The sequence below is a fragment of the Onychomys torridus genome, unplaced genomic scaffold (genome assembly GCF_903995425.1).
Source record: "Onychomys torridus unplaced genomic scaffold, mOncTor1.1, whole genome shotgun sequence".
NCBI lineage: Eukaryota > Metazoa > Chordata > Mammalia > Rodentia > Cricetidae > Onychomys > Onychomys torridus.
This window is the reverse complement of record NW_023412870.1, coordinates 2,268,522-2,336,629: the sequence shown is the minus strand read 5'-3', so window position 1 is coordinate 2,336,629 and position 68,108 is coordinate 2,268,522. Positions and strand designations below refer to the sequence as shown.

Below are 68,108 nucleotides of genomic sequence, written 5' to 3'. Positions count from 1 at the left end.
AAAGCCAGCCAGAGTGACACAGTGAGACCTTGTCTCAAAAACAGGCAACTAAACCAGAGTGGCACTATTGGAGGGTGTAGAAACCTTGAGATGGGGCCTGGTTGGAGGGTTTCTAGTCTCTGGAGACAGAACCTTGAAGAAGATGGGGGCATCCTCATCTCCCCCTTCTCTTCCTGCCTCCCACAGACCCAGAGCAACAGGGTCAGCTGACCATGGGCTGAAACCTCTAAAACCTGTGACTTGAACTTCTCTTTGTAAGTAGATCATCCCAGCATTTTGTTACAATGACAGGGCATTGGCCAACACACTGCTCCTCCATCAGTCGATGATGGGTCGCCTGCTCCCACCCCTGTCCTGGATAAAATTCTGGGACGGTCACTGTTAAAATGTATCTAGACTCATTAAAAAACAAAAACAAAACAAACAAACAAACAAACAAACACCCATGCTAAGGAGGCTCAGCCACGTGAGTTTGAAAAATCATGTCATCCGAAGAGACGGGTCACAATGAATGACTCTGGAGCAGTTACCTGGGGGACTTGTCAAGTCTGAGGCCAATTTTTGCAGCCTCTTTGGAGAGTCAGTGGCTGCAAAGGAAGACACTTGAAGGGGCTTCGGGCTTAGAATTGTCTCTGTTTTCAGTAAGAGAGGTCAGTTTGGAATGTAAAAAAAAAAAAAAAAAAAAAAAGAGGACACAACCGCTCCTAGGTATGGAGGAGGAGAAAGTTTATTGTAGACATGAGGGAGAGAACAGCCAGAGGCATCTGGAAGAGTCTAGACTGAACCCAGCTATGAGAGGGGGCGGGGTGGGGATGGGATGGAGAGTGAGAGAGGCTGAGAAGGGAGCAAGCAGACCAAGAGGCCACGTGTCCAAAATGGCTGAGATATCTGGGGACCAGAAGCTGGACGAAGGAAAGTGAGGTCCAGCCCCTGAGAGGGAGAGGTGAGACTTGTCCCAGGTTTCTCTGAGAGCTGACCAATTTGTCACAGCACAAGGAATTTAGAGGCTAAGACTTCATCAGTGTGAGGAGTCGAGGACCGAGCATGTGGTAGAGACTTAGGTTGTGAGTGATTATCCTCTGAGCCAAATGACTACCATCTAGGGAGTTCAGCTGTGTCTGTGCAAATTCCATCTTGATTGTTTACGCCCCCTTCGTGGAGAGTTAGGGAGTCACAAGACCCACACATGGGTATCAGCAGCTCCCTACTGCCTGTTGTATGGAATTCTGCCTTAATTGCATGCGGCCTTGGGGAGGAGCTGGAGTATATAAAGGCCAGGGAACACAGTGGAGGGACTCCATGTATGCAACTGTGGGGAACCTTTTTCTCTGCTGGGTAAACCTTCTCCATGTATGACCTATTGTGTGTGGGGCCTGGAGGGATCCCTGAACGTGTACTGTTGACCTGAGCAGTCCTGTCAAGGACTCCATAACCTCACTCCCATGAGAAAATGGCAAAGCCCTCCCCATGGGGTGAGGTTCAGAGGGACTGGATGGCAAAGCCTCCTCTGGTCTGGGTATTGATGGCATGCACAGCAGGATTCCACCACCATAGGTTTCTCCTTAGAATGTTTACGGTCTGAAGACTGCGCCTACCAAGATTAGCTAAGCAGGTCTCCTTGATTCCGCTGCATACCATAAACCCTGCCTCCTTGTGTGGCTGCAATAATTCCACCCCCCTGTTCAACTCTGCACAGCAAACATGCTGAGCTTCTGGGTGCTGCAGCTTCATCAGAGGGCCCGGTCCACCCGAGTTTCTGTGCCTTTTCTTCATTCTCCTGCTGCCCTAATCACATCCGCCCCTGAAGCCATGCTCGATGTGGCTGAGAAGTGAGCGCCCACAGCCCTGTAAGCAACCCCTCCTCTATGCTCTATAGGGAAGGCAAAAACAAAAACAAACAAACAAACAAAAAACCTCACTGGTCCCCAGAGTAAACTCTGGTGGAACTGTGCCCCAATTTGTCACTGGGACCCTAGGAGAAGGGGTGGAGACTGTTCATGTCTTCCCCCTGGGAAGGAATTTTAGCAACAAAAGCTAAAGATTCAGCATAGCTTTGAAACTGATCCTTGCATGGCTTAAGCTGATAGTCTTATTTGGCAAATACCTTATTTCCTGATTCTGACTGCCCCATCAGCTTTCCAACATGGTTCAGTAAGTCTGTGTTGTTTCCAATTTAGCTTATTCCCAGCCCTGGCATGACTGTACTCATCCAGACGTGAAGAATGTTCCCACAGAGCAGTGGAGGCCTCCAAGGTGCCTTCCTACAGGGCACATGGTTTACAAGGAAGTAAATACATAAAGGGCTGGGAGACACTGTGCACTTAGCATCAGCAAGGCTCTGTCTTCAGTCCTCAGCATCGAGGAAGAAGAAAACGGGAGCCAGGGATGCTCTTGCAGAGGACCCAGGTTCTGCTCCGAGCATCCCAAAGGGGGCTCACAAACCTCTGTAATTCCAGGTCAAGGAAATCTGACTCCCTCTGCTGGCTGCAGCTAACACTGCATGCGCTTGGTGCACACGCATACCTCTACACATAAATACATGGGGATGAGGTGGTTTGTGGATTCAGCATGGTTGCTGTAAGCTGCCGCCTGTCTTCACAAGCTGCCTCTGAGCAGCAGTGGCACCCATCCCTCAGACTCAGTGAACTCCCACGAGGCTACTTAGGCTCTGTTGAATGACTGGAACTTCCATTGGCGTGGATATGCCATTGTGTACCTGCACAGCAGTCTGAGTTGTTGTTATCTTCTGTGGATATATTCTCAAAAAAAAAAAAAAGAATTTTGAACTGTATTTGCCTATATATCTAACTTTTTGTCATAAATTTGACAATCTCAAAGAATGTAATTTGTACTACACTGTAAATACAGACATTGAAATTATAGCTTTATTACTCTTTAGAGTGTTTTTGCTTAAGTTGGGTGGTCTTGGTGGTCTTGGACATGGTCAGGATAAAGAAGTAGGTTATGGGGTCAAAGAACAGACCCCCACAAATGTCCTCTGACAGCCACACATTCACCATGGCACCCCCACAAACAAACATACATACATACATACATACATACATACATACATACAAGTTGGTAAACCTGGGATGCTTCTGGGTAGTGATGTTAACAAGCTCTGGGTACACACTCCATTTGTTGAGTGAAATGTGTGCTTCAGAGCACAGTCATGGGAATAAATCACTGTGGATTTCTCCTTGACCTTTCTTCTTCCAGGGACTAGTTATTTCTCTTTGTATATGAAAATGTATATTTACATGATGTACCTTGTAATATTTTGATAGTTTCATTGTGGTACAAGTTGCATGCTGTCTAGTTCACTGGTTTGCAGTGTGTAACCCAAAGGGAATTGGCATCCCTCTCATTGTAATTGGTGTGGTAGCTAAGCTTGGTTGTCAACTTGACACTCTCAGGGAGGGAACCTCAGTTTAGGGACTGTCTCCATTAGGGTGGCCTGGAGGAAAGTCTGTAGGACATTTTCATGATCACTAATTGCTGTTGGGGTGCCCAGTACACTGTGGGCGGTGCCTTCCCTGGGCAGGTGGGCTGGACTCTATATGAATGGCAGCTGAGCAAGCCAGTAAACAGCATCCCTCCTAGACCTCTGCTTCAGTTCCTGCCTTGAGTCCTGTCTTTGGTGTCCCTTGACGGATTATAACTCTAAGCTGAAATAAACCTTTTCTTCCCTGAGTGGCTTCTAGTCAGTGGGGTGTGTGTGTGTGTGTGTGTGTGTGTGTGTGTGTGTGTGTGTGTATGTGTGTGTGTTGGGAGGCAGCTTTTTTTTTTTTTAATTTTCAGATAGGCTCTTGCTATGTAACCCTGACTGTCCTGGAATTCACTGTGTAAACCAAGCTGGCCTCAAACTCACAGGGATCCACCTGCCTCTGCCTCTTGAGTGCTGGGATTAAAAGTGTATTTTTATCACAGCAACACAGCAAACTGGAACAGTTGGTGAATGTCCTCAGTCTACACAGTCAAATTGTCTTGATTTTTTTATGCATCTTTTTATCTCAGTTCTGAACTTTATTGCTAATGTTTCAGTCCTGGATTTAGCCCCTGTTTACCTTATATTTTCCACATGGTTTTCATCCCTCTACTATTATGTGTAATTGAGCTACTTTTGACATCCAGCCTTCCAGACCATATATTAACTCTATCCTCAACAATGGGCTGCCTCTTTAAATTTGTCTATTGAAGCGGTAAAGTTTAGGCTGAGTGTGGTGGCTGATGCCTGGAATCACAGCACGAGGAAGGTTGAGGCAGGAAAATTGCCATAAGTTGGAGGCCAGCCTGGCCTAGTGTGTAAGATCCTGTCTTAAAAACCCGAAGTTAAGTGCTGAAGAGATGGCTCAGCGTCAAGAGTCCTTGCTGCTCTTGTAGAGGCCTGGGGCTGGGATCCCAGCACCCATGCCAGCTGCTCACAACTCCTTATCACTCTAGCCCCGGGGGATCTGACACCCTTTTCTGGCCTCTGTAGAGCTGCACTCATGTGGAATACATTCATACAGATACATTCAGGTGTGGTGATTTGAGTGAGAACGGCCCCATAGGCTCATGTGTTGGATACTTGGTCTCCAGTTGGTGGAACTGTTGGGGAAGGATTAGGAGGTGTGGCCTTGTCAGACCTTGTCAGAGATGTGTCACTGGGAATGAGCTTTAGTGTTTCAAAAGTCCAGGTCATACCCAGTGTTTTTCTGTCTCTTCATTGTGTCTCAAGATGTGGGATCTCAGCTACTGCTCCGACAACAAGCCTGCCTATCTGCCTGTTGTCACGCTCCCCACCATGCTGGTCATGGACTCTCTGACCTTCTGAAACTGTAAGCCCCCAATAAACTCTTCTATACATTGCCTGGGTCATGGTATCTCATCACAGCAATAGAAAAATAGCTAAGACACCGGGATAGTGGATCCTGCTTGGGGCAGGAAGACTAAGAAAATGAGAACACACGGATCTTGAGCGAGGCCTCTGGATTTTGCTGTGGAGATTGTGAAGGCTGCAGAGATTCCAGTATGAAAGCTCTCTCAAACAACTGGACAGTTTCCTTCAGAGCTCTAGGCACCCATCCATACACATAGATTCTCTCTTCAGACATGTTGGGTGTATTTATTTCTTTGTGAAATGACCAATGCATTATCCTCCTCCCTGTGTCTGTTAAGACAGGAAAAGGGAAGAATGCATCTTCCTCAAGGATATCAGGGACCCAAAGTTGGGAAGGGACTTCTTGGGGTATGAACTACAAAGCAGCTCGGGTCTCCTCTGAAGGATGCAGTCCTGGGCTCCGTGGACAGTACTTACTATCTCTCACTCATTTCCATGACCCCAGAGGTTACTGGTCTCCTCCAGGACCAGGTAGGCCTCTGCAGAGGTGTTTGGGGTTCTCCAGGATCAGGGTGGGGGTTGTAGAGAGCTATGTCAGCAGCATTTCTCAGAGACAGGTATCTTTTCTAGAAAAAGAGCCCATAGTTTAAGAACCACGTCTCCCACTCCTCACAACTCTTCCCGATGTTCCAACCAGCCCCTCTCCCGAAACCCTTCCACCTGGCTCCAGTCCTTTGCTCAGACTCAGTGGTTTCCTTAGGGTGTGGATCCGCCCTTCTGATTATAACTCGTGTTTCTACTTGTAACTCTGCTGATCTCTACTTCCTATCTCCTTCTGACTTGGGGCTTCTGTGATCCACCACCCCTGCTTTCCCTAAGCACCTTGTTATATATCAGGCACTCACCACAAAGAAGAGCCCAGCAAAGAGTCCTGCGGCCATGACAACAGAGGCCACGGTAATGAGGAAGATTTCCCAAGGCTTCAGGGATCCACTGGGCTTCACCTCATTCACTGGGTCAGTGTGGTTGGAGGCAGTGTATGTTCCAGTTGAAGCTGCCAGGCTAGAGCTGCTGCGGGTGGTTGTCCTGCCAGAGCTGGAGGGTGTGCTGCTCCCAGCTGTGGTTGAGGTGGGTGTAGAGCTGGATGCCATGGTGGTCTCAGCTGTGGTTGGGATGGGTGTGGAGCTGGAGGGTGTGCTGCTCCCAGCTGTGGTTGGGGTGGATGTAGAGCTGGAGGGTGTGCTGCTCCCAGCTGTGGTTGGGGTGGATGTAGAGCTGGAGGGTGTGCTGCTCCCAGCTGTGGTTGGGGTGGATGTAGAGCTGGAGGGTGTGCTGCTCCCAGCTGTGGTTAGGGTGGATGTAGAGCTGGAGGGTGTGCTGCTCCCAGCTGTGGTTGGGGTGGATGTAGAGCTGGAGGGTGTGCTGCTCCCAGCTGTGGTTGGGGTGGATGTAGAGCTGGAGGGTGTGCTGCTCCCAGCTGTGGTTGGGGTGGATGTAGAGCTGGAGGGTGTGCTGCTCCCAGCTGTGGTTGGGGTGGATGTAGAGCTGGAGGGTGTGCTGCTCCCAGCTGTGGTTGGGGTGGATGTAGAGCTGGAGGGTGTGCTGCTCCCAGCTGTGGTTGGGGTGGATGTAGAGCTGGAGGGTGTGCTGCTCCCAGCTGTGGTTGGGGTGGATGTAGAGCTGGAGGGTGTGCTGCTCCCAGCTGTGGTTGGGGTGGATGTAGAGCTGGAGGGTGTGCTGCTCCCAGCTGTGGTTGGGGTGGATGTAGAGCTGGAGGGTGTGCTGCTCCCAGCTGTGGTTGGGGTGGATGTAGAGCTGGGGGGTGTGCTGCTCCCAGCTGTGGTTGGGGTGGATGTAGAGCTGGGGGGTGTGCTGCTCCCAGCTGTGGTTGGGGTGGATGTAGAGCTGGAGGGTGTGGAGCTGGAGGGTGTGCTGCTCCCAGCTGTGGTTGAGGTGGGTGTAGAGCTGGATGCCATGGTGGTCTCAGCTGTGGTTGGGATGGGTGTGGAGCTGGAGGGTGTGGAGCTGGATGCTGTGGTGGTCTCAGCTGTGGTTGGGATGGGTGTGGAGCTGGAGGGTGTGGAGCTGGAGACTGTGGTGGTCTCAGCTGTGGTTGAGGTGGGTGTGGAGCTGGAGGGTATGGAGCTGGAGACTGTGCTGTTTCCAGCTGTGGTTGAGGTGGGTGTGGAGCTGGAGGGTGTGGAGCTGGAGACTGTGGTGGTCTCAGCTGTGGTTGAGGTGGGTGTGGAGCTGGAGGGTGTGGAGCTGGAGACTGTGGTGGTCTCAGCTGTGGTTGAGGTGGGTGTGGAGCTGGATGCCATGGTGGTCCCAGCTGTGGTTGGGATGGGTGTAGAGCTGGAGACTGTGCTCGTCCCAGCTGTGGTTGGGGTGGGTGTAGAGCTGGAGGGTGTGGAGCTGGAGGATGTAGAGCTGGAGGATGTAGAGCTGGAGGGTGTGGAGCTGGAGACTGTGGTGGTCTCAGCTGTGGTTGAGGTGGGTGTGGAGCTGGATGCCATGGTGGTCCCAGCTGTGGTTGGGGTAGATGTAGAGCTGGATGCCATGGTGGTCTCAGCTATGGTTGAGGTGGATGTGGAGCTGGAGGCTGTGCTATTCCCAGCTGTGGTTGGGATGGGTGTAGAGCTGGAGACCATGTTGGTTCCAGCTGTGGCTGAGGTGGGTGTAGAGCTTGAGGCTGTGCTGGTTTCAGTGGTATTCGGCATTGATGTAGAGGTGAAGGGTATGCTGGAGGTAATGCTGATTTTTACTGTGGTATATAACACAAGGTTGTTTTTTTTTTTAAATATAACCATGAAAGATAACTGTATAGATTGAACATATTTGCCTTTGCTTCCTTCTTTGTTAAAATCATTGCATGAGTGATTTTATTCAGTGCTCATGATTGCTTTATGGACACCATTATTATCAATTACCTAATGAAGTACTACAAATATTGCTGTTTTTCCTGGTGCCTATGAAGGGAAGAAGAGTGTGTTGGATCCCCTAGAACTGGAATTGCAGATGGTTGTTGGTGACCATTTGGATTCTGGGAATCGAACCTGGGTCCTGTGGAAGAGTAGCCTGTGCTCCAAGCTACTGAGTCATTTCTCCAGCCACATAAAACATCCAAGTTTTATAAAAATGTCATAAAGGAATTACAGGGGCTGCACCTTAGTGGTAAGTGTTTGCCCAGTATAGGCAAAACCCTGCATTTGAGCCTCAATATGGATATGTACACACACACACACACACACACACACACACACACACACACACACACACAGAGAGAGAGAGAGAGAGAGAGAGAGAGAGATAATTTTATCAAGTAACTGGATAAAAGTTATATTATGTAAATATATAATGTACTCTGTTGATGTCATAAAATATCCGAACAAAAGCAACTTTAAGGGAAGAATGGATTTATTTACAATTCCAGGTTATGGGTACCTCCTTGCAGGGAAGCCAAGGATGACCCAAGCAGAAATGGCATGGGAAAGGGGTGGATTTGATTGGGAATGTTTTGAGGGATAAAAATACAATCAATAAATAAAAATGATAGTTTGGACATGGGGTTGGCGAGATGGCTCAGTGGTTAAGAGCATCTGCTGCTTCAGGGGACCCAAGCTTGGTTCCCAGCATGTACGTAGGCAGGTCACAGCTTTCCTCAGCACTGTACACACATGGTGCATAGAAACGTGTGCAGGCAAAATGCCCACACACAGAGTAAATTGTAGCTGGCTTGCTTTGGGTTCAAAGGCATCCCACTCCCCACTTCGGCGGAGGCAGGACACGGAGTGTTAATTGATGTCAGAACTGTGACATGAAGTAGAAGTCCAGAGTCTCATTCTGTACCAGGTTGTCTTTGAACTCACTCCTGCCTCAGCCTCCTGTGTGCTGCTGGGACAACAGGCCTCACTGTCATGAGGGGTTTCTCACACACTACCATAGTCCAGCCTTCAGCATAACATATCTTAAGCTTTGTGAAAGAAGTCCAGTGAGGACCAAAGACCCACTGGGGTCTCTCACCCTCTGCTCTTTTGTCGAATCCATTATCTAGAAGGTTCTTTCCATCTAATTGAGACAGTGCTTCCTTCACTGCCTTCTCACAGAGAGAGCGTCCCTTTAATTTTATGATCATTTTTATTGTTGTCTTTATAATAAATTTGCCAATAAGTCAGTTCTTATTTTCTGACCATTTCTTATTTTCAGACAGAGTCTTGATATGTAGCTCTGGCTGATGGCTGAGACCTCAGGCATGAAGGAGCACACCCAGCCCTAATTTTTTTTTTTTTTTTTTTTTTTTTTTTGTGTGTGTGTGTTTGTGTGTGTGTATGTGAATGTATTGCAGAGTTTCAAACCCAGGGCCTCCCATATGCCACATAAGTACTCTAGCCAGGAGCTACACTCCAGCTTCTTACTTATTTTTTATTCTATGCTGTATTATTTTAAGATAGGGTCTCACCACACTACTCAGGCCCAGATAAGCCTTGCCATCTTCTCACCTCAGCCCTACCAGTAGATGGAATTACAGACCTGGACACTAGACCCAGCTTGGTGTTTGGACCCTGTTCTTGCTCTGAGGATGACTTACACTGATGTGGGTCAGGGTTACAGACAGGAGAGAATTCCAATGTCTAGAATATGAAAAACTAACATTAGAAACAGTCAACCCAGGGCTGGAGAGATGGCTCAGTGATTTAAGAGCACTGACTGCTCTTCCAGAGGCCCAGGTCCAGTGCCCAGCAACCCCATGGCTGCTCATGGCTGGCTGTATCTCCAGTTCCAAGGATCCGACACTCTCACACAGAATATATACAGGCAAAACACCAGTGTGCATTAAATAAATAAATCTTAAAAGCAGTCAGCTTTTCTTCCTATTTCAACAACTGACCCACACTACACAGGTTATTACTCTTTCACAGCTGTGTTAGCTGAGGCACAGGGAGACCAGTCCTCCACAGTGTAGTTAGTGGAGCCCTAACTCAGGTTATAGGCAATGTGAGACCAGAGCCCACAGTTGCCATTCATTGGCTCCTGGATGACAATACACCCATTCCCCCGAAGAGGTGAAATGATGGGTCTCTTCTCTGGGAAGAACTGGAGCTTGTTACCAACTCTCCCACCTCCTCAGGGGTTCCCAGACCATCTATGTTTAGATAAAAGCACTCACCATCTCCTAAAAGCAGGAATTGTAAGAGTAGCCAGCAGCAGAAATGATCTCCCCTCCACATCGCCATCTGTCCCTGTGGCGGACCGGCAAAGATCCCTGGGTCCCAAATGTGGCCAAGCTCTAGAGAGTTCTTGAGAAAGAAGAGATGGAGATGGGCTCCCAGGAGTTCTTCTAAGGGCTCCTGGGGAGGGGGTGGATGCCTGAGCTGTGAGGCTTCCTCCTCACTCGGCTGTCACCTCTTTCTCATCATTGAAGTGCTGCTGTGACCTTTATAGATTCCTGTGGGCCAGGGAGAGGTTGGGCACTTGTCCTGACAGACTGCCAACTGTGAGTACGTAAGGAAACAGCACTGAGCCTGGGAAGGCAGCGGTCAAGGGGATGGTACCAAAAAAAGAGAGAGTGGCATGATCACGCTGGGCTGGCTTGAAACAGGAAGGGAAAAAGGAAGGATTGTCGGAGAGAAGGGACCCACCCTGAGGCAGGGACGGGGTCAGAAACCTGCTCTAGCTCAAGGTTTTGTTTCCTGGTCAAGATGTTCTGTGGTTTGACTTGAGCAGAGAAGAAACCCAGAGGATCTCAGCTGAAGGGCAGGACCCTGAGTCACCACAGCAAATGAAAACATGGGACTTCAAAAAGAGCAGTTGGCAGGGACCTGGGCTCCTAGGTGTGCGGTAGAGGCTCACCGACTTGCACTGAGTCGATGAAGGAAGAGAGATCCAGGGTTGGTGAGGCTTTCTTTGGGGTCTATCACTGTTCGTTTTCTGTTGTTACAACAAAGTACCTGTCCTAGTTCGGCTTCTGTTGCTGTGACAAAACACTCCAGCCAACAGCAACTTGGGGAGGAAGATTTATTTATCTGGCTTACACTTCCAGGTCATAGTCAACCCTTGAAGAAAGTCGGAGCAGGGCCTCGCTCTCTGGCTCCCTTGCTAGCTCATGCTCAGCTAGCTTTTTATATGGTGAAAGACCACCTGCCTAGGGATGGTGCTGCCCACAGTGGGCTGGACCCTCCTGTATCATTGAATAAATCAAGATGATTTCCTAGGACATGCCTACAGGTCAATGTATTCTGGCCATGTCTCCATCCAGACATCTCCTTTCAGGTGATGCTAGGTTGTGTCAGGTTGACAATTACAGTTCATCAGAACAATGCCTAAAAAAAAGGGGGGGATGATTTAGTTCATAGTTTAAAAGGCTCCAAGACCAAGATTGGGCAGCCCCATCTGCTCGCCTGTGGTGAAGGCTCCCAATTACAACATGGTGGTTGATGTCATGGTGGATTGGGTCATGGCAGAAACACATGTGAGCAGAACCAGATCACATGGTGAGATATGAAGAGGGGTTTCAGGAATAGAATAGGTTCTCTGGTAATACCCTGCTCTCTCCAGAGTGAGAAAGTGCGGATACACACACACACCGCATCATAAAACAAACATTGACCCCTCTCAAAATGTCAGTCCCCTCCCCCTGGGTCTCACCTCTTGACTCTCAACCATGGGTGTGCCCCTCTCCCTACTGGAGCTTTCCCACCTAGGATCCTTCCAACATGCTGTTTATCTTTCCAAACAAGACATCTCTCAGAAGTACATTCCAGGGTGAGGCGCAGGCCCTGCCTTGGAAGACTGAGTCTACTGGAAGGGGGCTTAGTCTGAGTCCTCTAGAGGCATTGAGTTTGGGCTGGACACTTGGATGTTACCAGCAGAGAGTACGCATGGTCAGCTAAATGAGTGTGACGGAACACATCCAAATGAGCAGGGGATTTGGGGAGTGTGGAGGAGGGGCACCATATGCCCAGGATGATGGAGTGCTACTGGTCTGTCAACCCAACCTGGCCCTCACCCTCCTGAGAGAGAAGCCGCTTCATGCCAGCGGGAACGTTTCTGATGGTCCATGTGCAGGTGAGCGGACTTTCTTTGTGAATAAGACCAGTTGTGAGGGAGCAGCTTGGAATGGAGGGGTCTGAGTCAGGAAGGGATGTGGTGTGCTAGGAAAGGCTCAGAAGCAGGTCTCCACTGTGGCCATGATGGGCCGCTCCTGAGACTATGGCAAGAGGCCGCAGCGACAGGTGAGGTTCTAGAGGTTCTAGGCTTCCAGCAACTCTACAGCTCTGATGGCGCTCCAGGGAAGAGACCTTGGCAGCCCAACCCAGACTTAGCCAGAGGGAAGGATCGTGGATGCAAACTCAGAGTCTATGATTTAGCAGCTTTCCAAAAGTTGTGCCGTGTGTACTGATCGGAATCTAAAAGAAACTAATCTCTTTACTCAAAACAGGGAACTTGGAACACCTCAATAATTCTCATGACTCATCTCCCAGGTCACACCCGAATGCCGTAAGTGCTTTCATTCTGTCTTTTGAGATCTGTGAGTTGATTTGCTTCCTGAGACGGGCTTGCTATGTAGCCCAGTCTGTTCTCAAACTACAGACCCAGCCCTGCCTTATCTTCCCTGCATTAGGTGTGCTCCATTATGCCCAGCAGTTTTTTGTTTTGTTTTGTTTTTTGCCTTGTTGTGACTGTGTGCCTGGGGTAGAACCTTGAGCCTTCTGCATGTCACTCAGAGCTCTACACCACAGAGCTACACCACAGAGCTATAGCCCCAGGCGTTTTTGTTTTTGTTTTTTGTCAGAGCTGAGGATGGAACCTGGTGGCCAGGGCCTTGTGCTTGCTAGGCAAGCACTCTACAATTGAGCTAAATTCCCAACCCCAAGCCCCAGGCTTTAATTCTATTTTATTCTTTTTCCTTCATGAGAGACTACCAATACTGGTTTATGTGCCACCAGCCAAACATCATCTCACAGTTACCTGAAGATGCAGGGAAACTGAGGAATACAACTTGAGCGACCTTACTGGATGTGATAGCACATGCTTGAAATGCCAGGACTTGGAAGGCAGAGGCAGAAGAATACAGGGTTCAAAACCAGCCTCGGCTACATAGAAAGTTCAGAGTCAACCTAGGCTATATGAAACCTTGTCTCAATACAAATCTAACCAACCCCTCAAAAAACAAACAAACATCAAACTAAAGATAACCACAGATGTTTGTGGGTAGCTCTGAAGCCACAACACATTTAAACCCATTTACTTTATAGTCTACATTTAATGTTTCTAACACTGAGAGCCTTTGTAGACTTGAACCTCTTTATTTTGTGTTTGTTTACATTTAAGATTACTGACACCTCATAGATTTCTCTTAGAGTATCACTGTAGATGTTATCTGAAGGCCAAGCTGAAGGGATGACCTAACTCAGAGAATGTGCATATTTTTTTCCAAGCATACACAGGCATGACCGTTTGAGGATTCTTTAAATTGGCTTGTAAGAGTGAGAGTTTTTGGTTTTTGGTTTTTTGACAGTATGTCAAAGTATGTAGCCCTGGCTGTCCTGAAACTCACCATGTAGACCAGGCTGTCCTCGAATTCACAGAGATCCCCCTGCCTCTGCCTCCTGAGTGCTGGGATTAAAGGCATGTGCCACTCAGCTTTTAAAAAACTTTTTTAGGGGGCTGGGAATTTAGCTCAGTGGTAGAGTGCTTGCCTAGCAAGCACAAGGCCCTGGGTTTGGTCCTCAGCTCTGAAAAAACAAACAAACAACTGGAGATATGACTGAGCACTTAAAAGCATTGTCTGTTCTTCCAAAGGACCCAGGCTAGGTTCCTAACACCCACATGATGGCTCAGAGACAATTAAAACTCCAGTTCCAGGGCATCCAATCTCCTCATTTGGATCCTGGGTTACTGCATTCTGAGTGGTGTAGTTACACATATGTGGGCAAGATACACATATAAAATAAAAATAAATGAATTCAAGCAAGGCATGGCTCTCATCTTTAATCCCAGCATGAGGGAGGCAAAGACAGGCAGATCTTTATGAGTTTGGGGCCAGCCTAGTCTACATAGTGAGTTTCAGGATAGCCAGGGCTACACAGTGAGTCTCTTTTTCAAATAAATAAAAATAAATAAATAAATAAATAAATAAATGAATACACTAAACAAATAAATACACTAAATAATAAATTCAAGTGTTTTAAATACTCGACTCTAGCAGGTTAAGCCTCAAGTATCACAGGACTGAGATCTTTTCAGTGACGTGACTCTAGCTGGAAGTCATGTTAAATACTATTGTGTTTACTTTTTGTTTCTCAAGGTATACATTCCTTACCCTTCCCTGTACCGTGCCTAGAGGCAGGTGCTTTTGCTTATATTTCCTTCTTAGGAAGGATAAGTTTCATTTTATTTTATATTTCCAGGAAAGGTTCTTGATTTAAATGAGGACTACTGGACAGGCCACCTGGGCCGGTCCCACCAAGGTTGAAATACCTTAAGCTCAAATTCCACGGCTTCTTCTCACTTCCTGGTTCTTTCATTTCCTGTCCACCCAGGTGGTTTTTGTTTATCTAGGGTCATGCCACATAGCCCAGGTTGCCGGCAAACTCTTGTCCCGTTAGCTGCAGCTCCCAGAGTGCTGGCTTTATAGGTGCGCATCACCGTGGTTGACTGATTGCTTTTTAATGTTAGCACTGCTCACTTTCCTGTCAACAGCTCCCGGAAGAAGACTTGCAGCCCATCTCTTTTCCTTCCGGACACTTCCGGCGAGAACTCCGGTCCATTACAGAGTGCCGCAGTTTCATTCTGTTGCTGCCCTAAAATACCCCGACCAAGAGCAGCTAAGAGGAGGAAACGGTTTATCTGGTTCACGGTTCCAGGTGACAGTCCATCACCCAGGGAAGTCAAGGCAGGAATTGGAAGGTAGGTCTACACTACATTGTGCAATTTTGAGGGAAACCGAGTCTCACAGTCTAGAGCTGCCATTGACCCTGTTCCATTTTGAATTTGTCTAAACTTTACTCTAAAGCCTGCAAGATGGCTCAGTAGGTAAAGATGCCTGCTGCCAAGCCTGAGGACCTGAGCGCAATCCTAGCACTCACGTGGTAGAAGAGAGAATTTACTTCTCCCAGTTTTCCTAAGACCTCCATGTGCCAGTGAGGTGGGATGCCTCCTGCAATCAATAAATAAATGTAATAAAAGCTTTTCAAAAAATGAATTCTATTTAAATGTCACCAACAACCCACAATCTGGATACAAGAATGGGGCTTTTCCTTTTCCCAGTGATAAGCCCCTTAGACCTGTTGGTGTGGTTTCTGTCAATGCAGGACCTGATCTTAGGAGGCCACAGGTTTGTTCCTGAGTTCTTTGGTGACTTGGGCTAGGACCAAAGCCATTCTCCATCCACCGCTCTGGCATGCTCTCAGTATCTGGCAGCGCTAGGAAGGTTCCTCTGTTTCCACACAAGTTACTCACCATGTGGAAACTCAGTCCCACAACATCCATAGCAACTAAAACCAGAGAAATGAGGGACAAAGATGAAAATATCTAGCTGGTTTGACCCTGTTTGTCTGGGGGGTGGGTGCTTGTTGATATTGGCCCTTATATGGCCCTGTCTTTGGGAGAGGTGGTTGGTCAGTGGACAGACAGTCTGGTTGTCCTAGTTTGAATGTAATTGGCCCCCATAAGCTCATAGGGAATGGCACTATTAGGAGATGTTGTAGATGTATCCGGCTTGTTAAATAAGAAACACAGAACCGATTGCAGAGTTAAAAACCACGAGGTCAGAGCAAGAGCGGAAAACCTTACCCTTCACTGCTTCTGCTGTTCTTCCTCTCTGCAAGAGAGCTACCTCTCTGTGTCCTATCTTTTTTATAGATTTTCTCTTCTGTTTTCTCATTGGTTGTAAACCCAGCCACATGACCTCCTCGTCACTGCCTGTTTGTACAGACCTCCAGGTCTTCTATGGTTGGTATTGAGATTAAAGGCGTGTGTCTGCCATGCTGGCTGTGTCCTTGAACACACAGAGATCCGCCTAGCTCTGCCTCCCAAGTGCTGGGATTAAAGGCGTGCCCCACTACTGCTCAGCTTCTGCTCTGGCTTGCTCTGACCTCAAGGCAACTTTATTGACATACAAATAAAATCACATTTCAATACAAATAAAATATCACTATATTTCCCCTTTTCTATTTTAATAAAAAGAAAAAAAGGAAAAAGTTATAACTAATATAAAAAAACTATATACAAAAGTACAATATATACACCATATATACAAACAATAAATACCTAAACAATGTCTAGTCCATTTGTATTTGACAAATTCAGAGAAAATAATTCCATTATCTATCCTGTTTTGGTAAGTCCAGAATGTACCTGATTCACTTTTTATCCTAACTTATATTGCTAACAGAACTGTCTTATAACGTCTTTCAAATTTATACACTTACAGCTCTTAGTGAGTTTTTCTGAAATCCTTAACAAAGATAATTATAACTATAACTAACTGATCTTCAACTCCCTCAGAGACCCAAGAAGGAAATAATACTACCTAATAAAAATAAAAACAAAAAGTGCATGCAAGCAGCTTCTAAAAAGAAAATATGAGTTGACAGAAACAACCAGCTGCCTGGACAGTCACCTGAGGTTTCTCCGCAGTGTTGGGGCATCATCTTCAGCCTACAGGCTTAGCGTATCTGACAGACTCTTTTGTGAACTAGGATGTATACAAGGTCAACAGTTTGACCTCACATTTGGTGAGAGCAGTCCATGTACCAGAAACACCTGAATTCCATTAGTGTCATGTCATGATTCAGGATTTTAAATTCTAGAAATTATTGATTTTTTTTTTTCAATTCAGCTGTCCATTTTTCTTGGCTGTGTATATGTGGCTTCATCTTGGCATCCTGTTCTTCTCCACATCCCTCTATTAAACGCCAGTCTACTATTGAGAGGGGTGAGCTTAGTTATTCTTCAAGAATAACTGTTTCATCTGCTGTTCCATTGCATATCAGAAGCCATTGGCCCACTCCCTGTTCAGCTGCCTTCGAAGAAAAGGGCACGGTACCTTTTACACATTGCAAAGGTCACTCACTTCAGGGATGGTGCCATATTGTCCTGGCTTCAGAAGATGCCTTTTGTTAAAGCCACAACCACACTTGTTTTGGCAAGAATTGGTAGTCCTTGGTTTAATGTCCTGTCTGTCCTGTTTGTTAGCAGTTGATTCGAGGATACTTTGTTGTCCAGTGGCTAACTTTTGCCATAATGAAAGTTAACTCCATATGCAGTTTCTTCAATACCCATATTTTCTCTGAAGTAGATTGGTACTGCCAGGAGCCGTCATGTCTCATAGTCATAGCAAAAAAGAAAAATTCTTAAGTTATTAAAACATTTTAAATGCCATATTCTGTAGATCTCTGAAGGGTTTGAAGATGACCTGTCTATCTAAAATATATCTGTTTGATCTTGAAAACACACCTAATATGACTACAAGTTCAATTGTAATGTCTAACCACTAATTTTCATTTCTATATATCCTAATAGTTGGTAATACTAACATTCAAGGATTAGCAAATTGCATTACATTGTTAAATGAATGGTATAAATACAATATCTCGAACAAGATTAGAAATACATGTATGGTATATTCTAACAATCTCAATCTCAATAATAATAATTTGTATACAATACAAAACAATCCAATTGAATGTAAAGTATTTAAAACTAGTAATTGTCTTTTTTTTTAACAAGCACCTTTTGCCTAGCCCTTTTCCTAACCCTTAACAACAACTTGTAACCAATCCTCCTAAACAATGAAAACTATCCCAGACCCAATACCCATAAAAAGACCAAAAAACCACCCACCCCACACCACCCCTTTGGGAATGTGGGCGTCGAATTCTTAAAATTGCTTCCTGCTGGGTATGGGCAAAGTTATCTTTATTCTGAAAAGAAAAATTTTGGGTTAATTGACAAATTCTAGGAAAGGTAACTATATTCTTTGTTATCCATAATGCCAAAGTTCAGGGTTTATCTCAAGTCCTTATTCAAGTAGTCTTTGAAACTGGATCATCTCAGCTAGCCATCTCAGAATTGCTCTAAGCACTTTGTAGTCCAAAGCTGATCTGTAGATGATGTTTGTCAGCTTAGTGATATTATTTTCCACGTGGAATTGTCGTTGTAGGGCCCCATCTTCTTCCTGGAGATTTCAGTTGATGTTAGGCCTGGCCGTGATTTCCTGCAGAAAACTGAAAAGAGACTCGAACACAAAGACATGTATAGGCAGCTAATCGAAGCCTTTTCTCTAGAATTAATTAGTACTCTATATGACCATTATTATCTTAACAAAGTTTAAAATATATATATATATATATATATATATATATATATATATCTTGTAAATTTTGATATAAAATTCATACTTTAAGAAAAGTTTAAAGAATCAGAATAGAATCAAAGAATTGAGATTAGTAATAGAATAGTCCCTTAATTAATTTGGTTTTTCTCCTGTCCCATGTCAGAAGATGGCTCTTTCTTCTGGTATGATACAGGGAGTTTTCATTTTCCTTTTAACAACATGCTTGAGTTTAAAGGAGGAGAGAGCCATTCTCCTACTCCAAAATCAGCTTGAAGCTTTAATTGAACTGGGACTACAAGAAGACTAAGAGTATTAATTTTTTAGAGAAGAGCAGAAACAAACATTTAGGAAGATTTATGAAATTTTGTAGATGATATACCAATAGGCCATTTTACTCTTTTTCCTGGGACAGATGATTTGTCCTTTTTCTTCAGTTGTCTCCTTTGTCCAGTGTTCTTCAGATTCCTTAGCCTTCATTCTCCTAAAAGACAAAAACAAAAACCCTTCCCTAAGACTAATTTTGGGGAGGTCCCCTTTTGGCAAGTTACATCTGATTAAATGAAAAGGCATGTATTAATGGTATAAGTGAGTTTAAACTGGATGGTCATGTTGGTTGATGAACTATCACCTCCTCTAATTAAGAGGTCTCTCTTGTTCAAATCGAACCTTTATCAGTTTTGATGGTACCCACAGCTTATCTTCTCCTGCAGAAACAAAAGCAAAACCTCGTCCCCAACGTAACACATACCCTGGTTTCCATTCTGAGGTCAGCACATCCTTGAAGTATATAGGCTGATTTAATTCTGTTGTTTTTTCTATTAACCAATGTCTCTCTGCAGCTGTTGTTCCTTTCTCATTAGCATTGAGAAAATTCAAAGTTAATAGAGCATTGTGCAGTCTATTTCTGGGGTTTTTGTTACCCCTTTCTGTTTATTTAGCATGTCCTTTAGAGTTCTGTTGGATCTTTCTATAACTGCTTGGACTGTAGGATTATGTGTTACACCTGTAATATGCTTTATATTGTAATAAGCAAAAAACTATTTCACTTTAACAGAGACATAAGCTGAAGCACTGTCAGTTTTAATTTGTGCAAGTATACCCATGATGGCCATAACTTCTAGCAAATGAGTGATTACAGAATCAGCTTTTTCAGAACTCAAAGCAGTTGCCCATTGAAATCCTGAATAAGTATTGATAGTATGGTGTACATATTTCAATTTTCCAAATTCTGCAAAGTGAAACGCATCCATCTGCCAGATTTCATTCCTCTGAGTACCCTTTGGGTTACATCCTGCTGGTAATGGTGTCTGATTGTAGAAGGAACAAGTAGGACATTTCTTTACAATTTCCTTGGCTTGTTGCCAGGTTATGGAAAAATCCTTTTTTAAACCTTTACTATTGACATGATGTTTCTTATGAAATTCTGAGGCCTCCAGCACATTTCCTATCAATAATTTATCAATCTCATCATTACCTTGTGCTAGAGGGCCTGACAGACCAGTATGGGATCGGATGTGAGTTATATATAAAGGATGACTCCTTTCCCTGATTGTATCTTGTAATTGAATAAATAATGAAGTTAATTCTGAAGCATCAGGGATAAATTCTGCAGTCTCAATATGTAATACCACTCTTTCAGCATACTGAGAGTCAGTAACTATATTGAGAGGTTCTGAAAAAATCCATTAATACCAACAAAATAGCATACAATTCCGATTTTTGAACTGAATTATAAGGACTTTTAACCACTTTACTTAAATTTTCTGATTTGTAACCTGCCTTTCCTTGTTTGTTGGCATCTGTATAAAATGTTCAAACTCCAGATATGGGTTTTTCATGTACAATTCGAGGCAAGATCCAATCAGCTCTCTTTATAAGATCAATTCTATTGCTTTTAGGATATTTGCTGTTAATTTCTCCCAAAAAATTACTGCAAGCTCTTTGCCAAGGTTCACTTTCTGTCCATAATTTTTCAATGTCCTCTTTAGTAAAGGTACAACAATTTCTGCTGGGTCTATTCCTGCTAATTGACGAAGTCTCAATTTTCCTTTCAAAATTAAGTCAGAGATTTTTTCCACATAAGTTTTTAATTTTTTATTTGGTTTATTTGGTAAAAATATTCATTCCAATATAATATCTTCTCTCTGCATTAATATTCCTGTAGGAGAATGCCTAGAAGGTAAAATAACCAAAATGCAATCCAGCTTTGGATCAATACGATCTACATGTCCTTCATGTACTTTTTTTTCTACCAAGGCCAATTCTTTCTCAGCTTCAGGTGACAATTCGCTTGGACTATTTAAGTCCTTGTCACCTTCTAAGGTTTTGAACCAATTATTCAGTTCATCATTTTTTACCCCAACAATAGTTCGTAGATGAGAAATGTCCCCAAATAATCTTTGAAAGTCATTAAGAGTCTGTAGGCGATCTCTCCTAATTTGTACCTTTTGAGGTCTAATTTTTTGTAGCTCTATTTTATATCCTAAATAATTAATAGAATCTCCTCTTTGTATCTTTTCAGGAGCAATTTGTAATCCCCAGCCAGGCAATATTTTCTTTACTTCTTCAAACATTTTTTCTAAAATATCTACATTTGAGTCAGCTAGTAAAATATCATCCATATAATGATAAATTATAGATTTAGGAAATTTTTTATGTATCACTTCCAAGGGTTATTGTACAAAATATTGGCACAGGGTTGGGCTATTCAACATTCCCTGTGGGAGGACTCTCCATTGAAATCTTTTAACCAGTTGAGAATTACTGTAAGTAGGCACAAAGAAAGCAAATCTTTCTCTGTCTTTTTCTTGTAGGGGTATTGAAAAGAAGCAGTCTTTTAAATCAATAACTATGAGAGGCCATCCTTTAGGTAACAGAGTGGGCAAAGGAATTCCAGATTGTAGAGAGCCCATTGGCTGAATTACTTTGTTAATTGCTCTAAGGTCTGTTACCATTCTCCATTTACCAGATTGCTTTTTAATAACAAATACAGGAGAATTCCATGGGCTAGTAGATTCTTCAATATCTGAGCATTTAACTGTTCTTCTACCAGCTCTTCTAAAGCCTGGAGTTTCTCTGTTGTTAAAGGCCATTGCTGAACCCATACAGGCTTGTCTGTTAACCATTTTAAAGGTAGAGCTGTTGGTGTCTTTGGAAGATCATCAGTTTTTCTGCCCTGTTCTTGTATAATATGGATGGCTAGTGACCACTCATTAGAAAAAAACCTTCTAATATTTCTCTCAGAAACATGTGCTAGTTTATGATTTATTTCTGAGGTTGGAGGGATGTTAATCTGAGTATTCCATTGTTGTAACACATCTTGACCCCACAGGTTCATGGCTATGTTAGCCACATATGGTTTTAATCTGCCTCTCTGTCCTTCTGGGCCTATACATTCGAGCCATCTTGCACTCTGTTTAACTTGAGATAATGTTCCAATTCCTAACAGTTGAACATTTACCTCCTGAAGAGGCCAAGATGGATGCCAAAATTCTGGTGCAATTATGGTAACATCAGCACCTGTGTCTACCAGACCAGACAACAAAACACCATTTATTTTTATTGTTAATTTTGGTCTTTGTTCATTTATAGAAGTTTGCCAAAAAATTTTCTTTATGGTTTCTCCTGAATTTTCTGTTCTGTCTGTCTCAGTTGTTCCATTACTCTGAGTAGCCTGGTTTATTCCAATAGGCATTTGGTTATTTAACTGCTCTGAGTAGGGGTCTCCTCTACGACTACAGGAAAGGTCTGAACTGGATTCACTGTAGGGGCCTGCCTGAGGCCCCTCTGGGAGTTTCCCGAAGACTGAGGCAAAGTATTACCTTGTCTGTCCCTTGTTGATCTACATTCATTGGTCCAATGTCTTCCCTTACCACACCTTCTACATACTCCTGAAGGAAGGGGCATTCTGTTGCCATTGTTCCTTGAAGAAACATTGTTTCTAGAAGTGCCCTGTTTACAGTCCCTTTTCAAATGTCCTTGCTTTCCACACCCAAAACATCCTCAAACCTCTTGAAATTGCTTCTCCTACCCACATATTATCATGATCATGAGCCTCAACATTAACTGTGTCTCTAATCCAATCTTCCAGGGGTGCAGATCTTGCCTTTAATGGCCTGATTATTCTCTTGCATGCTTCATTTGCGTTCTCAAAAGCCAAAGATTCAGTTATCTGGCTAGCTTCTGAATTTGGGACCATTCTCTTTACTGCTGAAGTCAATCTTTGTAAGAAATCTGTGAAAGATTCTTTTGGGCCCTGTATAACCTTTGTAAATGACTCAGTTTTCTTCCCTGGTTCCTCAACTCTGTCCCATGCATTCAAGGCTGCCATTCGACATAGAATTAGAGTTTGCATATCATATAAACATTGTGTTTGTACTGAAGCATATTGGCTTTCTCCAACAAGCTGATCCTGGAAGATTTGTATACCTCTATCCCTACATTGTTTTGCTATGTTTTTAGCTTCCTCTTTGAACCACATTTGCCACTGGAGCTGCTGTCCGGGTTCCAGAACCACCTGTGCCAGCTCCCGCCAGTCCTGTGGTATAATCCTATTATAAGTTGACCAGGAGTTTAACATTTGTTTTACATATGGAGAATGCATGCCATAAGATACTATTGCTTCCTTAAACCTTCATAAGTCTAACATTTCAACTGGAGTCCAAATATTTTGTGTAGTCACTTGACCAGGTTGCTGTTGTATGGTTACCGGATAAATTAAGGGTGATTGTGTGAAAACAGGCTTTCTTTCTGTAACCTTATAATCCAATCCTGAAACAACTTCACTGTTAATTTCTTCTGTCTGAATCTGAATTTCTCTATAATTCATTTTAACAGGTTTAACAAGTTTTTCTAAAATTTTTATCCTGGCACTTAAATTGACTGTCTTTTTAAAGTGTAAAATATGGATAAGAAGAATAACAATGTACATAATTCGATCAACATTAATCTTCTCATATAATTGTTCCATTACCATACTGCATAAAATTTCAAACAAAGCCCAATTTTCTTCCAATGTACACATAAAACCCATTTTTTTTAAATGTGGAAAAAAATCTCTTTTAAATAGTTTCCTTTAAAATATCTGATATAAATGACTTACTAATTCTGCGTAGAACAGTAGAAATCCGAGGGAATTTCCAAACAGCTACCTAGCGTCCGAGGTGGGAATCCAGAGAGAGAGAGAGAGAGAGAGAGAGAGAGAGAGAGAGAGAGAGAGAGAGAGAGAGAAAGCAAGAAAGCGTAGCCAATTTCTGGCTAAAATCTTGAATCCAGCCGCTTCAATGTTCCGGTCTGAGCCGAGTTGAGCCTGGGCTCTGGCTTCCTTAAGCTCCGACCGACCACGTGCGCTGGCGTTTCAGCCAAAAGCAGCCAATCTGCAGTTGCGTGTAGCTCCTGCAATTAGCGGCAGCTCCCGCAGGCCTGAGTTGTTTGTAGCACCGGCTTTTTAAGCAGGTAACTCCAGCTGTGGCTGTAACCGCCCGTAGCTAAGGCAGGTTGGGCCTGAGTCCTAAGATGAGCTAGGCCCGAGTTAGGCCGGGGCTAAGCCGGAGCTAAGGAGCCAGGCCCACCCAGGCGGGAAGCTGGACCCACTGCCAAGGCAAGCGGTTTTTTAATGAATTCTTGCCACGTTGGGCGCCAAATGTAGATGTATCCGGCTTGTTAAATAAGAAACACAGATCCGATTGCAGAGTTAAAAACCATGAGGTCAGAGCAAGAGCGGGAAAACCTTACCCTTCACTGCTTCTGCTGTTCTTCCTCTCCGCAAGAGACCTACTTCTCTGCGTCCTGTCTATTTAAAAACTTTCTGTTCTCCTCTCTCATTGGTTATAAACCCAGCCACATGACCTCCTTGTCACTGCCTGTTTGTACAGACCTCCAGGTCTTCTATGGTTGGTATTGAAATTAAAGGCGTGTGTCTGCCATGCTGGCTGTGTCCTTGAACACACAGAGATCTACCTAGCTCTGCCTCTCAAGTGCTGGGATTAAAGGCGTGCCCCACTACTGCTCAGTTTCTGCTCTGGCTTGCTCTGACCTCAAGGCAACTTTATTGACATACAAATAAAATCACATTTCAATACAAATAAAATATCACTATAAGATGTGACTTTGTTGGAGTACGTATGGCCTTGTTGGAGGAAGTGTGTCACTGTGGAGGCAAGCTATGCCTAGTGACACAGTTCACTTCCTGTTGCCTGCAGATCAAGATGTAGAACTCTCAGCTCCATCTCCAGCACCATGTCTGCCTGCATGGCCCCATGTCCCATGATGATGATAATGGACTAAGCCTCTGAAACTCTAAGCCAGCCCCAATTAAATGAAATGTTCTCCTTTAAAAGCGTTGCTGTAGTCATGGTGTCTCTTCACAGTAACAGAAACCCTAACTAAGACACTGGTCCTTCTGATCTAAGGATGAGAAGGTTGATGCTGCCACAGGATATGCCCAGGCGAGAGGTATTTGGAGCTGTTGAGATTGTGGTGGAGTCCCTGCCAGGATCACGGAAACAGAAGCAGTGGTGCGTATTAGGTTCTCTAGTTTCTGTGGAAGACACTGCCAATGTCTGAGGTCTCCAGTGGAAGTGGTCTCAGAGCCTGATTTGGAAGCCAAGGTGGTCACAGATCCTGCAGAAAAGGAATTGACAGTCTCAGAAGTGGGGGACCCTCTGGTGGCCTCAAGAAGTATGCTGGAGATGCTCATTGGCACAGACATTGTGGCAGAAGATACGACAGTCTCAGAGGTTGAAATGGAAGCTGTTGTGGTCTCGGAGAGTGTGGTAGAAGCAGGGTATGTGCAGACATTATCATGGGGATTGTGGGAGGCAAGGACACTGTGACAGCAAGCAAGGTGATCACGGGTGAGGCTTGGGTTGTTTCAGAGGTCGAGGTGTGACGGGAGGGTTGGCACTGTCTGTGGATGCACAACACTGACAATGGGTATTTGTGCACTTGGCGTGGCTATGGGAGAGAGATCCAGACTGTCCACCTGTGGTTAGGGCAGAAACTGACCTAGCAGATCTCATGCTGGGACAAGGGAATCCAGAACCATGGCAGCTCTATTCCGCAAAAGAAATCCAAGGTCCACTCACCAGGGGGAACCTCAGGAGAAGGCAGGGCTGCAGATTGATGAACTGGAGCCTAGGCTCTGACCCTTGCCCTCTGGGTCTTGGGCACTCCAAGCTCCTCCTGCAATGACCTTCAGGAGGCCCAAGGACACAGGCATGCAGAAAAGGAGGTAGTCCCTCCAGACCTGCTCATTAAGTAGTTAGGCTTTGTGTAGGCCCAATCCCAAGCTTATTAAAGGACTTCCCTGTGGGTTTCAGGGTAATAGTGAGGAGAGACATGAGCCCCAGGGGAACTGTACTCAGTTGAATGGCTACACTCTAGGGGAACAGTTCCTATTTAGTTGTTATTATTAGTGTCTAGATTAGAAGAATTCAAGGTAGGGATAAGGCGTTTAGCATCCCTCCTTGGCCACTCCACTCTGTGTGGACAGCTCTGCTGACTCACGTCTGCCCAGACAACTGAAAACCACATAACCTTCTTTTCTTCCAGGAGTCCCTGCCTGCCGTAGGCTTCACCAGGGACCTAAGGCTGGGGTTCCTCTGGGCCCTGAGGTACACTTTTTCTGAAGCTGCCATCTGCCCTCAGCACAGCCTGTCCCCTGATGAGACCTCCAGAGCGATGACCTTGGGGGGCTTCCTAATATCTAGAATGGGGAGAAGAAAAGTAGCAAATAATGACCTTTGACCCCGCTGCCTGGTTAAGGTTGGAGTCTGGCTGGACGGCCTGTGGCACACTGAGTGCCTTGTCAGCCAACCTTCTCCATGGTCAGTGGACATCAAGACTATGTGGGTGTTGGACAGGTTCTGTGGGACGGTTTTGGCATCTTCACATAGAAACATGCTGCTTATAAATATTGGTTTAATTATCCAGGTTATTTAATCTGCACAGCACTCCCTGTGATGACTCTTGTGGAAGTCTTTTAGTGTTCCTTCATTTTTGTCTCAGGCAGGAACCTTGCCATACACGCCTTTATATTAACAGACTACATATGAAGGATATTTAGAAATGCTGCTTATGGGGCTGCAGAGATGGCTCCACAGTTAAGAGCAAGCACTGCTCTTGCAGAGACCTGAGTTCGGTTCCCATCAGCCACACTGGGTGGTTCACAGCCACCTGTAATTCCATCACCAGGAGAATCTGATGCCCTCTTCTGGCCTCTGTGGGCAACTGCCTATGCGCACACACACACACACACACACACACACACACACACACACACACACACACAAACACACAGAATCTTAAAACAAAAAAAAAAACAAAAAAAACTTTATCAATACTAAATCCCCACCCCCCTCACTTTGTCACAGGGCAGATAAATCCACAGTGAGTTGGACTGAGCTTTTACCTAAAGCCAGAAATGGCCATTTTAGAAACAATAGAAATTCTGTCTCCTCTCTCTGGCCCTCCAAAGAACTCCTGTTCTCACTCCAAACTCCCCTGTCCAGGGTCACCCATAAGGCCACGGGACCAGGGACACGAGTCTTCCACCTGAGATTCCACAGTCTGGAGTCTGTACCTTACAAATGCATTAGTCTTTATTACATTAGCCCAGCAGAGGGCACCTGTCCACTGTCTACTACCCGCCCCCCCCCCCCAAGCCATCAGTACCAGGTAGAGGATGGGATAAATTGGAAAGAAAATCCCCAAAGCACACCGCCATTAACTTGGTAAAATCCGGACAGTCAGAGCATGGTGGGAGAGTGAGAGAGGCCGCGCCGGGGAGAAGCCGGTGACCCTGCGAGAAGCCGGCACTGACTGGTGAAAGATGCAGGAATACAATTGCTGAGTGGGTGCACCACCAGAGAAGGGTGGTGATGAGGACACTGGGTATGTACCCACCCACAAACAGAAAGTCCACCACAGACATCCAGAATAGCCAAGGGATTCACAAGGAAGAGGGAAGAGCCACAGGGTGGAGGAGTTTCTTTTGCAGGGTTGGGGGGCGGGTGTCTCTCCAGGCAATGGAGAGAATGGGAAAGAAAACACTTCAATCTTCCTTTATTCTTGAGCCTTTTTTGTTTTTCGAGACAGGGTTTCTATGTGTAGCTTTGCGCCTTTCCTGGAACTCACTCTGTAGCCCAGGCTGGCCTTGAACTCACAAAGATCCACCTGGCTCTGCCTCCTGAGTGCTGGGATTACAGGCGTGTGCCACCACTGCCCAGTGAGCCCTTTTTTTAATTAAAAAAATATGATCTAGCATCGTGGAAATTCAAAAGTGTGTGCACCTTAAGTAGGGGTGGACAGAATTACTATAAATCAGTTTTTAAAAAATAATTTATTTGTATTTTATGTACATTGGTTGTTCTGCCTGCATGTATGTCTGTGTGAGGGTGTCAGATCCCCTGGAACACGCATTACAGACAGTTGTGAGCTGCCATGTGGGTGCTAGGACTTGAACCCAGGTCCTCTGGAAGAACAGCCAGTACTACCAATCACTGAGCCATCTCTCCAGCCCCTCTAAATCAGTTTTGAAATCTGGGATACTTGCCTCCATTCCTCCTGCCCCTAGGGTCTTATTTCACTCTTGGGGTGCTGTCTTCTGAGGTGCCCCGGGGTCTCGTACTGATCCCGCCCCTGTCCATAAAATGCCTTATTCTCACACCCCACTTTCTATGGAGAGCGCGTGCATTATTCACTCTTCTCTTTCCTCCCAATGTACATTGTCACCTTACCACCTTGCTCCTCAACTAGTCAGTGAAGAACGTGGCTGATAGGGATAACAGCTGTCTTTTCTAAGTCCAGGAAGTTGGAGTCATGAGTCTAATTCATCTTCCAGGAATGGGGCAAAGCCTGGAAGAGCTGGGGATGCAGGTCTCAAGATCACGGAGGGGAAGGGATCTGGTTTGGTTTCAGATTCTGCTGCTCCATCAGGTAGACGGGGTAGGAATTGTGGCCCCCTCCGTCTTCGAAGTCGGCATCCTCTGAGTTCTGGGCCAGCACAGGGCGTGTTCGAGATGCGCAGACAACCTGAGACCACAGAGGAAGGAGTAAGATCATCGGCAGCTGTTTGATTTCGTCAACCACCCTTGGAGCTTTTCTCTCTGATCCTTCACCCTTCCTTTGCTTGTCCAATATTCCAGACCTGGATCCAATACAGAGTCCCAGATTTCACCCACAGCCCCCTCTGCCCTATCCACCTTGTCCTTATACCCCACCTTCACACCCAAGACTACAACTAACTCCCAAATTTTCTGTCACACACTGCTTTCATCTCATCCACAGCCTTCTCTTCCAGCTGTTCACGTCTCATGGATTTGTGGTTTTTCTCCTGTTTTCACACTCCACCCCAGCTCATTATTCTAACTCTGGCCCCTAATCTCTCCTCAACCTCTCTCTCTGTCCCCCTAACCCCAACCACATTGCTCTTACCAAAAAGATCAGGCCAACAGAAATCAGCAAGACAATCACGGCCAGGAGGATCACAACAACTATGGCCCATGCAGGGAATGAATTGCTCTCCTGCCTCCCCCCAGCAGCCTGGAGGTCTCCGGGTGAGCTGTGGCCGTTCTGCTGGGGGTGATGAGCTTCTGACGTGATGAGTCCCAGGTCCGTTCTACTTGTCACAGAGTCAACGAGCCCCTGATGTGTGCTCTCAGTTTTATGGAAATGAGGAGAGAGAGCAGTGGACTTGTCTTCTGTGGCCTTGACTGGAGGTCCCGTGGACACTAAAGCTGCCACTGTTTTCTCTGGGTTTCCTGTAGTTTTTACAGTCTTAGTGGCCAGTGTGGATTTTCTCCAGAATACTGTGGGACTTCCTGAGACTCTTGTGGCTTTCTGAGTGGTTGATGTGACCTCTTCTCGGTGTTCTGTAGACTCTACTGAGACTTGTCTCGTCTTTTCATTGGCCGATGTGCTATCGTGTTCTATAGGCATCACTTGAGTGCTTGAGGTCCTCTCATGGGCTGATATAGTCTCTCTTTTATATTGAGTGGGTGTTGCTTGGGATCTTGTGGTTTTCCTATTGGCCGATACACTCTCTCTTTCATTGTCTGTAAGCATCACTTGAGATTGTGTGGTCCTCTCATTGGCTGATGGGGTCTCTCTTTCATACCGCGTGGGTGTTGCTTGGGGTCTTGTGGTCCTCTCATTGGCTGATGGGGTCTCTATTTCATACCGAGTGGGTGTTGCTTGGGCTCCTGTGGTCCTCTCACTGGCTGATGTGGTCTCTTTGATGTGTTCTGTAGTCACTTGGACAGGCTTGTTTGAGGCAAATGGAGTCCTGTAATCTTCCTCTTCTGGTGTTGCTGGGATCTTTGGAGTCCTGTATGAGGTCCTTGGGGCTTCTGAGGATTTTACCGAGGAAGATGTGGTTTCTCTGCGGAGCTCTGAGTCATGGGAAGGAAATATGGGTTTATGTGAGGTGGTCCTTAGCCTAGCGCTGGTGTCCACAGGTCTGGCTGGTGTACCAGAGTTCCTCGTTATTCTGGCTTTGCTTGTTGTAGACTTACACGTCATTCTCCTCCTGGGTGCTGAGGTTGCATGACTTCCCTCTGATCCTTTCTCTGTGTTAGTGGATTTGGGGTCTTCAGCTGAGCGTCCATTCCGGATCATCGGGTCTTTGCTTTGGCTGCTGGCATTCTTTTCTAAAGCAGGAGTCATTTCATGATGAACAGTGGTGTTTTGGTATTCAATGGCTTTGGAGTTGTCTATAGGCTTATGAGCTGGTTTGACAAGGTGTACTTTGTTGCACTGTTTTTTGGGCTTCTGGGTTGCTGTAGGCTTGGGGAGGCCTGGAGGCTGTTGTCCTGAGTCCAGATCAGCATGGGCAGAAGGAGCCCTGTGAGTAAGGCCTGGAGTCAGGGTGAGTAAATGATCAGATGTTGAAGCTTCACCAGTCTCCTGAAGTTCTTGAAATGTGTTAGCACCTGTGGAGAGATAGACAGATAAGAAACTTCCCTGAAATCTTGCCTGCCTCTGCATAGGCATCCTTGGGGTGCACAGCTGTCTCCTCAGGAAGGTTCATTAGAATACCACACTGTGGATCCCATTCTCACCTCTAGCTACTGAACTTTGGCTCAAACTGTACCTTCAGCAAAAATGTAGCCTCTCTCCTTCCCCACATCCATTCCTCAACTTTCCTCTCTGCCTTCTGGCATCTGTCCTGGTTCCTCTTTAGACCTAGTGTCTCTCATTGGTTGATATGGTCTCTCCCTCATACCCCATGGGCATTGTTTGGACTCTTGTGGTCCTCCCATGGGTAGACACGTTCTCAGTCAAAAAACATCGTTATTAGCTCCTCCAATTACCTTTCACTCGCTGTGTACCCATCAACACCCACTTCCTACCACACCTTCCTAGAACTCCCTTTGCATGGAAGAGCTGAGAGGAAAAGGAATCCGTATCAGAATCTTTCTGTAACATCCCACTTCCATTCCAAATGTGACAATGGGAGAAACTGAGGCAAACGTCTGGCAGAGCTCTTCAGGTAGAAAGGTTGTGTGAGGGGGGATAAGGTGGGAGAGAATTGGAGAGGAAACCAGGAAACTTCCATTCTGGTGAGGAAGTTTGGTCTGAGTGGAGGGAGGTGCATACAGTAGTAGTTCAGCCCTTGTAATATACCCACATTGGGCCCTGCTCTTCCTACGCATGTCTGGGAATAGATGAGAGTGATTCTTTTGGCAGAAAATGGTTTCTTCTGGCGGGTCCTGACAGTGGTGGGCAAGGCAGCTGGATTCTGGGAGGGGTTCTGTTTAGGGACAGGGTGTGAAGGAAAACACCCCAGCAGTGGACAGATACGGGCCTTAATTCAGTGGAAACACAACTGGATAGGGACAGATGTGCCTCCGATTCTGACCAGAAGAACGAGAGCCCGGAGATTACCAGGGAGTAAAGAGACATAGCTGAGATTGTCAGCACTGTTGGCTCAGGGCAGCACCCAGACTCTGGATCCATTCCCAGTCACGAGAAGCAGGTCCCCCCACCTTCCCACGGAGGAGAACGGGGGCTGGGAATTCAGTCCTAGAGAGAAGCATGGGACGAGAGGATGGGGTGAGGATGGAGAAGCCCAAGTCCCATGAGGGAATTGAGTTTACGGGTGCAAGGAGGAGGCCTCCCTGTTGCTCCGTCCTCCCTTCCTTTGACGGCATTTTCCTCTCCGTTATTGGGAGCACCATTTTCCAGGTGCCCCCGAAAGGAGTGAAATGCCCTGTCCCCAGGCTGGCACTGCTGGGAGGAGATGGAACCTTCAGGAGGCGGGGCCTAGGAAGGTTAGGTTCCTGGAGCATACCCTTGAAGAGACTATTAAGACACCGGCTCTTCCTCTTTCTTGTTCTTGACCGATCAGTGAATGGCTTCACTCTGTCGTACAGTCCCATCCTGATGGGCTGCAACAGGCCCAGAACACCAGGGCTGGTTTGTTCATGGATGCAATCATCCAAAACTATGACCCAAAACAAAATTTTTATCTTCATGGGTTAGTAATCTCAGGCACTTTGTTATAGTTACAGCAGGCTAACACAGTAAGCCAGGCACTTGATTTCTTCATAGGTATTTTTTCACGGTTGAGCTTCCAACCCTCGCCAGACTCTTAGAAGCTGTCAGTCCCCCCCATTTTTCCATCACGGAGGAAGTGACCCCCCCATTAGCAATAGCAGCGATAACTTTGTTCAGTATTTCCTATAAGCCTCATTTATTTGCCCCAAGAACCTCTCAAGGGTAAGAACTATCTTCATTTCTCCCAGCTTTATACCCAAGGAAACAGGTTCAGGGTGGTTAGGTAATCTCTGGGACACCCAGCAAGTAAGAGGTGGAGTTAGAATTTAAACACACATCCTGGGATGCCAGCCCCAGACTAGTACTGCTTAAGACCTCAGCACTGAGCATGTGAGCCAGGCCAGTCTCTTGGGGGCGGGCAGGGCCCTGCCACTGTGCTCTGAAGCGTGCTGCTTACGCTTGTTTATTTAATCTTTCCCACAAACCCCTGGTGCGCAAGTTATAACCTTACGTTTTTACAGGTCGGGAGGGGATCGAGATCGAACCAACTGGCATGGCCAGGCTCCCACTGCACTCCATGCTTCAAACATGCCGAGGGCCCGATGGAGACCCACAAAGTGAACAGATGAGCCAGTCATGGCAGAGTGCTGAATTCCACTGGCCTTGCAGAATTGACGGACAAGGTTGAAGTCCTTTGTCCCCATCAACTTTGTCCTCACTCCAGTCACCTCAGTGCTTGGAAGCTCAGAATAGTAGCTTCCCATAACAGGCAACATCGTAAAACCTTACTGAATTGTCAGAGGAAATTGTTGAAAAGACTTTAGAATACTCACCGCCTTCTGCTATGCACGTTAAGAAATACATACATACATAGATAGATAGATTTGTGACTTCTAAAGGTTGGAAGACTCAGGAGAGACATCTGCTGTGTTAAGTGACTTCCCAAGATGAACACAAAGAAGGAAGATGGCTGGCCATCAAGTCTGGGGTAGGAGTCAAATTTTTTAAGTTGTTTGTTTATTTTGAGGCAAATTCTCACATAGTCCAGGCTAGACTTGAAGTAGCTAGGTAAACTAGGAAGGCCTTGAACTTTTGATCCTCCTGCGTCTACCTCCCCAGTGTTAGTTAGGATTACAGCTGTGCAGTGCTGGAACCTTACGCAGGGCTTCCAGCATGCTTGGTTAGAAATGTAACTACATCTCCAGCCCCTGTCCCCACACCCCTGCCTGAGCTTCCCTGCTGTGATTTAATCTAGGTGCTGCCCTGTATTTCTTCCTCAGGCAGGCTCTGGAGTTCTGTGCCCTATCTGAGCATGGGGACCAACAGGTCCTGGGGGCAGATGCTGGGCCACACCAGAACAGTCCAGGAGGCTTCTCTCACCCCGAGTGATTTCTCTCTCCCCCTGACTTCTCTGTTGTACACAGCCATGTGCCCAGTCCTGGCCCAGCCTCCATCCCCGCCACTTGTCACGATCCCACTCACATGTGCTGTGTACCCTCCAGCCTCTCCCTGCATTCTGCCCTGCCAAGCTCCCAGGACCCCTCCCTGACCACACCCATCACTACTGCCTCACCCTGCTGTTGTCTGTCCTGATGCAAATCTCCAGGTGACTGAGGTGAGCTTGCTCCCTGCGCCCCCTACTGGTTTGTTCTGTTTGTGCAGCAGCTTGACACCAGGGGGAAGAAAAGCAGGTCGGCTCATAGACAGGGAAGCTGGGGCCAGCTCTAGCGCTCTGCCGCAGGACCCTCTGGGTAGGAACACGACCATCAGCTCAGGAAGCTGACAGAGCACACTGTAGAAGTCTATCAGGGATGCTGAAAGAGTCTCAGCTCCCACCACTGCCATCCCATGGGACCCCAACAAGACCCTGAGCTCAGGGCAGGAGCCCCTGCCCAGCTTTACCCTAGTTGGGCCTATGGAAGAAGATGCTGCTTGCTATGCCGCAGAAGTACCCACCCCCAGATCTCCGGTCTGGGGTCTCATGTCTGTTAGGGATGTGGGAGCTTTGCACTTTTGTGTACATGATAAAGACCCTCCTGTAGACGCCCAGGCCCCTCAAAGTGCCCCTGCGGTTGGCATCTCTACCCCCTGTCCCAGCACCGTCCATTAACTAACTGAACCGACCTAGCGATGCCACCTCCTCCCTGGCATCTCTTGTGCAAGGCAGACTTTCCTTATCCAAGCCTTGGGATGTTTTCCACCTCTCAAATGGGGACAGAACCTCACTGGGCTGCCTGGTGCAGGTTATACCCCAGCCGCTGGCATAGGCTGCCAGCATCCTTCCTGCTGTGCCATTGACAGGTGAGCTAAATGGCTGCGTCAAGTGGAGAAGCCGGGTCTGCATAGAACCTTCCGGAGCCCACTCCGTGCTCTTGCCTCACAACCCCCCCTCCCCAGCTTTATGACTCCTCCACTGGAAGATGGATATCACTGACCCTCTGGGGGATATTAAGGAGATAGTGGGAGACAAGTACCATGAGCATCAGTGGGTTCCTTACATGTGGTAAGTGCCCAGAACGTGCCAGCTTCCTCCCCTGTCCCCTAGAACTAAAATCCACACAGTGTCTTTATGTAAGCTTGAAGCTCTGGGCAGGTGTAGCCCCTCAAACTGTCTCAAAAGAAACGGAGCAGAATTGAGATTCCTCTCCTGCATGTTGTGAACACACTAGGCAACCTTTCCCAGCCATCCATACCACTCACCTTCATTCATTTCTGTGACTGGTCATCCAGCCCCATCAATATGGAAAATAGAACCTTCATGATTTCTGCCCCCCCCCCATATCATGGTGACCCCTTTCCCTTTCTGGGCATCTTACCTGCCTCCCAAGAGGCTGAAAGGAAGAAGAGGCAGCAGAGGAAGCCAAACGTGGAGCAGAAGCCACTGGTCAGCTGAGCCATGTCAGAGCTGGGAGGCTGCTGAGGGACCATGGGCCAGGGTCCTTTCATCTTATAAGGGTCAGGTTTGACGTCATGGAGGCTGGGGCTACTCTGAACTGAGCCTTGAGTAAATGGAGCTGCCCCACCCCACAGGGGTGCCCTGATAATGGGAGACCGCAGCTGTGTCATGGAGCTAGGTACCTGGGTTCCACCAAAGGGGTGGGATCTGGGGACAGGGAAAGGATCTGGGTGGGGTAGCCAACCTGCCTCCTTGTCCAGCCCCTGCAGAAGGAATGACTTGTATGGGGTGGCCTGCAGGCTCTGAGCCAATGCTCATGTTCTAGAAGGATTGGACAGGGCACTGGACAGGTCCAGGCTCTGGGAGGAGGCACACACTCACCCTCCTGCGTCTCTGGCGTCATCCAAGCTCCACACCCCTTACTCATACATGGCTACACTTTCTGCCCTGGGTGGAGTGTCCCCAAAACCAGGTGAAAGAGCAGAGAAGGGGGCAACCCTCACGTGGCCCACTGCACACAGACAGCTGCTTTCAGATTTGTAAGGTAATAGGACAGGCTGTGGGAACAGCTGAGGCAGCGACAGGGACAAGACAGGCAGGGAACCCTGGGTCTGACATCCAGCCGAGGGGGACATCTGTCCTTCCTATCCCTCCCCTACCACCCCAGCCCCGCAGCTTTCTCTGCCTCAAAGCTGCATCTGCCCCAGCTCAGAAATGTGCACCTCCTGCTTCCTGAAGTTCCACCCCGCTTTCTCTTCAGTGAAAGGTCTCAGATGTGGGATGAGAATCACCTCCACATCCCCTTTGAACCCTGCACCTGGACTTCACTCATTCCTACCTAAAGCAAGCGTTAGCTTTGAGGTCAGCTCCACTGGGGCTCTTGGAGAGAGGAGCCCCTACTGCTCCCTAAAGCTGGTTTACGAGAAGGCCCCCTACATTGTGAGCATCCTGGGGCAATGTTTGTGTCCCCATCACATCCACAGCCCTAGTCTCTGGGGCAGTGCCCAACATGCAGGAGACGGTCGGTCGGTGGTCCTTTGCCAGTGCCAGGCATGTGGCTCCGTGGAGAGTGCTTGCCTAACATGTGCAAGGCTGTGGGCTCATCATACCCCAGCACCCCAAGAAAGGAGTGGGTCCCCTGGTGGGTTGGAAGCAAGGCTGTGGCTCCCTGAGGGAAGTGGGCAGCAGAGGGGATGGAGAGAGCAAAGGTCTTCAGAGTAGGAGGCCTGGAGCAGGGGCAGCTGGGGCTCAGGGGGACTAGTGGTTTGGTATGACCAGTGCCTACGCCCTTAGGCAGGGCTAGATAAGGAAAAAGAGGAGAGGAGGCCAACTGCCCATTAGCTCAATTAACGGGAGATTAATGAGCCTCTGTAGTTGTGACAAAGACTGACAGCTCAGAACTGGGCAGCCTGTGGAATAGACAATATAGCCTGCAGGAAAAAGAAACTGAGGCAGAGACAGGCCTTTCCTTGTGGCTCCATCTTGACTCAAGAGCAGCTGACAACCTCCTTTCCCGCTAGCCTTCTATACCAGCCTTCTTCCAGGGTCCCTAGCCCGCAAACACTGATTCTCTGTGGGAAGGGCCCATTTCGCCGCCCGGGGCGGGGGTGTGGGTGGGGTGGGAGGGATTCCACAATTCCAGGAGCTATCCTTGTCATAGTGAGGTGCATGCTGCTGGTGTCTAGCAGGAGGAGGCTAGAGATGCTGCTGGCCATTTGTGTGGCTTGAAACACCTTCCAGATTGAAGATCATCCAGTCTGATGTGTCAGTGGTGCCAAGGGTAAGAATTTCTGTTTTGGAATAAGCTTCAACCACCTGCTTGTGAACAAACATCCTCCACCCACCTTTGGTCACAACTCACAGAAGATCCAGGTGTCTAGAGAAGAGGAACCTGGCATAAAGAGCCTCTCGGTTTTTCAAATGATTCATCACCTGCCATTCTTTTAAGTTCGTTTTATTATATGTGTATGGGTGTTTTGCCTACATGTGTGTCTGTGAACCGCTTTTGTGCAGTGCCCATGGGGGCCAGAATAGAGTTGGAGCCCCTGGAACTAGAGAACTAGAGTTACAGACAGTTGTGAGCCATCATGTGGGTGCTGGGAATTGAACCCTAGTCCTTTGGGAGAGCAGCCAGTGTTCTCAAACTCCCCAGCCCTATCCTCTCAATCAAAAAAAATTTCTTTTGTTTTACTTAGCTTAATATTCTCTCTCTCTCTCTCTCTCTCTCTCTCTCTCTCTCTCTCTCTCTCTCTCTCTCTCATATGTGTATTTTGCTTTAAGACAAGGTGTCCTGTAATTTGCTATGTAGTTGAGGATGACCTTGAACTCATGATCTTTCCTCTTCCACTTCCCATGTGCTGGAATTACAGGCATGGACCATCATGTCTGGCTATTAAATTGTTTTGGTTTTTTGAGACAGGATCATGGTATCTTGTCTTGGTTGACCTGGAACTCATTATGAAGACTAGGTTAGCCCCCAGGTGGTGGCTATCCTTTTATCTCTGCCACTTGGGTGCTGAGGTTACAGGAAGAAACTACCGTGCCTGGCCCAAGATGACATCTTACAGTCACAAGAAGTAATTTTGTCTGAGTTGGACACAGAGGAGCCAGTCACATGGTGGCTGAGCATCTTTATGCATGTTAAACATCTCACCTGTGAAAACTGGTGAGGTCAGCCATGCCATCCTGTTTTTTTCCAGACAAAGGCAAAAGAGCCTGTCACCAGGAACTGAGGTGCCAAGCTGCACCTGGTGAGTAGTAGAGACCTGGTGAGCAGCAAAGACCTGGTAAGAAGCAGAGACCTGGGGAGTAGCAGAAACCTGGGGAGCAGCAGAGACCAGACCTTAATCAGGGCCTGTTTAGCCTCAAAGCCCACAGTACCTGGGAGACCAGTGGAGGGAGACTATGGCCATTACCCTTCTGGAGTGGTCCAAGGGGCATCACATAGAAGGTAGGGCATCCCCACCTGCCTTGAAGGGAGAAAGTTGGGTGGGTGGACCTGGGTGGTCAGTGCCCAGGAAAGGGAAGGGTCTCCTTCAGTGGGAGAGTGTCGTGGGCTAAAGAGCTTGTCTGATGTCTGGGGAAGAAGGGATTTGGATGGGAAGAAGGGGTGGGGGGTAAAGGATCTAAAGGATACCCTCTATGATAGGATAGAGATGGTCCTGCCCTAGCCAAAGAGTGTCTTCTGATCATGCGTCATCATCCCCCTGTTCCACTGCCTCGTGTTGCAAACTGAACCCAGGGCCGAGCCTCGTACTTGCTGGGCAAAGTACTCTACAGTTGAGCTAAATGCCCAACTGCTGTTTTTTGTTTCTTTTTCTGATTCCTATAGTTTTGATTTGTCTTTTGCAGCTCGCTGAGCTGGCTGGGCCAGAAAGAATGACCATTGCCTCCTTCTCAGGTCAATGATAATAGCCACCAAAGATTGCACCCAAGGAGTCATACGAGGTCTATAAGGCAGAGATGGGGGGCAGAGGAGTTTGGGACCCGTCAGCTGTGAGGCCAGGCATGGCTGCAGCTGCTACCTGAATAACTTGAGGGATGTCATCTGGGTCCACATCTCCCCACTAGGACAGCCACCACCAGGGCTTCAGCTGCTGCTGGGGCAGCTGACCTGGCTACATTGCCTTTGCTGCAGAAGGTGTCAGAAGCCAGAGGTGGTCCTTAAGGACTGCAGGGATTTCTCGAGTCTCCCTTTGCTCACCCCACGACAGTCTGGGGTGTAGATAAAAGAGCCAAATGCAAACCCTGGGGCCAGAGCAGAGAACTGTCCCCACAGTGCAGAGATTCTGTGGCCAACAGCTGCCGGTGCCTGTGTGCACACCACTCCTCATATCTTCAGATGGCTCCACTTCCGTGGTATTCCCCTTCCCTTTGGGAATTTCCATATCAAACTGGGCCTCAAGGGCCAGTTGATGGAGCTGGTAGCACTGAGATTGGGGAGCCAGGACACTTCCTTCTGTGCATGAGAAAAACATGGTTGGAAAAGTTGGGTCCCTTCCTGCAACATGGGAGTGGAGGCAGTGTCAGGGTGAGAATCCCATCCCCCCACTCAGTGACTGACAGTTCACTTCCCACTACTCTGTGGGTCAGGAAGCCCCCGACCCCAAGAAGCTGTCTGTTGGAAGTGGTCCCAGTGAGGGTGAATGGGACACAGGAGCCTGGGAAGGAGCCACTCTGGGAGAGGATATAGGAATGGCCAAAGAGAGAGAAGCTCTCAGCCATTTCAGCCCCACCCCTCATGAGCATTGCTGGCTGGCAGCCTGGTGGTGGCAGTGTAAGGGGTCACAGCTGCACCCCAAACTCATCTCCCTCAAAACCGGCAAGTCTGTGTGAAATGAAAAGTGTGTAGGATGTCCTGATCAGGGGGCCCGGGGACCAGCTGCCAGCTCTTGGCTCATGCCTCCTGTGACAATCCAGGTCCTCAGTGTTCTTTGCTGAGCAAGAGTGGCAGTGATTAGCAGTACAACTGTTTGCTCAGCACTATTAATGCTTCACATGGATGACTCATGTGATACTCCAGCACCTCCCTGAGCTAGAGGTTATCACTGCCATTTCACCCATGGCTCAGCTGCCTCTGTGAAGTGTGTGCTCATATCACCAGGTTGCAGTGGTGATCAGCACCTACCACACATCAGTACCATTTGAGAATTATGACTGAGCTCGTTGGTAAAGTGTCTGCCATGCAAGCATGGGGGCTTAAGTTCTACCTCCAGCACCCACATAGAAAGTCTGGCAGAGGGACTGGAGCGACGGCTCCGGGGGGGTCAAGGGCTCTTGTTGCTCTTCCATAGGACCTGGGTTCAATTCCCAGCACCCATACGGTAGCTCAGAACCATCTGTAGCTCTGGTTCCAGGAGATCTGATACCTTCTTCTGGCCTCTGTGAGCACTGCACACATGTGGTGTTCATGCATACATGCAGGCAAAACACTCACATAAAATAAAAAGAAAATCTCAAAGATGGAGGCTCCCCTCTGTCCAGATTTCCCACCTGGAAATCCACAGAGGCTGGGATGTTAAGACACCTCTTGGCCATGACGAAGTAAGGCCTCGCCCACCCTCCCTTTCACATTCCAGAGCCCTTCCCTGGCAGGAATGACAGCTGAAAGCAGTTAATCATTAATCCCTCACGAACCACTGAAGGACCCAGGCTTAGGTGGGGCCCAACACCTGCAGGAGCCCCCCCTTTGTCCCCACCTCTCTCTCCTCGAGGTCTGAAGCAAACAATGGGGGGTACCCTCCACATTACCCAGGAGCCAGTGAGTGGCCCTCTCCAGGGTCATGGGAACCACTCTGGGAGAACTGGAAAATCCAGTTGCCATGTCTAGGTGCCCCCAACACCAGTGCTGAGGGCCCAGGGTGAAGAGAGGCCGTTTCCACGTTTCTCCTGCCATCAGAGAAGTGAGGTAACCACAATGAGGTCTTTGAGGCCCCTCTTCCTCATCCTGACCCTCCTCAGCAGCACATGTGCAACAGGTGAGGGCTGGAGGGTGGACAGCGGGGAGAAGGGAGGGGAGTCCTTGGTACTAAGTCCCTGATCTGAGAATTGATCAGCACTGGAGCAAAGGGAGTCTGGTGGGAATGGGGGACATGCCCCCCTGGGAGGTAACGTGCCCCTGACTGCAGTGATCTGAGACACAGTTTTGGGTTCCCAGGGCCAAAGGTGACTTTGAAAGTAAAGCTGACGGAGGCTTTCCAGGCCAAGGCCTCCCAGGACTCCAGCTTTCTCGATGTGCTCCAAAAGGTAGTTCTTAGGAAGGGGATAGTGTGCTGTGTGCTTCTCTGAGTCCCTGCTCGGGCTGGCTGGGTCAAGTGGGGAGAGGGTACCATGTATACCTCATCCTCTACTCATTTTTGTTCCCCAGATCTGCCTCCTCCTCCACCTCCCATCAGGGACCAACATGACCCTCCATCACAAAGGGCCATCACACCATCTAACCTGCAGAACCTGAGGCAGCTGAAGCCTGTGTGGGCCTCCAGCATTCAACTTTGGGGAGTGGGCCTTGGGAGTGAGCATGCTAATAAACATGTGGAATCTAATGATTGCCTTGGTGTGTCCAGTGGGTCTGTGAGCACCGGGCAGACAGGAAAAGTGAGCTGCATGCCAGGGTGCCAACTGACTCTCCCTGTACACCACAGAAGCCTGGAATATGAGGAGTGGTAACTCTCTCTCTCTGTTTCTCTCTCTGTCTCTGTCTCTGTCTCTCTCTCTCTCTCTCTCTCTCTCTCTCTCTCTCTCTCTCTCTCTCACACACACACACACACACACACACACCCCTCCAGCTGAGCTCTCTTCAGAACACCTATCCTGCTGTAACCCTCTTTGTCCCTGGCTTTTCCATGTGATGCCTGTGGCAATCCTGAATGCTCTTTAGGCCTAGAGAGAGAGGGTCGTTGTCCTGAGGTCCAACAGCAGCCAAGAAACCATGCACCATAGAGATGTCTTAGTTCAAGCAGGATTTTAATTGCAGACCCTTGTCCTCAACTTTGGGGCTGTAGGCCCAGGAACCCCAAGAGTGTGGAGAGAACATCTCAGGACATAGCCCATTGGCCCAGGGTCCTATGTGGCCTGCATGGCTGGTCAGGCTGGAAAGCAGGATACAGGGAGCTTGGAGGCAAGTGACGGGTGCCTTGGCTGAGAAGTAGCCAGCAAGTCCCAGCACTGGGGAGAGGCAGCCTGGTTAGAGGAGTGAGTGCCATCTGGACCTGTGATCAGGTGTCCTAGAAGAAGCGTCGGTCCTCTCCAAGCTGCTATTCACCCACAAGATGGGGAGGCAATGCAGGTAATCTCTGGAGGGATGTACCACAGAGCCTGTCACATGATAGCTGGACACATTTGGGACAGGCTGATGCCAGAGTAGGAACCCAGCCTTAACAGTTCAGTTCCTCTTGGGGATCTAGGGTCCTCTTCCTATTTTTTTTCTTTTTTGTTTTTTGGAGCTGAGGATTGAACCCAGGGCCTTGCACTTGGTAGGCAAGCGCTCTACCACTGAGCTAAATCCCCAACCCCCGCTTTTTTCATTATTTTTATTATTATTTTTTTGGGGGGGGGGTGTTGAGACAGGGTTTCTCTGTGTAGCTTTGCACCTTTCCTGGACTAGCTCTGTAGACCAGGCTGGCCTCGAACTCACAGAGATCCGCCTGCCTCTGCCTCCCGAGTGCTGGGATTAAAGGCGTGCGCCACCACTGCCCTCCTCTTCCTATTTTTAGCAGACTCCCTTCCTCAAGATAATCTTGAGCTGGGCTTAGTCTCAAAAACAAACAAAATAAGTTATCTTGGCTTCTGACTGACTAAATCTTGTAGCCTAGGCCTGACTGACCCCATTGGGGGTGTTGAGATGATGGCGACTGTCCTTCCCAGTCCCCACCTACGCCACCATCACCCCACAGAAGAGCTTACTCCTGTGGAAGTGCTAGAAACTCCAAAGAGAACATCTCTGAAGACGAGAAAACACAGTGAGAAGGGAGCAGAGCAGACATTGGCCTCTTTTCTCCTTTCTAACTGTCCTGGAACATGTAGCATCAAGGAGAGGTAACCCACAGGTCCCCAGTGGACCCCAGTGTTCTGTGACTTGCCCTTGGAATTGCACCAATTGGGAGGTGGCCCCCATGGTCAGGCGTGGGGACTTCAGATGACCTGGGGACTGAGGCTTGAGGAGCGGACAGAAGTCTATTCTTCGGCCCAGCTCCTAGAGCTCAAGACCTGTGCTCATCAGAGTGCAGCTTCCAGATTCTTTTCCTAGAACAGTACAAGGGAGATAACGCCTTGGGGTTCACCATAGCTGTGAGGGGGCGCTGGAGACACATAAGTAGATCCTCCCTGAGATGGGCGAGTCTAGTCCCCAGAAGATATTTCAAGGAGAAATGGCAGGAAGGTATGGGGGCAGGGTTTCCAGATAGGGCCAATAGGTGAAAGGGGGTGGACCCAGGGGCCTATATAATACCCACGCCAGCCAGCTTCCTGGTAGCAGATGAACATCTTTGGGGTCGGTACTCTTGTGATTCTGCAGCATGGTCTTTGTGTCTTTCCCTGATGTTCATCTCTAGGGGACACTCAGCAGCCCCTACATGAGTAGCAGCACCCCACTACATTTTATGGGGCATCTTGTCCAGGATTTGAGAAGACTTCTACTCAAGGTAGAGTGAAAATTGCCAGGACTCGGAAGTAGCACACTCATCTAGCACTCCGAGGGTCCTTTCAGAGCAAGGGGACACCTTGACTAAGACTAGCTGATGGGAACCCCAGTCAGTCCCACCTCCAAAAGGAGTAAGGAGTCCACCACTTTGAGTTCTGTTGCCAGAATGAGATTTCTCTCATGAGAACCAGGGTGGCGGCTAAAGTCACCACTCCCAAGCAGAGACAGAACAAACCAGACCCCAAGGCACTGGGAAGGAAGGGTTGGAGAGGGCAGACTCCCCACTCAGCACACCTGAGAAAGGGTCATGGAGCAGGTCCTTAGCTTCCTCATCTACCCGGCTCTCAGGCCCTTGAGCTAAGTGTAGGCCCCTGGGGGTGGGCTGTGTGGGGGCAGGGAAGGCTTGTCAGCTTTATTTGTGCATGCGTGTGCCTGCCCTGTGCCCCATAGAAGCCAGAGGCATCAGCTGGAGTTACAGACCATTGGGAGCTGCCTGACCTGGCTGCCAGGAATGAAACTTGGGTTCTCTGTAGAGCTGAGCCACCTCTCCAGCCCCTTTCTACTGCTTCCTACTCTGTTGTAGGAAAATCCAAAGCAGTCTTGAAGTTTTCTGACGCAAAGTGATGGCAAACTTGCTTTGAGTTGGAAGTACCTGAAAGTCAGGTGGAGGCAGTGACAGGTGAGCAGGTTGGGGGTTGCGGAGGAGTAGGAAGTCTTTGTTGGATGCTGGTACCCTGAGGGGCTTCTGCTGTTTGCTCAGAATCCACATGGTTACTGCTGAGGTAAGAGGACAAAGGGCCTCTCCACCCATACCCCGTCCTCTAAACCAGAACTCCCCCTCCGGGCGCACCCCCAGCCCTATTGTGTGTGAGGAGCTCTCCCCGCGGCCTTGCTGAGACACTGAGTTCGAGGGTCTGAAGGGGAAGGAAATAGAGGAAGAATGGGCTGTGGGACTGTGGATGGGGCTCAAGGGTTCACGCTTGCCTAGACCTGCACAAGGCCCTGGGTTCTGTCCCCAGCACTGAGTTTGCAGGAGATCAGGGTCAGGTTCTGGCAAGCTGCTGGCATTAACTGCTAAGCTCAGCCTGCTGGGGGCAGCCTGGAGTTGAGGGTTCTACTGGGGCTCGTTCTGCCCCGCATCTCCAGGCTTTTCTCTATTTTTCCCCCCCTCTTTGCTGCCTGCTTCTGCCCCGTCACACCCTGGGCACTCTTTTGTTTTTAATTTCCAGTTGCTATGACATAGAGGAGAAAAGAGCGTTCGGTATTCTCTAGATCACAGGTGCACGTGGTAAATAATTCACCCCAAGTGCTGAGCTTGCTTACAGGTTATGAACTTGAGGGGAAAAGGTTAAATGGAATGTTCATTCCAGTTTTGTTTTGAGTGGTGGTTTGTAAATAGGCAATTCATTCATCTGAATAAGCTCCGCCTTCCTCTTTCCCTACTGAGAAAGGAGAGGATCCAGTACCATACCAGGTCAGTAAAATCTCAAGAGGATGCTCTGGAGAGGGAGACAGGACTGGAGGATGTTCCAGTGTCTCTTGTCTACAAGAGTCTTGTCATCGGCAGAGGCTCCTGGAAACTGTCCTTACTGGGATCTCTGATTGTGGGTCTAAGCCAAGGAACACCTGGTACTTCCCTGTGCACAGACCTGACCTCAATATAAACTGGAGGTTTTTGTTTGTTTGTTTGTTTGTTTTAATGGCCTCTAGCAGGAAATATCGGTATATAAAAACCAACAAGAGAGAATTTCTGTGGCCATGAGTAGATCCTGGCATCGGTGAGAACTAGGGGGTCTAGTTCCTTGCTGGTGAAGTCAGACACATTGTTGCAGATTTGCTAGGTGTTGTCAATAAAGGAGGCGTTTTCAGGCCCAGAAGCAACAGGGCCACAGTTAGTGTGGCAGGGACAGCGTTGCTCCTGCAGGGTCGGGAGAACGAGTGGTTAGCGCTGGAACACATTCTCTTTTCTAGGTTCCAGTTTCCAGCGCTTAGAAGGGAACGCAGCTTCTAGTCTGACTACCTTGTTGACCATAGCTTTTCCACCTCAGACATGCAATCCCTTGGTTGGCCTCTGGCCTGCTCATTATGGTCAGCGCAGCTCTGGAGGAAATTACTATCCTAGTGGTTAAGAATGTTCTTTCAGTGTCCACGGCTGTGCCATGGACTCTTCTACCCGTGGGACTGTGACCACTTTCCTCCCAGGTGGATAACCCTGCCCTCCAGGCATAGGCCGCCTTAAGGATCCACCTAGTGGCTGCTTTCTACCCTAAACCCTTGGCCTCTTGGCCAACAGTTTCTCTTGATAAGTGGCCAGAATGGCCGGCAAATGCTCTGGTCTGGATGCAGGCCCAGCATGTCTGAACAGCTTGCTGGCAGAGTCCAAAAGGACTCACGAGCTACATGCAACCCGTTTCGGCGACACTAGCGTCTGGTATGAACTTGAATAACCAGGAGTTGTCTCTCCAAAGGCCTCCAGCCTGTGCATCTGGGCACCAACAGGAGACGGGCACCAGAGGTAAACCTGGAGGACCATGGATGCCTGTCAGCTGTGGCTGATAACAGACAGGACAGTAGTCCTGGATTGTGACGTTTCATAGGACTGGCAAAGAACCGATGGCCATTCTCCTTCTCTAGAGCTGTGTAAATTTTAGCTGGGAACCTGGCTTCTGATGTGCAGCTAGGCCGGCTATATGATGATAGTCTATCCAACATGATGCAAAGTAGGAAGTGTTAATAGCCTGGGGAAAGGGCTTCCAGGCAAGTCCAGCCCTGCAAAGAGCCCCCCAATGCTAACCTCCGTGATAACATGCTTTAGAACTGGACCCGTGTGGCAGCCGCTGACCATAGTTTGAGAGGAACTTGTTTCAGCTGAGTGAGCTGGCTACAGCCCAGCTCCTCACACCCCTCGGCTCTCCTCACCTCCTCTGGTGACCCTTTGTGTGCTCTACCCTACACACGGGCCTCCCTGGTACTTGGAGTGCCCCATCTCGCTTTTCTCTAGGAACACTTTCTTCCCCAGCCTCCCACTTGGCTGTTCTTGTCCCTTCCGGAAGTCTTTGCTTCATTCCATCTTTCTAAGACCCGCCTTGACCCACTTACTGCTCCAACACACTTTAGCTCCAGTCTTCTCGCTCACATTTGATGACTTTTAAACTCTCTCACCCACTGAACCCCGAGGGGAAAACCAGGAGTCCGCCTGCTTCCTTCCCTTCAGTACGCCTGCAGACACACGGCAGCAAATGGAGACGACGTGGAATGTGGTGTCAGGAAAACAAGGTGGAAGGGCGGAGACGCGGCAGCCAAGCCTGCACTTCTGCCCAGCATTAGGAGCACATGTCAGAGCAACCACCGCGCTTGAGATTTGGTTCCTGCTGCACAAATGCGCCACGCCTGAGCTGGTTTGTTGAATCAGCTAGAGTAAATCTTGTTGATAAGCTGGGGCAGTTACTTCCATCCTCTCTAGCATCTCTGTGTCCAAAATGAAGCTAAAACCCAGGTGAGTCGGTTCTTAGTAAGATACCAAGATGATGGAAGACCCAGCCCACAAAAGGCTCAACACAAGTAGCTGCCCTGAGCTACCTCCACGCAGAAGGGCTGAGCAGGCTCTGAATTTCACTGAGGTGAGGTATTTGGGTGCAGGTGGCTGTCTGCATCTTGTAACTCAGACACTGTAACTCAAACGCTGAGTGTGTATGTGGTAGGTGTGACCTGTGGTCCCCAGTGCCCCTTAAGTCCCTTCATGTGCAGGAAAAAATATCAACCTCCAGACACAGGATCCGGGAACAAAGGAACTTCTACTTGGTAAGATGTAGGGAGAACAGGATCACCAGAGCCCCGACTCTAAGTCTAGGGAACTGTTGGAACCAGCGTCACACCAGAAGCTCCAAGGCAACCCTCCCCTTCCCAGAACAAAGGAGACACAAGACAGTCAAGCAAGGCACAGGGTGATGAGCGATCACACGCAGGCGTGTTTGGGATTTTATCATTTTATCTCCACCTCCTCATTCTTGCGTCACAGGGACTTCGGTCTGCTTCCTTTTACAAAATGAGGAAGGTGTCAACCTCTGAGGTCCCACTGCACCAACAGCAGGCAGCTCTGTCCTCATGAACAGCCTGAGAAGGAACGCCAGCATGGGTGTGAGCAGAGCTCAGAGTCCCCGGGCACCGGGAGCCTCTTCTCTCAGCTGCTGGAGGTGGGAGGCTGCCTGGTCCAGCTTTGACAGTTCCAGGCGGAGGGAGGAAAGCTGGACAAGGAAAAGGATGAGAATGGGTGAGCTGGCCTCCCCACCTATCCTCCACCCCCCAGGAACTCAGGCTTACCCTCTGCTGCCTCTCTGCAAGCCCCTCTGATGCAGTCCGGTTCAAGAGGTCATCAAGCTGTTTCTGTAACTTCTGCCTTCGGGCAGCTAGCCGAGGTAGCTGGCTCTGGGGGTCCACCAGGCCCTGCGGAACAGGAGAGAAATCAGCACACCTGCAGCCTGCTCAGCCTCCATCCTAAGGCCTTCCCTTCCACCCCTCCTCCTCTGAAATCCCTCCAATCCCCTCTGGTCACCTGCAGCTCCATGTAGATCTTCATGGTGTCATCCAGTGGGGCCAGGGCCCAGCCTGAGGGAGCTGGTGCCCCTGGGGGCAGGAACCCTACAGCCCCACAGTGGCTCAGGGTGCTGAGGGGCTCCAGGAAGGGCTGGAATAGGCCCTGTTCTGCTGGGTCTGAGCTCTGGAGCAGTACTAGTGGAGGCAGGGACAGTGAATCAGGGGCAGCGTGGGCATCCTCGCCCACACGTGCTGCCCTTCCCTGACAGCCCCTCCTTGAAGACACCCAGGACCAGCCTCACCTCGAGGTCGTGCTTTTGTAAGCTGGTAGGTGGCTCGGAGGGCCCGTAGTGCCTGTACAACCTCTTGGACTCTGGAGAAGCGGCGTTCCAGCTCAGGCTGGCGCCAGGACTCCTGGTGAAGAAACCAGAGTCAGTGAGGAAGTTCCTGGGAAACTCAGCATTGATGTTGCTGTACCCTCTATCCACCTGCCTCATCAGCAAGCATAATGCTCCGCCTCCAGGAGCAGGGCAACGTGTGAGGGCGCCACCTACAGATTGGCACAGCCAGTGGCTGACGCTTGTACTCACTCTGAAGATACCAACCAATCCCAACCGGGCCAGAAATCTAAATACCATCAAAACACAGAGCCCAATGAGGATCAGATTTACATCTACAACAATTTTACTTTGTAAGCATGCATTTATGTGTAACACATGCATGCCTGCTGGATCCCCTGGAACTGGGACTACAGCTATGAGCCACCAATGTGGGTGCTGGGAATTGAACCCAGGTCTTCTGTAAGAACAAATGCTCTGTAACTGCCGAGCCACCTCTCTAGCCCCAGACTTTCCTTTATCCCCCCCCCCCTTTTTGCGATAAGGTCTCTATGTAGTCCTAGAACTTGATATGTGTACCAGGCTGGCCTTAAACTCTCAAAATCCTCCTGCCTCTGCCTCCCAAGTTCTAGGATTAAAGGTGTGCATCACCACACCCAGCGCAAACTCTAAGCCTGAAGACATTGAGACAACAGTAGGTTGGGCATGGTGGTACTTGCCCCTAATCCCAGCATTTGGGAGGCAGAGGTAGGTGGGTCTACGTAATGAGTTCCAGGACAGTCAGGGCTATAAAGAGAGACCCTGTCTCAAAAAAGTGGGGCCGGGGAATGGCTCGGCACATAAATGCTTGCCAAGCATCTCCCGGGTTGGAAACCCACGTAAAAAGCCCCGTGGCTAAGTGACAGTGATCCCTCAACCTTCAGCCATCCCAAGGCTGCCCCTGCCCATGACTCACCAGGCTGTGGGCACTGGGGTAGGGAGCCACACAGATGCTGGGGGCGAGGGGACCACCGTGCCTGGGGGGCAGCCTTTGCCAAAGCTCTTCTGCCAGGAAGGGCATCAGTGGCGCGAGGAGGCGCAGACCAATATCGGCACAGGAGAACAGGACCTGAGGGGGTCCTGGGGGACAGGGTACATTCGACAACACTGGCTTCACCGCTTCCTACGGAGGAAGCTGACAGGTAGTACAGCCACCACACCGCACCCTGCCTCTCTGTCACTGCTGTGCCGGTGGGGACCAGCTCCTGGGACGGGAAGATGCTCTCCAGCTACACTAAGGGACTGAACATCACCAGTACCATGCTATCCCTGGGTGTGCAAGTGAACAGGGCCCAAGCAGTGATTCCCAGAGGAGGGGAGAGGAAGCGGTAGAGTTTAGGGGGAAAAAAAAGGGTTTTGGTCTTTTATTGCTTATCAGAAGAAGACAGAGGTTTTTCCCTGCAGTGCTGGAGATAGAACCCAGGTCCCTGAGCTTGCTACCTAGGCAAGTCTATAATGCGCCATGTCCCCTGCCCTGGAACAAAGCTAAGGAACAGCCCCACTGCAAGTCCTAAACAACCCTGAGTGCCTAAGTGGGGAACTGAAGTGGACAGGCACTCTGGGTGACTGTCATGGGACACTGCGTAAGACCCTGGTCTGAAACCCCCCACTGTCCTCCCAGGATGTAGCTGCCCACATTGTAAATGCAGCAGCTATAGGGGCTGAAGCAGCCGCCTCTGCCCTCTTTCCTAGACCCTTCCTCACTAGGACAGGCAGGCAGCAGCTCTGGGCAGGCCAGTGAAGGAGGAACATGCTTTTCTTGATCAGGGGACAACTGGACATACCCGTGGAGCTCTGGAAACTGTTAGGCTGTGCCCTCCCACTCACCAGGTAGACGTCACAGAGGTTGTGGAGCCAGAAATGATACAGGGTGTGGGTGACGAGCGAAAGTTCCCGGGTGAGGAAGCCCCTCTCACATTCGTGGGCTGCAAAGGCCAAGCGGCTCAGAATCCAGGCGTCCATGTGGGAGGACGGAGACACCTGCACGCAGGCGGCCGTGAGGACCGGGATGGCTGGACCCCTTTCCTGACACCTCTCCAGGCTAGCTGCCCTCCCACCTTCTCTGCCGGCTGGGGTACGAAGTCCTCCCCCAGAGCGCGGAGGATAAAGCGCAGGGCATTCCAGAGCTTGTTGCAGAAATGGCGGTAGTTCAGGACCTCAGAGACAGACAGGTGCAGGTCGCCCCCTGCAGGGAAGAACAAGGAATCTCCTCATCCTCAGCCAGCAGTGCTGTCCACACAGGTCCCTCTGCCGTACCACCACCAAGGCTCACCCAGGATTCCATGGGAGCATAGTGCAAATCTCAGGGCATCTGTCCCACACTCAGGGATCCCGTAAGGAAAGTCCTTTTTCTGCAACCAAAGGAAGACAGGTGTGGCCAGTGCCTTCGAGGCTGCAGAGGAAGCTGGCAGCCAAGGGCTACAGGTCCCACCTGTGCTGCAGCTGCAATGGCTAGCTCTCCCAGGTCCAAGTTGCCATCTCTCAGCTTGGCCTGCAGCACCTGGGGATGAGCAGGACATTCATGGCCCAAGGTCACGGCCACTCTCTCCATGCTCTCCTCCAACCTCTTCATCCCTTGAGCAAAAGCCTTTGTTCTTACCTGCAGCTCCTGCCCACTAATGATATCCCGTGGGTCTAGCACATTCCCTAGGGACTTGCTCATCTTCCGGCCTTGCCTGTCCCGAACCATGGAATGAAGAAGCACCTGGAGACATGGACAGGGTCAGCAGAAGGGCTTAGGGACCAGGAGGGAGGACAGGCATTCGGGGCACTGGAGTACGTTACCTTGCTGAAGGGGAGCTGCCCTGTGAGCTGGGTCCCCAGCATGACCATGCGGCCCACCCAGAACATCAGGAGGTCACTGCCAGTTTCCAGAAGTGAAAGGGGGTAGAAACGAGCAAGGTCTGGCGTCTAGGACGACAAGATGCGCAGTAAGGCCCCCGCCTGCCTCGGCCAGGCCTGTCCACCTGTGTTACGCCCACCCCACCTCACCTCTTGGGGCCAACCCAGGGCAGAAAAGGGGAAAAGCGCCGACGAGAACCAGGTATCCAGGACGTCCGGGTCTGGGGACAGAACAGGGAACAGCGACAGCTAGGACCTCTTGTCTCAAATCTCCGTTCCCAGCGTCCCTCACAGACCTGGCCAGCCTCTGCCACGCACTCACCCCTCTCCAGGGTCAGGTCGGCCCCTGGTCTCCCGGTCTGTTTTGCCGCTGCCGCTCTGGCCTCAGCCTCTGACCGCCCGACCACCCAAAGTTCCTTCCTGTCGTCCTGAAGAGAGGGACAGGGAGCCAAGGGGGTAAGTGTGGCAGGCTCCTCTAGAGGGGGGTCTAGAGGAGGTTCCACCGTCCCGGCACTGAGCTCCCGCCACCTGGCAAGGCTTCCTTCCACACCCCGCTGCCTCTCACCAACCTCTGCCTTCTCTCCAACCACCCGGTAGGCTGGAATCTGATGGCCCCACCACAGCTGCCGGGAGACACACCAGTCCCTGTCAAATGAGATGCCAGTTAACGCTGCACTGGGACCAGTGGTCCTCGCCCTCCCACCTTCGTGAGAGCCCCCTTACCCAATGTGGGCAAACCAGTGCTGCCAGCTCTTCTGGTGGAAGGAGGGCCAGAGCGCCAGGGCCCCCGACTCCACAGCCTGGAAAAAAGGTGGCCGCGCCTTTAGTCCTAGTCCCAGGAGACCCCTGTGAGTTTGAGGTCAGTGTGGTCTACGTAACCAAGTTCCTGTCCAGCCAGACTCTGACTCAAACTGCAAAAGGTGGTCAGTGCGACGGCTGAGCAGGCCGATGGCTGCGCAGGCCGACGGCTGAGCAGGCCGAGCTCTTGGCTCAACCGCATGACGACCTGAGTTCTCGCCACACAGAAGCATCGAATCCAGTTGATCCTCCCATCTCCACCAGGGTACCACACCACGCTCGCAATTAAATAACTTCAAGTTTTAAACACGGTGTCCGTGTATGATGTACATGCACACACATACAGAGGTCACAGGACAACTTGTAGGAATCAGTTCTTTCCCTCTACCACGTGTGTTTGGGGGAATTGAGCGCCTGTTGCCAGGCTTGGCAGCCAGAGCTTTTGCCTGTCAAGCCTGGCAACAAAAAGATCTCAGAAAGGACCCAGAATGCTGTCCAAGAAGATTCTGGGCTAGAACAAGGGACAGCCAGCAGGCCGCCTTCTTCTGTCACCACCAGACCCTTCATGACAGGTTCTCAGACGCTCCCCTCCTCCCCATACTGGGGCCTCACCTTGGCAGCTCGGTCTCCCATTTCCTGGCAGCGGACAAACCACTGGCTCTTCAGCAGGTATTCCACCACGTCCCCGGAACGGCTGCAATGGTAGCAGGGTTAGGTACCAGGTTAGGTACGAGGTAACAGCTGGGGACAAAATCTCACAGAAGCCTGGCTTGGTGGCACCTCTTTATAATCCTAACACAGAACCACACTGTAACCTGGGGTACAGAGCCCCGGGACACCCGGCACAGAACCACACTGTAACCCGGGGTACGGAGCCCTGGGACACCCGGCACAGAACCACACTGTAACCCGGGGTACGGAGCCCTGGGACACCCGGCACAGAACCATACTGTAACCCGGGGTACAGAGCCCCGGGACACCCGGCACAGAACCACACTGTAACCCGGGGTACGGAGCCCCGGGACACCCGGCACAGAACCACACTGTAACCCGGGGTACGGAGCCCCGGGACACCCGGCACAGAACCACACTGTAACCCGGGGTACGGAGCCCCGGGACACCCGGCACAGAACCACACCACACTGTAACCCGGGGTACGGAGCCCAGCCTGCTGTCTCCCGTGGCCTTCATCCATCCCCTTCGGGATGGCCCCGGTGGAGGATTAAAATGGCGCTACCTGCAGATGGGCAGTACCATCGGGTGCTCCTGTAGGTCCCGGAACAGGCCCCGCTCCCTCAGCGTGCACACAATCTTTTCCCGGGCCACAAATCGGTGAAGACCCTGGGGAAAGCGACAAGATTAGAGGCCCCGGACAGGATGAGGCAGGGCAGAGGGTGTCTACAGGAGATGGGTAACACCAGGGCGGGCCCCACCTGTAGCCAGTCTCCACAGAGGGGCGTCATGGTCCCATCCTCTGCAATGACACTCAGTGGGGCCAAGCCATGCCGGGCTCCCATCTCGGCGTCTGCTGGACTGTGAGCAGGAGTCACCTTCACGGCCCCTGGGAGAAACAGCTGCTGTGGGATGGCACTGATCATGGTCTTGGGTTTCAAGAAGCATGGATCCCACACCTCGCCCTCTGCCATGACAGTCCACCGCCGCTCCCACGGCTCGCCCACTTCGTTCCCTCCCTTGTCCCCTTGTCGTCCACACACCTGTGCCCACACGCGGCTCAACACTGGTGTCTGTGATGAGGGGGAGAAGCTGTCCTGTCAAAGGGTGACGAAGCCGTCGCCCATGCAAATGCTAAAGGGAAGGTGAGCAGTTAGGGGAGGTTCAGGTATGGGGCAGAGGCTCTGGGCCCTGAGAACCCCCAGGGCAAGGGCTGGAAGGCGGAAGGGAAGCGGAGGGTGAGGCCCAGCCAGTGAGCCAAGAAGCAGTGTCTGAGCAGCCCCTCCACCGCTACTGTGAAGGCAGCCACAGGAAGCACACAGCCAGTGAGTGTGGCGGGGACACCAACGGGCAGCAGCTGCATTTGGTCTGGAGGCCAAAGCTAATTAACCCCGAGCACGAGGAAAAGCAGAATATCAAAACCAGGAAGTGAGCCTAGTTAGAGGCACCGCAGGGCTGAGAGGGGGGGTCTCAGAAGAGGGGGCGAACAGCGAAGAAAGGGTGCAGGCGGAGGGCAGGCACACTCCAGTCACTCACTGTGTATCGAGGGTCGTCCGGGTGAACGGCCACAGCCACATCTCCAGGCAGCGTCTCGGGCCTGGTGGTTCCCACCACAATCTCCGCACCTGGAGACCAGCATGCAAGCACTGAGGTCAGCCGTCACCCCGGCCCTCCGCCGACACAGGGGAAGTGGGTACAGCTGAGGGCAGGCAGACAAGGTCCAGCTGGCCCCATCCTGCCTCTTGCCCTTTTCTGAACTATCTGAACACTTACGAACTACACTTTACAATTAACCTTCCTTTGCACTGTTTTATTGAGACAGGGCCTCATGTAGCCCTGGCTGGCTTAGAACTTGCTATGTAGACCAGGTGAGCCTTAAACTTGGGAGTGCTCCCACCTCTGCCTCCCAAATGCTGTGGTCACAATTAATGCACCACCATTAGCTTAGAACTGATCTTCCACCTCTTTCCTTAGTGAAAGACTCTTGTAGAATCCTACTAAGTTCCCAGAGAAGCGGTCCACGTGTGCTTTTCTTCCCCCAGAATCCCCAGAGTAAGGACCCACAACAGGAAAACTACCGGGGTCCCAGCAACCCACCATACGCTCGAGAAAATGGGAAGCAGAGCTAAGAGGGAAACTTTCAGGACTACACTCACCGGGCTCGCCATCCACAGGGAAGGCGACAGAGACAAGGAGCCCGAAAGACACAGGGGTCGGGCAGCCTGGCAGCTGGAGCACGGTGCGGCCAGGCAGGGGCCGGCTCTCCACCTGGGAGGTTGAGGAGGCAGGTGAGAAAGCAGTCTTTCCGCAGAGCTCACATGCAGGAGTCCCACGGCCATCCACCCAAATCCCATCCTCCACAGTCAAGTCACAGAGCTCAGAAGCCATGGCAGCTCACTGTGCTGAGCACTGCGCAAATTCTGTGACTCTTGACAATGTCCCTACAAGGCAGTCCGGCCACCGTCTGATTGACGGGTGAAGAAGCAGAGTGGCTACAGCTTGAGAAAATCAGACGCAGTTGCCTGCGGCAGGGTCCTGACTCCGCCAGCCTGCTTTTCTTCCTCTTCCTCACCTCAATGTCTGAGATGGCTGATCGCAGGGTACACGACCAGTTGACAAGCTGACGGTTCCGGTACAACAGTCCCGAGCTGTAGAGTCGTACAAAAGCTTCCGTCACAGCTGCCGAGGAGCCCTAGGATGACCTGAGTGTCCACACCTGGCGTCCTCCCTCGGCCGAACCCAGGGATTCCCTCGTTCCTCTCCCAACACATTCCACACTGGTCTCTAACACCCTCCCCACAAAACCCACAGGGACCATAACATGAACTCACAGCGTCCATCGTGAAACACTCTCGATCCCAGTCCAGAGAGGCACCCAGAGCGCACAGCTGCTCATAGATCTCCCCTCCTTTCCTGTGCCAGAGATTCTTATCAGTAAACATGACCAGAGCACCTCCCACACACTCACCAAGGATGCTCAGCAACGCCAGGTACCAGAGGAAATAAAGCACATGGGGCACTGGCCCAGCAGTCTCGAAGCCGATGGAGACAGAACCACACACCCAGGGTGGGGCTTTTCATGGCTTTGAAAGACACATAAAGGTCTCTGCAGGGGTGTCTGAACTTTTGGCTTCTCTGAGCCACATAGGATAAATAACTGTCTTGGGCTACACCCAATGGTGTCTAAGCTGTGGCCCCTGGGTTATGCGAACATACACACACACACACACACACACACACACACACACACACCCCTAAAGCTGCAGCCCATGGGTTGTGAGCAGATATATACATTTATTCTGCATAGCACTGTAACATGACATTGACATTCAGAAAGTTCACATTTGAGAATTATGCAATAGAGGGAAAACACACACACACACACAAAGTCCTCAAAATGTTTTAAGTAAATTTACAGTTCACAACTATGCTGGGATGCACAAGGCCCATGTTGCACATGTCCGGCAGGAGCAGCCACTTGGTGAAAAACGTAAGAAAGCAGGAGACAGAAGCACGTGACAAGACATGGAAGGGGACGGGCCTGGGTGCACAGAAGCGGTGATGATAAATGAGGGGGAACAGACAAGTGGACAGGTTTAACAGCACACACGTGCATACATCCATTCGTGTATACACACACAAATGTGTGCATTCTGACATAAACATGGCGCACAGAGCTCGGACACCCTGTCCGTCAAATGCTCAGTCCCAGAGCTTCTGCTCTTCTGAGGTGGTTAGGAAGAACCGATGCTACCAGTCAGAGGTGGAGGTGAGCAGAGGTTCAGCTGTTTGTGCACCCCATCACCGTACTCATGTTTCCACTGCCACACGGCCGTAAGGAAGTCTTCGCGGCTCAGCTCGTGTCTCCTCACGCCCTGCTCTTTCCACAGCTGTCTCTCCACCACAGCCTGGCGTGGGGCCAAGGGTGAACCAAGAGCTAGTCAGGTTGCTTTGGATAAGGACAGCACCACCAACCAAGAGGAGGAAATGGGACAAGCGACCCACCTGTGTAGCAATGCCTGCGTGGTCTGAGCCGGGAACCCACAGCACTCGATCCCCTCGCATCCGGTGCCTGAGGACAGAAACACTGTAGGGGACCCTTGAACTGGCTTACCCTCATGCGGTCCGGCACTCCCAACCTTCCCTTCAGGAACTGCAGCAGCCCCATTTCCTCTCACCAACGCACAAGGGCATCCTGGATCGCCACTGTGAGTGCATGGCCGACGTGCAGGGAGCCGGTGACATTGGGAGGTGGGATACACATGGAAAAGGTCTCCTCTGTAGCATGGGGCAGCCGTGCCTAGAAGGAACGAGGAAGTCAGAAGCACGAGAGGGGACTGCATGTCACGGGGTGTGTGTGGGTGTGTGTGTGTGTGTGTGTGTGCCTGGTGCCCTCAGGGTGAAAAGAACTTCAAGGAGGCCAGGTGGTGGTGGCACACACCTTTAATCCCACCACTTGGGAGGCAGGAGGCACGTAGCTCTCTGTGAGTTTGAGGCCAACCTGGTCTACATAGAGACCCTGTCTCAAAAAAACAAAATGATGATGATGATAATGATAGAAGCCTTTGAAGAAGCCAGGGGCCAAAAGAAAGCTCAGCTGTGAAGCTGGCCCGTGCCCACCAAGTTCAAGGGCTGCTCACTCTGTCCTAGGGACCTCGCAGCCCTGTTCTGCCCAGCACTAACCTGATACTCTGGCTTGAAGAAGCCCTCTCGCACCCACCACTGGTACCAGGCCGCCTCAACGTATCGAGGACTGTAAGCAGGGGGCAGGGGCCCAGAAACGTCTGTACAAGCAGAAGAGGGATCCACCAGTGAACTGCATTTCAGCCGAACAAAGAGCAACAAAATCACAAAAACCGCATCCTAGAGCTTACCTTTCTTTTCACCTGGCTCAGTGGGGATTTCATACAATACTACCTCCTTGTGACTCCAGGCCTTAGTGGGCACTGCAGGTGACTGTGGGAGGAAACGGGTGAGGAGGTAGGGAGTTTGCAATTCCCAGTACTCCACGGTCATCTGGATCCCGCACCAGCCTCCTTCAGCCCCTTCCCAAGTCCTGGAGGAACAAGGACTGACCCCTGACCTTGCTCTTCTCGGCTAGCCCAGCCTCCAGGGCCGCCTGCTTCTCCCGCAGGCGCTTCTGCTTGGCTTCACGGTTCCTCCGGGAGAGGGGCGAGCCATGGAGCTCTGGCTGTGTACAAAGTGGCTGGGGCCTGGAGAGACCCCATGGGGGCCTCAGCACCCAAAGCGGTGGCCGGAGAGCGGCCGGAGGTAAATGAGGCATCGGGAGTGTTTGGGAAGAAGTCAAGGTCTGCTCATTGAGAGGACATGGGACTTTACGAGCTCACACTCCCTCACTCCCAGCAGCTGGACCCCTCACTATGTCCTTCCGCCTAGGGGCGGAGCGCACGCTGTCAACAGCATTCTGGAGTCACTGAAACCAGGGCGGCCGGAGGAGGCGGGGGCTCTGGCCGTCACCCTGCGCTGACGCGGACACGCGGGAGAGAAGGCCGGCGGTCGGACACCAGGGAGCCCCCAAAGCCCCACCACGCGCCTGTATCCGGAACGCCAAGGCGGACTCTCCACGCGGACGGACCGCCGCCGGGTGCGCGCGCGCACAGGGGCGGGGCCGCGCCGGCGCGTGCGTAGAAGACACTCGCTCCAAGGGTTTTGTGTACAAGTGGGTACCACCACCTAGGATGGGAAAACGCGGCAGGCATCCGGAGCCGCTTAGCTTTTTTTCCTTAATTTTATTAAACAAGAAGTGTCCCGGTGTGTAAACAAAATACATCTGAGTTGGAAAGCTGCCCGCCCGCCCGCCCGCCCGGGCCCAGACCCGGCGGCTCAGGAGCTGTGCTTCTGCCGCTTCCAAAAGCGCTTGACGTCGCTGTGCCCGGCCGGCGTCACCACCATCAGCCGCTTGGCCGAGTTCTCGAACACCAGCACGCCCAGCTCCCGCGCGTGGGCCAGCAGCAGTTCAAAGTCCACTTGCGACAGGAACTGGTTATACAGGACGCCTGGGGTCGGGTGGGACAAGCAGGAGGTGAGGGGCTGCAGTGGCCTCAGCCCCTCCGGGCGGCATCCCCGCAGAGGCAGCAGGCCAGTTCTAAGATCGAACTCTCCACGGATGACTGTCTGTTCACCTTAACACTCGTGGCATCCAGACATTTGAAAAGACAACAGAATACCACGAGAAAAACCATGCAAACCTACCCGGGGAGATGACGGGACTGCCCTGCCTCTTACCCTCACCTAACTAACTTAATCCAAACCTCACTGATTTGGGACATATTTCCTGCTACAAAAACATCAAAATAAAGGACCAGCTTTTCTCTCCCTCTCTGTGGGAGAAATAAGAAAGAAATGCACACCACCTTTTTCATTCACCACGGCCAAATTGCTGGCCTTATCTCTTTAGCCAATGACCAAGACTGGATCAACAGAAGCCTCTCACCTTCAGTGAAACGAAGTCTGTCCCTTTCTAGCTCCCACAGCCGAATCTGGTCTGTTATGGTGGGAGGCAGCACAGGAGTCTGCAGGGACAAGGGTGGGGCTATAGGACCCAGGGCAGGTGCCCAAAGCAGTCTCTGGTTTAGATGCCCCTTTCCTATCCATCCTCTCATTGCTAGGTGCCCAGGCCGCCAGCTTCCGGCATCTTGGTACCCATCCATACCTGTTTGAGCATCACTGGATGGGCCCGTGTCCTTAGGAAATGGATTATCTAGGAAAACGCAAGAATACAGACAGCCATTGGAGCAGCCCCCAGTGTCACTGAAACAGCATCTCCTGTATTTGCCCAGCCACCGCCTGACAGACCTGAAGCTACGCTTCCATGACAGGGATATCTTGTCCCCAGGACAAGCCCAGCCCATCTCCGACCTCCTGTCCACGCAGGGTACCTGCTGGGCTGTGATGCCGCTGGCAATGGCCTGCTGCACACTCTCCCGGGTCACCTGCGCCACCACCATGTTGGGGAACCGATAGAGCATCTCAGAGAAGAGAGCCATCAGTGCGATCTGCAGCTCCGACTCTGCCCAGGGAAGAGGAGCAGTGAGGAGGCTGCCCATGCTGCCTTCCTCTAGCCCTGCCCTCAAGTGCTAGAGGACATACCAGAGCACTCCGGAACCATAAACATGGCCAGAACTGGATATCCTCCTGTGCACCCCCCACCCCCTTCCCATCCACCTCCACCCCGCCTCACCGGTGTAGGCATACAGTCGGTAATTGGTTTCTACGACAATGAAGCCTGGCTGGTGCACGGTGCCCCCAGCCCCGGAGACACCAGATGAGAGATTGATGGCCAGGCGCGTGGGGTAGTAACGCCGGGACTTCCTCTGGAAGGACACGGGGAAGCAGGGTCCTCTTTCAGATCGCCACCCCAACACCTTCCTGTTAGACATCAGATCCCCCAGTACAAAACCAACCTTTAACAACCCCCCTCAAACGGCCCAGCCACTCAGTCCTGGCGAGGGCTTTCTGCTACACCCCAGCACCCCACTCTCCTAGAAGCCAGGAGGCTAGGTGTGCGTACCTTCCTCTGGAAAACAAGTCCAAACTCACGCAGGTGTTGCAGGAAGTTCAACAAAGAATCACTCATGCCCTCTACGGAGTAGTCCTGGGGAGGAAGCGGCCAGCTGGGGCTGGGACACATCCCCACTCACCACCCAGCCCTCCTCCCTCTTGCCTTCTCAGCTAGCTCTGTGGTCATGCTCATCATCCTACTCCTCCTGACCTCTCTTTACCCCCCTGTCCTCCAGCCCCCTCCTCACCTTGCCCAGAGTAGAGAAACTGAGCTGGAAGAGGAAGGAGAGGATCTCCACTAGGTCCATGCCCCGACTCTGAGGAGAGAGGAGAGAAATGACAGGAGGAGGGGTTAGCAGCACAGGGTACGGGCTGTGACTGGGGGGGGTGGGGGGGGGGAGCTGAGAAGAGCGGGCACGCCGGCCTAGGCCCTGGCTCTTACCTGGGCTGTCTGAAGATACTGCAGCATGAAGTACCAGAGCTGGGCAGACGTGTCCAGTAGCAGGAACTGGAAGCCAGCAGAGGTGATACAGGGTGGCTCTCCAGGTTCAGCACTAGAAATGGAGGGGTGACGGGAGCAACATGCAAAGAAGGGCTACCCGTTTCCGGTTACACGTACTCGGACAGGCCTCAGCCAACTCTTCTCAAGCCCTCCTAACCCCAGGCCCCCACTTTATTGGAGACCCAAGAGCTAGTCGAGCGGGGAGCTGCTGTGCTCTGCCCTCCTTACCTTTTCATAAGTCCAGCCTGGCTGAGGAGCTGAGCCAGATCCTGGCTGACAGCTGCACTGGGGGAGCCCACCATGAAGTGCAAGACCACCTAGAGACAAAAGGGATCAGCCTGTGGTCTCCAGTCCCACAGGGAATGGGCACACAGCAGAGGCACACGCAGGCCCGATCCTCACCTCCCAGCGCTCCTCAGCATACTTGTCAAGTGAGGGGACGTCCCGGGCGTGCTTGTCTGGTCCCAGCTGACTGGTGTCATCAGACCAGGCCTTGCCCCTGTGGCCAGGATGGGCAGGAGTAAGGAGCCCTGTCTGTTTCCTGCTTCCCCATAGACCATGAGAAGAGGACATTTTCTACACCCTACACCCACACCCGGTCCAATGTATTTTTGAAGGAGCTTCCAAGTGGGGGTGGGCATAGGTTCTGGGGAGGCCTCTCAGGAGCTTCTCCTCCATCACTGTAATCAGCAGGTCCCCTGGCCTAGCTCAGGAAGAGAGGGAAACGACATACCCACCCAGAAGGGCAATTCGGAGGTTCTGGCGGAAGATGGGGTTGAGGATGAGGCCCTGGAGTCCACCAGGGAGCAGCTGGGTATGCCAGATACGGAGGCCACTCAGCAGCCCTGTACTTTCCTCCTGAGCCCTGGATGGAAGCAGAGGTGAGTGGTGTGTCATGAGCAGAAAGAAGACCCCCAGGGGCTCCACTTCTACCTTTCCAAACTGGTGGCCCTTGGAACAGTGTCCCAGAGTGAAGCTGTGCTTTCTGACCTCCGACGCCTGTACTGCAACACTAAGTAGAGCCTAGTTTGTGTGTTTGTGTTTATCATTGTTTGCTTCTGTTCTCTAAGTCAATTCCTTTCTTGTTTTGTTTCAGAGAGGGTCCTCTGAAGTCGAGGACAGCCTGAAAATTACTATGTAGCCTTTGAACTTCTGATCTTTCCATCTCTACTTCCCAACTTCTGGGACTGCTTTTTTCTTTTTTCTAAGTTAGCATACAACTAGTGAGTTACAGACATCACAGCTCTCCAAAGGGAAAACACTGCAAGTGTACTCTGGAGGGTGTTCCCTGCATAGGGCACAGCCTGTTGAAAGGCCCTAGGTTTGATCCCTAGCGTGTGTGTGTGTGTGTGTGTGTGTGTGTGTGTGTGTGTGTGTGTTGGACGTGCAGTTTGAGAATGCAGCCACTGGGCAGCCAGCACCAGCTGTGCTCAGGACTCACTTGCTGAACTCTTTCTTCACCCACAGGGCCACCGCAGCCTGCGGCAGAGGCTGCTCCAGAAAAAGCATCCGCATTACCCAATTCTTAGCCAAAGAAGGGAGTTCCCTGTAAAGTTCAGAGGCCAGATGTTACCAGAAACTGGCTGCACCTCAAACATCTCACACCTCTTTACCAGTCCCACCGCCCTCACAACCTCCTTCCGTTTTGGATCGCCACACTTTGGAGTGATGTCTAACACGCTGGTACTCACACTAGGCTCAGCCTCTCCCCATGACAACTAATCCCAGTCAGCAGACCCTGTTATATTCCCAAACCATGGTTCTTGCTTTGAAAGGCCCCTCACCTGAAGACAGCCAGACAAGTGGCAGGGTGCCCGTACAATCGGTCCAGCACCCCGGGGCTCAGGCCCCCTAAGAACTCCTGCAGATTCCTGCATTGCAGGTGCGCTCGGTTCAGTCCACCCCTTGCAGGGGTGCTCTCCATCACCTGAGAGGTACAAATGTCAGAAGTACTGCCCCACAATCCAGGCCAGTGTCACTTTGACTCCAGATCAGGTCCACTATAACCCATCACTTCTACACCTTCCTCTCTGGTGCCACTCATCATTTCTCTCAAACCTCTCATGTTCCTGCTTCTTCATCAAGCAGCTCAGGATCACCTTGAACTTGCTAGGTAGCCAAGGATGGCTTTGAACACCCAAGCCTTCAGTCTCCACTTCCCAAGTGCTGGGATTACAGGAATGCAGCAAAGCTGGCTTTTCATCCCACATCTCCCCTAAAGTTCAACCTTCTCTCAGTCTCCAACTGGTGGAATTATTCCCATTTTTGTGTATGGTCCTGAGGATCAAATCCAGATCCTCACCAGTGTGGACAAGTGACAGAATCACTTACTGTTCCATACTTGCAAAATTGTTTTGCATATCAACGAGGCCTCAAGTTCATCTAAGCAGTGGCAAAGTTGCTAATCTGAACCAGCCTACTTTCTCCCCCCACCCTCCTAGTCAGATCAGTCTATAAGCTCCAAACCTGTCAAGCCCTTAGCTCTCATCTGGAGACATGGCTATAAGCTGCCTCCATGCTTACCAACCTACATCCCTTTCTATCCCTTTCCCCGCAAGCCATCCTCACCCCTTTCACTGAGACCCACGCCGTCCGAGCTCCTCACTTCTCCCTGGCTTTTCTTTCACGCCACCTCTCGCTCAACTCTCCCTTAGCCCTCTCATACCCCCTCACCACTCGGATCCCCCTCGCGTACCCCGGGTCACGAGCCGTCGCTTAATCAGAGCCAATGTCTCGCATTGGCTTCTGGAATAAAGGATGAGAAAAACGGTGGGAGAGCCACGAAGTATTCCTCAGACAGGAACCAGCCAAAAAACCAGTCCAAAGGGAAGAGAACGCAGGGAAAAGTGTGAAGAGTAAAGGGGATGAGAACAGGCAACGCACTCGCCTGCCGCGTGGCATGGTGGGAATTGTAGTCCTCTCCTTGCCTACATTAGAGCATTGTGAGGAAGGTTTGACTACAATTCCCGAAAGCCACCGCAAGAAGACCAGCAGAGAGAAGCTGGTTTTTCATTGGATTCCCTAAGAACACCCTAAGACAGACCATTTAGTTCCGCATCTCTTTTGCGACTAAGAATTTCTGTCCCGCCCAGGCAGGAGGAGGCGACCAATCTGGAGGAGCTCCCAAGGCCTCCTATCAGAGACCCGCTGAGGCAGCTCCCTCCCTGGTGGTGTGTCAAATTTAGAGACCTCAAAACTGGGTTTCTTGATCTCTGATGTTCCCCATGAAACTGAGATAAAGCACAGTGCAGAGCATTTTCACGAAGCGAGGATTAACACAATCTAGTTCGCCCTTATTTGGCAATTAAATGCTCAATCAATCTTAAATGTCTTTCTCCAGGGTCCTTCCTACTCCCAAGGCGTTAGAAAACTCCACTACAATTTTTAAAAGAAAGCTGCTGTTTGCTCTGATTTGATTTATGAATTTACTGGAGAGAAAGTCAACTAAGGTCAACTATAATTTCTCCAATTATGGCGCAAATTCTGTTTATTTATTTATTTAGTTAGTCATTTATTTTTGTTTGTTTGATTGGTTGGTTGGTTGGTTGGTTTGGTTTTCTGTGTATCCCTGGATGTCCTGGAACACGTTCTGTAGACCAGGCTGGCCTTGAACTCAGAATTCCACCTGGCTTTGCCTCTCGAGTGCTGAGATTAAAGGCATGCGCCACCACCACTCAGCTGGAGGACTGACTTCTATGTCCATGCCATGGCAAAACGAACCACCACCACCACTCCCCCACCGCCCCCACCACCCCCACGAGCCTTTGCCCTCATACACTCACACACAATAGTAATGAATGAGTGATTTTTTTTTAAATGAAAGTAATTTGACATTGTCTTGGTTGTAAATGTTAGAATAAACTTTGAACCAGCCCCTTCCCCCGAATTGCCATCGCCAAACTCATTTGTCCACTATGACCTTCATCCTGATATCTGGGGCAAGGCTGTTTCTAAGGATAAAATGGCCTTGTCTGGAGGAACAACTCCAGGAGGGAGAAACCGAAGACTTGCACATAGCCCCAGAAGTGGCATTTAACTTCCCATTCCTCAAATCTCCTCTATAAACCCCAAGTATCCCCTTCACCTTTGGCTGATACCCCTCTACTGCCATGGCTGCCCTCTATGTTTGAAACAGTCCAGTCTGTTGAGGTCAGTCTCCAGTCTCTTTCCTGCCTTCTGTCCTTTAAGCTGCTTTAGAAATCTAACAGTGAAAAAAAGAAAACAAGAAACATGCAAGATTAGCAAAAGAAATAAGCAATAGTAAGAAATCCCAATGCCTTGTAAAGAGATGAGAAACTTTTGGTTTGCAATAAAGTGGGGTGGGGGATAGTTCATCAGTTAAGAGCATAGCATACTGCTCTTGGAGAGGATTTGAATTCAATTAGTTCCCAGCACCCACACGGGGCAGCTCACAAATGCTTGTAACTCCAGTTCCAGGCAAGGAGATCCACTGCCCTCTTCTGGCCCATGTAGCACCTGCACACACATGTGCATATGCATAACTTAAAATAATAAATCTTCTTTAAAAAGAAAAAAAGAAGCTAAAAGAACAAAAACAACGGAAATTAAAGAAACAACCAAATCTTAGCAAGAAAGAAAAAAAAATAAAGCTAAGTGTGGGATTATGGGCCTGTAATTCTACACTGGATGTTAAGTGGAGGCAGGAGGGTCAGGAGTGGTGGTGGCACCCACTTTTAATCACAACACTCAGGAGGCATAAGCAAGCAGATTTCTGTAAATTCAAGGCCAGGCTACCCTACATAGAGAGTTGTAAGACAGCCATAAAGAGGCGGATCTCTGTGAGCTCAACACCAGCCTGGTCTACAAAAGCAAGTTCTAGGACAGCCAGGGCTGTTTTATAGAGAAACACTATCTCAAAAAACCTAAAAAAAAAAAAAAAAAAAATTGTATCATCCTGAAAACCTCACCCATACATTAGGTGCAGAGATACCCAACAAAGATGCTTCCTGAACTCAATGGCAAAGACTCACAGGTCGGTGCCAGAGGCTGGTTAGATAAAAATGAATCATCCCAACAATGTGGAAGACTGGGCACCCCTGAGAAAGGAGGGGCCTGTATGCATACTGGGGCCTTGAACTGCACATGACCCATCAGCAGAGGGAGAAATGCAAATTACAGAGTGTCTTAAACAGCCCGTAAGAAGCTCTGATATGTCTATAAAACTGAAAGGCTGGGAAGATGGTTTAGTGACCAGAGTTCAGACCCCCAGAACACTCGTAAAATGTTGGGTGGGAGTAGCCACCTACCTGTACGAGACAAGGGATCCCCAGAGCAGCTGTCTAGGGAAATCGTCCACATTAGATAACTCTGGGTGATTGGGAAACCCTGCCTCAATGGATAAGGTGAAAGCCATGGGAGGAGGTTCAACTTGACTCTGCTTGCCAGGATTCAGTAGAGGAGGCAGTATTGCCTAATGGGGCCACACGGAGCATAGGCTAGGAGCCTGCTGAGGCTTCCCTAACTCTGCAGATACTCTTTATGTTAGTCCTTGATTTTTTTTTTTTTTTTTTTTAGAACTGAGCCCTGTGTTCCTTAAATTGGTTGATTTGCAGCTTATAATCTCGCAGGCAAGGAAACATAAAGACACATACACAAATACATGTGAGATAGCACATACAAATGAGCAAAGAAGAGATCCTCGGGCTGAAGAGCATCTCTGGAGATTTGACCTGACCAGAGGAAACTGCTGAAGAGACCCAGGGAACACTGTTTCAGGACAAAAGCACACTACAAAGCCACATGCCAGGAGGGTCTGTGGCCTCGGGGGAAGCTAAAAGCACAGTGGTATATGTGCTGGACAGGATGTAGGAATCAGCCAGTCTTTGTAACATGAGTCTTAAAAGGTCTTATAAAAACAAAAACAAAACTGGAGCCAGATATTGGGGCGGAAACTGAAAGATCAGAGAAAAGAACAAGCCATAGCCAACCTCTCACCTCACCAACTCCTCAACCGATCCTGTTTCCACGAATCCTCAGACTGAAAGCCTCTGAGTCCTCACCCGTGAGAGTCTCAGCTGAACTGCTCTTAGTTCCTGTCTCTTCACGCTTTATATACTGTTCTCCATCCAGCCATGTCACTTCCTGGGATTGAAGGCATGTGTGCTTCCTAAGACATGAGATCTCAAGTGCTGGGATTAAATGTATGTGCCACCACTACCTGACTGTGTTCCCAGGAGGCCTTGAACTCACAGAGATCCAGACAGATCCCTGCCTCCAGAGTAATAGGATTAAGGGTGTGTGACATTATTGTGTGGCCATTATGTCTAATCTAGTGGCTGGCTCTGCCCTCTGATCCCCAGATAAGTTTATTAGGGTACACAATATATTGGGGTACACAATATATCACCATGTTTCCCCTTTTTGTCTAAAATAATAAATGTGATATATTGAGATCTCACATCTTTGCTTGGGAAGCACACATGCCTTTAATTCCAGGAAGTGATTATCAGGGCAGAGAGAGGTATATAAGGTGAGAGGAAACCAGAAACCGGAACTCACACTCTTGAGGCTGAGGATTTTGTAGAGGTAAGAACTAGTGGCTGGCTGTTCTGCTTCTCTGACCTTTCAGCTTTCACCCTAATATCTGGCTCTGGGTTTTTTATTAAAAGATGATTTAGGAATTCATGATACAAGTCTTGGACAAGGTTTTGTTCTTAAAAGGTCAATAAGAAACGGACTTGGTGGAAAACACTTTTTTTTTTTCAGAGACAGCGTTTCTCTCTGTAGTTTTGGAGCCTGTCCTGGATCTTGCTCTGTAGCCCAGGCTGGCCTCGAACTCACAGAGATCTGCCTGGCTCTGCCTCCCGAGTGCTGGGATTACAGGCATGTGCCACCCCCGCCCATCAGAAAACACTTCTAATATAAGCATTCAGGAGACTGAGGCAGGAGGATTGCTAGTGAGCTCCTACTAGCAAAGGTGTGGCTGCACACACCTTTAATTCCTGAACTCAGGAGGCAGAGGCCTACAGATCTCTGAGTGCAAGGACAACGTGGTTTACTTAGGGAGCCAGGACAGCCTTGGCTACACAGTAAGAGCCCCACTGAATAAAACAACAGAAAGATCAAAAAAAAAGGGGGGGACCGGGAGTATAGCTCAGTGGTAGAGTGCTTGCTTAGCATGTACAAGGCCCTGGGTTCAACCCCCAGCATTGTAATCATCATCATCATCATCATCACCATCGTCACACATATATATGAGATGGCTCAGAGGTAAAGGCAGCAGCCACCACACCTGAGTTTTACACTCAGGACCCACATGATGGAGAATCAGTTCCTGCAGGTTGTTTCTAACTTACGCACACACACACACACACACACACACACACACACACACACACACCACAGCGGCACGTGCGTACACAGCTCCACCTGCATGCATGCATGCACACTAAATAAATCAATGTAATAATTTTTAAAACACAAGACATGGAGGACCAGATGGTGGTGGTGTGTGCCTGCGATTCCAGCACCTGGGGGGTAAAGGCAGGGGCATCCGTTCCAGGTTATTTTCTGTTCCACAGCAAGTTTGAGACATGTCTGGGCTACAGAAAACCATGAGTTCCAACCTCAAAACAAAGGTCACCGCGGCTGCAGAACTGAAAACAAACCAGAGAGTGACAGAGCGGTCCTGGGTGACTGGCTCAGAGATGTCAGTGTTGCGGCAACATGTGCCAGGTTGGTGGAAATGCCGAGAATGAAGACCCGAGGGTGGACCTTCGAGCTTTGCGCTGGACTGGACTCAGCGCCGAGAAGGATGGAGGACACCCTGGTGCCACAGGGTGGATGCTGCTGCCGCTGCAGGAGAGGGGCAGGTTTGGACATGCCAAACTGAGCTTCACAGGAGCCTAGAGTTACACAGTTCTAAAGCTTACTTAGAGCAAGTCTGGGCACAGAGCTCTGGGAGCTATGGCTCCCTGCCAGGGATTCCATTGCTTATTATTCTAACGTCTGACCTCCGAACTCTAACCCATCAATGTCTGTCTTAATCTTAAGGCAGTAGTCTGACCTTCGTAGCTTTAACAAGACTGTCAGATTGGTGGCCTGGGCCCCGAGAGCCCATTAACTCAACCTCGGATTCAATTATCTTTACTGTGTCCTCTCATTATCTATTTGGCTCTCTTTGGGAATAGCGTCAGCCAAAACCCCAGGGTCC

General features: G+C 49.8%; 5 protein-coding genes across 7 annotated transcripts; 1 reads left to right on the top strand and 4 right to left on the bottom strand.

Annotated features, from left to right (window-relative positions):
• Positions 1 to 5,298: 5,298 nt before the first annotated feature.
• On the bottom strand, positions 5,299 to 7,542 carry Muc21 (mucin 21, cell surface associated). The gene is made up of 2 exons (XM_036176296.1): positions 5,728 to 7,542; positions 5,299 to 5,448 (listed from the first exon to the last, which is right to left on the bottom strand). The coding sequence occupies exons 1-2, from the start codon at positions 7,540 to 7,542 to the stop codon at positions 5,299 to 5,301; spliced, it is 1,965 nt and encodes a 654-aa protein (XP_036032189.1).
• A 20,504-nt stretch (positions 7,543 to 28,046) lies between these two features.
• Mucl3 (mucin like 3) lies at positions 28,047 to 34,556 on the bottom strand. Its single transcript, XM_036176320.1, has 4 exons — positions 34,475 to 34,556; positions 29,375 to 30,091; positions 28,596 to 29,182; positions 28,047 to 28,193 (listed from the first exon to the last, which is right to left on the bottom strand). Exons 1-4 carry the CDS (start codon positions 34,554 to 34,556, stop codon positions 28,047 to 28,049), a joined length of 1,533 nt encoding a protein of 510 aa, XP_036032213.1.
• Positions 34,557 to 39,970: 5,414 nt separating this feature from the next.
• Sfta2 (surfactant associated 2) lies at positions 39,971 to 40,507 on the top strand. Its single transcript, XM_036176295.1, has 3 exons — positions 39,971 to 40,031; positions 40,211 to 40,299; positions 40,421 to 40,507. The coding sequence occupies exons 1-3, from the start codon at positions 39,971 to 39,973 to the stop codon at positions 40,505 to 40,507; spliced, it is 237 nt and encodes a 78-aa protein (XP_036032188.1).
• Positions 40,508 to 46,661: 6,154 nt separating this feature from the next.
• Vars2 (valyl-tRNA synthetase 2, mitochondrial) lies at positions 46,662 to 57,526 on the bottom strand. Of its 3 annotated transcripts, none has more exons than XM_036176341.1 (29): positions 56,996 to 57,526; positions 56,787 to 56,868; positions 56,596 to 56,696; positions 56,091 to 56,212; positions 55,918 to 55,984; positions 55,723 to 55,820; positions 54,744 to 54,825; positions 54,485 to 54,604; positions 54,069 to 54,180; positions 53,449 to 53,537; positions 52,956 to 53,046; positions 52,674 to 52,801; positions 52,478 to 52,581; positions 51,853 to 51,934; positions 51,166 to 51,242; positions 51,012 to 51,087; positions 50,765 to 50,870; positions 50,593 to 50,663; positions 50,386 to 50,511; positions 50,201 to 50,305; positions 50,033 to 50,101; positions 49,874 to 49,952; positions 49,659 to 49,786; positions 49,429 to 49,581; positions 48,518 to 48,724; positions 47,527 to 47,638; positions 47,244 to 47,419; positions 47,012 to 47,134; positions 46,662 to 46,935 (listed from the first exon to the last, which is right to left on the bottom strand). In XM_036176341.1, the coding sequence occupies exons 1-29, from the start codon at positions 57,194 to 57,196 to the stop codon at positions 46,840 to 46,842; spliced, it is 3,183 nt and encodes a 1,060-aa protein (XP_036032234.1). In that variant the 5' UTR covers positions 57,197 to 57,526; the 3' UTR covers positions 46,662 to 46,839. The 3 variants fall into 3 exon arrangements, with proteins under 3 accessions (XP_036032234.1, XP_036032235.1, XP_036032236.1); XM_036176342.1 differs by having other exon boundaries at positions 56,099 to 56,212; positions 56,996 to 57,061; XM_036176343.1 differs by having other exon boundaries at positions 56,099 to 56,212; positions 56,989 to 57,053.
• A 115-nt stretch (positions 57,527 to 57,641) lies between these two features.
• On the bottom strand, positions 57,642 to 62,817 carry Gtf2h4 (general transcription factor IIH subunit 4). The gene is made up of 14 exons (XM_036176345.1): positions 62,631 to 62,817; positions 61,720 to 61,862; positions 61,377 to 61,481; positions 60,669 to 60,800; positions 60,338 to 60,434; positions 60,164 to 60,252; positions 59,876 to 59,987; positions 59,682 to 59,750; positions 59,444 to 59,527; positions 59,114 to 59,246; positions 58,812 to 58,942; positions 58,586 to 58,633; positions 58,367 to 58,445; positions 57,642 to 57,929 (listed from the first exon to the last, which is right to left on the bottom strand). The coding sequence occupies exons 2-14, from the start codon at positions 61,857 to 61,859 to the stop codon at positions 57,757 to 57,759; spliced, it is 1,392 nt and encodes a 463-aa protein (XP_036032238.1). The 5' UTR covers positions 61,860 to 61,862; positions 62,631 to 62,817; the 3' UTR covers positions 57,642 to 57,756.
• Positions 62,818 to 68,108: the final 5,291 nt, after the last annotated feature.

What these genes read in the sequence shown, in the direction of transcription:
- Muc21 (XM_036176296.1), bottom strand. Translation starts at nt 7,542, where the DNA reads ATGCCGAATACCACTGAAACCAGCACAGCCTCAAGCTCTACACCCACC. An exon ending in TTGCTGGGCTCTTCTTTGTG is followed by an intron (nt 5,449 to 5,727) that starts GTGAGTGCCTGA and finishes CTCTTTTTCTAG; the next exon opens with AAAAGATACCTGTCTCTGAG.
- Mucl3 (XM_036176320.1), bottom strand. Translation starts at nt 34,556, where the DNA reads ATGGCTCAGCTGACCAGTGGCTTCTGCTCCACGTTTGGCTTCCTCTGC. An exon ending in TTCAGCCTCTTGGGAGGCAG is followed by an intron (nt 30,092 to 34,474) that starts GTAAGATGCCCA and finishes ATCTCTCCACAG; the next exon opens with GTGCTAACACATTTCAAGAA. An exon ending in CTGTTGGCCTGATCTTTTTG is followed by an intron (nt 28,194 to 28,595) that starts GTAAGAGCAATG and finishes CTGTGGTCTCAG; the next exon opens with GTTGTCTGCGCATCTCGAAC.
- Sfta2 (XM_036176295.1), top strand. Translation starts at nt 39,971, where the DNA reads ATGAGGTCTTTGAGGCCCCTCTTCCTCATCCTGACCCTCCTCAGCAGC. An exon ending in CAGCAGCACATGTGCAACAG is followed by an intron (nt 40,032 to 40,210) that starts GTGAGGGCTGGA and finishes TTGGGTTCCCAG; the next exon opens with GGCCAAAGGTGACTTTGAAA. An exon ending in TTCTCGATGTGCTCCAAAAG is followed by an intron (nt 40,300 to 40,420) that starts GTAGTTCTTAGG and finishes TTTGTTCCCCAG; the next exon opens with ATCTGCCTCCTCCTCCACCT.
- Vars2 (XM_036176341.1), bottom strand. Translation starts at nt 57,196, where the DNA reads ATGCCTCATTTACCTCCGGCCGCTCTCCGGCCACCGCTTTGGGTGCTG. An exon ending in CCCTGGGTTGGCCCCAAGAG is followed by an intron (nt 50,512 to 50,592) that starts GTGAGGTGGGGT and finishes TTGTCGTCCTAG; the next exon opens with ACGCCAGACCTTGCTCGTTT. An exon ending in TACAAAAGCACGACCTCGAG is followed by an intron (nt 47,420 to 47,526) that starts GTGAGGCTGGTC and finishes TGCCTCCACTAG; the next exon opens with TACTGCTCCAGAGCTCAGAC.
- Gtf2h4 (XM_036176345.1), bottom strand. Translation starts at nt 61,859, where the DNA reads ATGGAGAGCACCCCTGCAAGGGGTGGACTGAACCGAGCGCACCTGCAA. An exon ending in ACTTGTCTGGCTGTCTTCAG is followed by an intron (nt 61,482 to 61,719) that starts GTGAGGGGCCTT and finishes TGAACTTTACAG; the next exon opens with GGAACTCCCTTCTTTGGCTA. An exon ending in GCGGCATCACAGCCCAGCAG is followed by an intron (nt 58,634 to 58,811) that starts GTACCCTGCGTG and finishes GCGTTTTCCTAG; the next exon opens with ATAATCCATTTCCTAAGGAC.